The 71,140-nt window shown below is 40.0% G+C and overlaps 4 protein-coding genes across 6 annotated transcripts; 2 read left to right on the top strand and 2 right to left on the bottom strand.

Annotated features, from left to right (window-relative positions):
• Nucleotides 1-52: 52 nt before the first annotated feature.
• Nucleotides 53-2,123, top strand: LOC125894817 (exosome complex component RRP40-like). The gene is made up of 4 exons (XM_049586457.1): nucleotides 53-320; nucleotides 984-1,133; nucleotides 1,291-1,442; nucleotides 1,523-2,123. The coding sequence occupies exons 1-4, from the start codon at nucleotides 96-98 to the stop codon at nucleotides 1,728-1,730; spliced, it is 735 nt and encodes a 244-aa protein (XP_049442414.1). The 5' UTR covers nucleotides 53-95; the 3' UTR covers nucleotides 1,731-2,123.
• A 1,286-nt stretch (nucleotides 2,124-3,409) lies between these two features.
• On the bottom strand, nucleotides 3,410-12,126 carry LOC125894825 (polyadenylate-binding protein-interacting protein 2-like). The gene is made up of 4 exons (XM_049586465.1): nucleotides 11,991-12,126; nucleotides 11,541-11,739; nucleotides 6,578-6,769; nucleotides 3,410-4,140 (listed from the first exon to the last, which is right to left on the bottom strand). The coding sequence occupies exons 2-4, from the start codon at nucleotides 11,679-11,681 to the stop codon at nucleotides 4,075-4,077; spliced, it is 399 nt and encodes a 132-aa protein (XP_049442422.1). The 5' UTR covers nucleotides 11,682-11,739; nucleotides 11,991-12,126; the 3' UTR covers nucleotides 3,410-4,074.
• A 3,701-nt stretch (nucleotides 12,127-15,827) lies between these two features.
• On the top strand, nucleotides 15,828-35,874 carry matr3l1.2 (matrin 3-like 1.2). The gene is made up of 21 exons (XM_049586418.1): nucleotides 15,828-16,800; nucleotides 19,220-19,281; nucleotides 19,362-19,400; nucleotides 22,074-22,171; nucleotides 22,348-22,394; nucleotides 23,504-23,620; nucleotides 23,700-23,825; nucleotides 23,911-24,087; nucleotides 25,503-25,627; nucleotides 26,173-26,563; nucleotides 27,602-27,805; nucleotides 27,978-28,074; nucleotides 28,304-28,320; nucleotides 28,578-28,700; nucleotides 28,880-29,008; nucleotides 29,178-29,306; nucleotides 29,499-29,629; nucleotides 32,362-32,647; nucleotides 32,731-32,857; nucleotides 33,534-33,649; nucleotides 34,071-35,874. The coding sequence occupies exons 1-21, from the start codon at nucleotides 16,018-16,020 to the stop codon at nucleotides 34,131-34,133; spliced, it is 3,387 nt and encodes a 1,128-aa protein (XP_049442375.1). The 5' UTR covers nucleotides 15,828-16,017; the 3' UTR covers nucleotides 34,134-35,874.
• Nucleotides 33,685-50,798, bottom strand: matr3l1.1 (matrin 3-like 1.1). Of its 3 annotated transcripts, none has more exons than XM_049586378.1 (23): nucleotides 50,632-50,798; nucleotides 48,395-49,647; nucleotides 48,182-48,243; nucleotides 46,193-46,231; nucleotides 45,963-46,036; nucleotides 45,839-45,870; nucleotides 45,618-45,740; nucleotides 43,661-43,786; nucleotides 43,298-43,414; nucleotides 42,406-42,530; nucleotides 41,791-42,317; nucleotides 41,416-41,506; nucleotides 41,133-41,314; nucleotides 40,813-41,048; nucleotides 38,472-38,550; nucleotides 38,316-38,341; nucleotides 38,105-38,233; nucleotides 37,595-37,725; nucleotides 36,675-37,512; nucleotides 36,371-36,479; nucleotides 36,081-36,202; nucleotides 35,930-35,972; nucleotides 33,685-33,862 (listed from the first exon to the last, which is right to left on the bottom strand). In XM_049586378.1, the coding sequence occupies exons 2-22, from the start codon at nucleotides 49,616-49,618 to the stop codon at nucleotides 35,940-35,942; spliced, it is 4,425 nt and encodes a 1,474-aa protein (XP_049442335.1). In that variant the 5' UTR covers nucleotides 49,619-49,647; nucleotides 50,632-50,798; the 3' UTR covers nucleotides 33,685-33,862; nucleotides 35,930-35,939. The 3 variants fall into 3 exon arrangements, with proteins under 3 accessions (XP_049442335.1, XP_049442336.1, XP_049442334.1); XM_049586379.1 differs by lacking the exon at nucleotides 33,685-33,862 and having other exon boundaries at nucleotides 35,837-35,972; nucleotides 36,675-37,347; nucleotides 37,378-37,512; XM_049586377.1 differs by lacking the exon at nucleotides 33,685-33,862 and having other exon boundaries at nucleotides 35,837-35,972.
• Between the last annotated feature and the right edge of the window lie 20,342 nt (nucleotides 50,799-71,140).

The raw sequence follows: 71,140 nt of genomic DNA, 5'->3' as shown, positions 1-71,140 counted from the left end.
TCAGAGGTCGTTTCCTGTTTCCTGTGTGTCACATTTATATCGGTCCGTCGAACAACAACAACAACACATGTGAGTGAAGCTGCTGAAGAGTCGCGATGTTTTCTGGTTTAAAAGATAAAGTTGGGGACGTTTTGTTACCGGGAGATGAGTTCTCCTTCGACACCGACGACGTCATCTCTCTAACGGATCACGCTAAACCGGAGAAGGTGGTGTGCGGCCCGGGTCTGAGGCGGAGCGGTGACCGGCTGGTGGTGTCTAAAAGCGGGGTCCTCCGACACAAACAGCCCAACATGTTCTGGATCGATTCACAACAGAGGAGGGTGAGATTTAACACACACGATGTTCTCTGGAAGTAGTTTATCTTTAACATTAACCTCAAGTGTCTGTTAACTGGGGAATCTGCATTTAACTGTAGGTTCTACAACACGCAGAACTCCATTTAAAAAACCTGTAATTTAAGGTTTTTCTTGTCACCACACGGTCCCGCCTCACATGGCAGGACTTTTAGACTGAATTTTAATCATTATGGTATAGTAGTGATTACGGCTAAAAAATAATGCCATCAAGAGGTGTATTGTCACACTAAAGTTAAACTTTATCATTAAGTTCCGCTGTTAATCCTCTCTCCGCCCGCTGAAGCCCGCCGCTCTTCACGGCAGCAAGCAGCGGGAATACTTTCTGAAAAGTTCCAAATACTTAGTAATTAAATGCCGCTCGGTGAATCAGTTGTACCCGAATTACTCAGAAGACCAAACTCATTTATTAGAGCTATTAACATTTGTTCTAAAAGTCAAGTGTCTTGAACCAACATTGGTTGAATTGTAAATTGCCTCATATTTGAATGGAGTTCAGCTTTCCCAGTAAAATGCTGTGGTAGAGCTAAATCTAAAAACTGAAGAGGTGTAAAGACTGAAGTGGACATTTTTGAGGATAGGTGTTGGAGCAGTGCATGCTGGGAGTTGAGTCTGTTCCTCTGTCCTCAGTATGTCCCAGCTAAAGGAGAAACTGTCATCGGCATTGTGACGGCAAAATCAGGAGACGTCTTCAAGGTGGACTTTGGGGGCAGTGAGCAGGCGTCTCTGTCCTACCTGGCGTTTGAGGGAGCCACCAAGAGGAACCGACCCAACGTCCAGGTGAGACACTGAGAACAGGAAGACCAGGTAATACACTGAGGACAGGTAGTCCAGGTGAGACACTGAGAACAGGAAGACCAGGTAATACACTGAGGACAGGTAGTCCAGGTGAGACACTGGTGTGTAACCCCTCCCTCTCTGTGTGTCACCTGTGCAGGTGGGGGACCTGTTGTTCGCTCAGTTCATCATAGCCAATAAGGACATGGAGCCGGAGCTGGTGTGTATAGACAGCTCAGGACGAGCCAACGGGATGGGAGTGTTTGGAGCAGGAGGTCTGCTCTTTACAGTCTCTCTGGGACTCGTCAGAAGGTAAACAACCTCAGATGTTTATGTATATACTTACCTGAGACTCAGTGATCACCTGGTTGACCCCCTCCCTCCTCTGTCAGGCTGCTGGCCCCTCACAGTGAGATCCTGTCGGACCTGCAGCAGCTGTTCCCCTGTGAGCTGGTGGTCGGGATGAACGGTCGTCTGTGGGTGAAGTCCTCCAGCATTCAGCAGACGCTCATCATCTCCAACCTGCTGCAGAGCTGTGACACCATGACGGCCCAGCAGAGACAGCAGCTGTTCAGGAGGGTGGCACAGGGGGCGCTGTAGACCACATCAGACCACATCAGACCACATACCACTCCTGCAGCTCACCTGGTGCTGCAGGATGAAGCAGGTGAGCAGTGTTCAGGGGGATCAGATGTGTCTCTTACCGGAGGAAGTCCTGCAGCTGCTGGTTAAACAAACTGTTTCTTCTCCAGCTTAAAGGAACATTCCACTGAATTTTAAATCACAGCTGAAACATACAGAAACATGTTGTTGTGTTTTTAGAAACCAGCTGCAGTTTGACGCAGGCTCATGGACTGTACAGAGTTATTATTTTTGCAGCCAAATGTACTTTTACATGGTTTATATTTGTACTAAAAGTTCAGACTGATTTATTTGTATTTTTATGAAAATCAAAAATGCAACCAAACTATAAACTACAAAACAAACTGTTAATCGTGTCAGTCGTGTTTCTGAATTCTTTCCTCTGCAGTTAAATGATGAACCATCTGAACTGGAACACAGAGAGTGAAAATATCTCACTTGTGGTAAAATGTGTATTGAGGTTCAGTTCGGCTGAACTTCTTCAACTCGTTCCCAGCATAGTGATTAATTCCTGTTCTTATTATGAAGTCAACATCTATTCATCCAGTGCCTTAAAGTACTAAGTGATGGGTAAACTCAACATACATGAAGGTGTTAGGGGTGGGGGAAAAAATCGATACAGCAGAGTATCGCGAGATGTTTGTGTGGCAATATCATATCATCACACAGTGCTATGTATTGATTTTTTATTATATAAATTCTAAATATGACCAATACAAATTAAACTTTAGGTAGCCTACTAGAGTAATCGAATCATCTGCTTTTTCAGTCCATTAGATTCATTTTGCTGCTACAAAAAATGTGTGAAGTGAGATGAACAGACTGAAAACTTTATCTTAGATAGAGCACATGTTGACAAAGTTTTTCTTTTGGGACATAATTTATAGTTAAAATAAGGTAATAAATCACAATATGTTTCATTGCAACCTGTGTAAAATAGCAATAATATTGTATAGTGACAAAAGTATTGTGATATGGTATCGTGGATCCTCTGGTGATTCCCACCCCTGAAAGGTATTTTGTAATTGGACAGCTTTTTAAATAAAAAATATTATTTTCCAATTTTAATCAATTTCGTTGACGTCTTTGATTAAGGATTCACATGGTGAAGGATTCATTTAATAAACTGCTGTGGAGATGAAACAATAAGCTGATCACCAACTCATTTGTCTCAGCTTCACAAATGTGTTTGCAAATGTTTTTATTATTTTGTAACAGCACACTGAACATCTGTGTCTTCAGCTGTTATTTGGGCAAAACAAATATTTTAGATCTGTCAACCTGCGCTTCTGGAAGTGATGGTCTTTTTTTTAATAACTTATTTTCAGACATTTCATCAACCACATTTAATTAAAAAATAATCTGCAGGATAGTCCGGTGGCTTAGTGGGTACAGTAGGCGTGCCATATATGGGAACATGTTTGTCACAGGGGGCTGCAGGTTCAAATCTAATATGTGGGCCTTTGCTGCATGTCCTTTCATGCTGAGACTATTCTATCTAATAAAGTTTAAAATATCTTAATAAAATAATAAGCTGCAGATCATTTGATAATAAAAATAATAATAAGTTGATACTAAATACAAACTGAATGTTGCATGAAGCTGCTGTGAAAATGAGTGCAGTCAAAACACTGAAGGACTTTTTCTCCATAAACATTTATTTTCAAATAGATTAAGAAAAAATAGATAATTTTTTTACAACTTTTTATCTTTATATGACTTTTTATACAGTACTTTATGTGCATTTAGAAAAAACCACAAACGAACATCAGTTAATGAGGCAGCAGAGTGCCGGCGGCTCTGAGGGTCAAACGGGGGTCGAACAACACAAAGGATGCTGGGAGAAAAGACGAAGAGAAAGCAGAGAGAAGGAACTCAAAACAACCAGCTGAAAGCAGATCTAAACTCTAAGTAAAATCTCAACACAGTTTGTTTTTAAGGTTTTTATAAAATAAAAGTGCAAATGAAAGCTCGGAGTCATCGGAGCTGATTGTAACAGAAACCAGTTTGTTCTTAAAGTGAAAACAAACACTCCTCTCAGCTGATTTACATTCAGAGAGTTACCACAGACAGACAGACAGGCAGGTGGAGGTACAGACACTCAGTCAGACAGACAGACAGGTGGAGGACTGCAGTAACTAACGGTAACGGTACTCTGAACTTGAACACATGCGAGGCGAGCGCAGAACTTTGGCAACACGTCAGGCTGAAGGTCGAGTGGCAGCTGGAAAATACGGCAGACATCTTGTTGGTGATGTCACAGTGCTGACTACAGCGGGGGAGGGGGCAGAGCCCGGAGGGGTCACATGACGTGTTTCTGGATGCCCGGGGTGAACTCCTTGGCGTTTGGGTTCAGACTGCTCGTCATCTGGAGGAGAGAAGAAGAAGAATAAAGACGAGTGAGACATCGACAACAGGCGTGTGTGTGTTTATCACTTTCTCTCAGTTCAGTGTGTGATATCAATCTTACAGCTGCATGTCATTTTATTCATAAAGGAACCATGTACCATATTTGTGAGGGGAAACTCCTGTTTTAATTCTATTTCTGCTGCAGTAAAATGAACACATGCATGTCTGTATATCCCCGTGACATTAATAACAATGTTTGTTGTGAAACTGAATCGAAGACAGCTCATTAAAACAGCGTTCTGCCTTGAGGTGAGGTGGAGGCGTCGCTCTTCCTGCGTGATGATAATAATGTATCTTCCTAGAGTTTAATTCATAGCTGCAGCTGCTGGGGAACGATAAGGAAAGAGACTCCAGATAAGAAAATGTCACGACCAAAGAAAGGTCAAAATGACCTCTTGGTGTCTCCTGTTGTCAGCTACAGTTAGTGTGTGTGATTTCAAACTGCTCTGAGAGTTAAGAGGACAGACAGCCTCTTGTCAGACACATCTGCATCAAACTGAGGCAGCTCATAGACATACGGCGGGTTTGAATGTTTTGTTTTTGTTACCGACTCTTTTCCACAACGTCGCCATTTGATGTTTAGTACCAGTTAGTTTAAAGGGATGGTTCATTCCAAAATCAAAAATACATATTTTTCCTCTAACCTGCAGTGCTTTATTTATCAGGCTAGATCAAACTCAATTTAGTTCATGGACCACACAGAGCCGGACTAGTAAAACCACTGCATAATAACCTATAAATAACATCTTTAAAGTATATTCTGAAAACGTTCGTCCATTTACAAAGCAAATGATGAACAGCCTGTGATAGCCTGGAAAAAATATGTGCAAATTCAACAGTAGGTCTCAGTTTTCCACATTCAGTCAGTCCACTACTCACTGTCATTACATGTCCATTTTTAAAATAATTTTCCACTCCCACTAAAGTGGAAGCTATAGAAGAAGCAGGTTGAGTCATCCCCTGCTTCACAAACCATTTACAAATCTCAGCAGCAGGGCTCCACCCACACTGCTTGAAGCTATGAGTCTGATACAGATTCTTTTGTACTGAAGCTGCTAGTTGACAATTTTGCCCCTGAAACCTGACACCTGTCAGCCTTCACATGTGCATCAATATTAGGTGTGCAAAGTCACCTAGAGGGCCAGATTGGACCCTTTGGCGGTCTGGTTCTGGCCTCCAAACCGTATGTTTGACACCCCTGATTGTTTTGGTGTGAGTTGCAGAGTGTTGGAGATATCAGCCGTAGAGATGTCTGTCTTCTCTCCAGTATAACCGAGCTAGATGGTACTCACTCAGCTTGTGGTGCTCAAAGCTCTAAACAAATACATTTGAAAAACTCAACATCAATGTCTCTTTACAGAAATCATGACCTGGTTACTGAAGATAATCCACAGACCTTGTTGTGAGCAGTTTCATGTAGGAACTATTTCTTTTTATCTAACTACACCAGCCAACTGTATCACCACGTAGAAGGAAGCGTGCATCTACTCATGGACGAGAGGGTCGTGCTTATGACAGTGCAAGATGTAAATATTAATGGCGTCCTCCTCAGGTGAGCTGTATTTTTAGTTGCATACTGCCAGCTCACCTGAGTTAGCGATCAGAACATTATTGTTGCTCACCGCAGGCTGAGTGCCGTCTACATTAGTTCCATTTTACCGGAGAGAAGGCAGACATCTCTACGGCTGACACCTCCAACATTCAAAACAATGCAGCACTATGGGTGAAAGCAAAACTGTATTTTTATTTCACCTGCATGTTGTCAAACAGTGAATCAGAGGGAAACTGCTGAAAAGAAAACATCTTGGTCTCTTTGTTTGTGTCAGGCTGTGTGATCGATGTGTCGACTAATAACACTGTGATAGAGGGAGGAAAAAAACATTGAAGCAAAGACAGTCATCACACACGGCCAAACAAAATGAAGCGCTGCTACAAAGTGGCGAGGAAACGTGATGAGATGTGGTCCAGGTGATTCAGTACAACAATGACTCTGTCAGTTGACAAACAGCAGCAGATGTTGTGACATGTTTATCAGTCTCTTGCTGAGGTTCCTGTTGGTACATGTGATGTTTTGTTTACGCGGAGCTGTTAACCCTGTCCAACCAGCACAAACCTGTTACTGTTTGTGCACTTTATTCGTTCCTGCTGTATTCTGATTGGTTGGTTTGTACTGGTGTATTGATACTGCAGAAAGAGAGTACTGAAACAGTTTCAATATCCAGTATGTATCAATAAATCAGTATTTTTGACAAAAGTAAAGCCTTGCTACAAAATGGGTTGTGCTGCAACTAACAGTTTTCATTGTCGTCTAATTTACAGATTAATGTCTCAGGAAACACTTGGGTAGTTGGGAAATGACAGCAGCTGATCGGCTGAAGCCGACTCTATGAGCTCACCACGACATCGAAGTCTGCGTCTGCGTGGACGTCTCCGTCCAGAACCAGCAGGCTGATCTGCTCCTGCAGCTGACTGACCGACTGAGGGGGGAGGTCTCTGGACGGAATGAACCACTCCCACTGCTCCTCCTCCTCCAGCATCTCCTGGAAACAACGCTCGATGAACTCCTCCTCCCACAGCTCCTCCTCCACCTGCACACAAACACACACACAGAGCGAGTTTTAAAGGACCATGCTGCTGTTTTTACATGTTCGACACAGTCAGCACATCAACACATGCACACACAAAAAACAGTTGGCATAAATTTAAATCCAGTTACACACACAGACATCACACACACATCTCATTCATTTCTCTGAAAATAAAACGACTGAAAAAATTAATCTATTGACAGAATCTGCTCCTTGATTGACTGGAAATTCAACCTCGACTATTCTGATTATTCAGACGTTTCTTTTTTGTCCGTTTCATAGCAAAGTAAACTGAGTCCTATTTGACCTGTTGGTCAGACCAAACAAAACGTTTGAAGACTTTGGACTCTGAGAAATAGATTTTTACTGTTTTTGTATGTGTACACAAAAAACATGAATGGATTAACTGAAATGAAAATACTATTTAGTTGCAGCCACAGTTCTGGAAATACACTACAGACTTAGTAGAGTTGCATGTTGTTTTTTGCTCTCCATTGAATGTTCTACAACAGGAAAATCTACTTGTACAAACTAAATGTCTGCTTTGAGTTTTGTTGGATTGTCGTTTGTTTATTTTCATTATTAGATTAATCAGATTATTTTCTAATTTTTTCTCAATTTTCAATTAGGATATTAAATACATATATATATATATATATATATATAAAAAAGTTGTTCAGACACTATTTTTCCTTCCAGATTCCGATACCTGAATTTTTATTTATTTTATTTAACCCATAAATAACCAGGTAAGTCCCGTTGAGATCAACAGTCTCTTTTACAGGGGAGACCTGACCAAGACAGCAGCAAACTTAAAGTTACAGCCAAACAACCACACCATAAAAACATAAGAGACACGCAGTAACATGTAGAAATATTAGAGCACCTACACACAATGACAAGAACCAAACAATTCATTCATTCATCCTTGTACTTATAAGAGCTTTAAAATCAGGCAGAGACCAGTTCACAGTTTTAACTCTTTTTGTAGGTTATTCCAACTGAGAGGAGCAGAGCTTTCTCTCAGCTCCATCTGTGCACCAGGAACAAACAGCAAAACTAAGTCTTGAGGTCTTAGACTGTGGCTACAATCAGGTCTCTGTTCAATCAAAGCACTTATGTACAAAGGGAGTTTACCCAGTGTGGCTTTATAAATGAACAAATAGTAACTGAGCCTACGAAAGGTCAAAGATGGCCGACGAGCCCTGGAACAAAGTGTACAGTGATGAGTGAGGGCTTCACAGTTTGTAGCAAATCTGTAGACTTGCATAACAGCTGATACCAAGTATTGATTTGACACTTTTTGAGGCCAAATAAATACTAAACAATTCTACACTACTGACCCTGTATAGATGTGAAATGATTCCCATCACTGTTGTACAGCACAGCTCAGGATAAACCTTAAAGTGGTGGGACTCTCTGGTGTAAAATGTTGTCAGACTTCTGACAACTACTTTATCCATGTGTAAAACTACTTAAGAGTTTATTTTTAAAACAATGACATGATATGGGACAAAAGCATAGAATCTCATACACGCTGTATCGGAGCCACTTCTAATTGTGGTATCACAACAACTTTAAAAACCAAAAATAAAAAGTGCTTATCACAAAATCCCAGCGCCCAAAGAGACATTATCAAGTCCAAAGCTCAAATGTTTTCAGTTCACAGTGATTAGAGATAAGAGAGGCTGCACATTTCTCAAATTTGAGACACTGGAAACATCTAAAATTTATAAGTTTTGTTTCAACAACTTGGACTATTTAAAAACTGTTAGAATAGTTGCTAATTCATTTTAATCGACTCACTGTTACACCCCTAAAATCAGTGATGCAGTCACATTTTTCTCCTGTAGTGAAACAAGTCATGGCTGCCTGGAATCTAAAAATAAAAATGTACAACACTACAAAACTGTTAATTAGAGGTGATGATATAACGATATTAATGACAACAATGATGACGTCGTCCTGAAGCTGCTCCACAGACGGTGCTCCCGCTGGTAGAGAGACGTCCTCTGACTCACAGCTGGAAGCCCGGCGTTCAAAACAACCTCAGGTGGAAGAAGTCAAACTGTGGCCGTGAGTCAGTGCAACACAGAGAAGTGTGTCGGCTCCAGATATTAAAATTCTGTGACTGTGCGTTGGATCGTTTCAACACTTGGCTGGTTGAATCATCAGAACAAATTCTGAGACACTGAAGTGAAATCATCCTGCTTCACGTGGAGAAGTGGAAGAGTGTTGACAGTCTGAAAACATCACTGAGAGAAATGCTGAGGAGGTACATGCACGAAAATACACAAACCAGTTATGTGGGTCTTAATAATTAAACTTTATTATGGGATTAACTCCAAGCAGGTTTCAGTCTCTATTATGTGCACACTAGAACTGTTAGAAAATTAAGCTGCCCAGGACAGCCAGTGTGCAGACTGGATAGATCGAGTATTAAATCCAGCAAGAAATTTTACTGCTACCTTTAGAGCAAAAACACGGCTTCTCCATTGTGTTGAACGGTTAACACAAAATGAATCAGTCCCTTTGGACTCTACGTGTCCTTGCAATTTTGTCCACTCACCACAACTTTTCCACAAAATTGACCAATCATCATGGTTACCCATGAGTTTTACCAATCACAGCAGTCCCCCACATAACATCACCAAACTCACTTCCTTGTTTCTACATGTCTCACATGTACCAACAAAAAATGCCGCTGATGTTCTGCACAACAGCAGGGGTAAGCTCTTTTTCACCACTTACAACGTGGAGGTGGAACCCAAACGAAACTCACCGACTGACAACAGATGAGACACATCACCATGACAGAGGCTGATGCATCAAGATTTATTCCAAGTGCTGAAAGAATCAAGGCCCAACAAGACTTTTCCATTAGACTCAGATTGTGAAAGAGATGTCTGTGAATTAGTGGACACATTTTTTTTTTGGGTGTCACACACCCGCAAAATGACTCATTTCACTGTAAGGACTTGATCTATTCAGTCCAATAATATTTCCAAAGTCTAAAAGAGCTGCACAATTAAATCTTTTTATTCCCATTCAAGTAAGCAGAGAGCTAAACCAGAAGTCAACACAGAAGCTAGAACAATTTTCTAACATATGCGCTGGGCGAGCAACTCCTTTGGAATGAGTATGCGCCATCTTGGGGTCCAGTGTCTGGTTATTAATAAAATCGAAGGCTTGGCTGCCGTAAGTCTCAAGTGCATTTGCTCTGTGGAGCCCACAACACGGAGATGCCACTGAGCAACTTTTAAAGGAATGACTGGAGCCCCGCCTCCGACGCTGTATCCAGTTGTCTTTATAAATCCATGGGCAAAGTCTCACATGTGTTTTTTATGGGCCCCATGACACATAAGATCCAGGTCATTTTTAAGGAGGAGAAATCAACGTTTTTTGGTTTTATGTTCCACTGAGCGACTGTGAATAGAAGAAGAATAAACAGGGCCCCCGCCTAGTTCAGTCTCAACGTGGTGTGCTCTCTTCTGCTTCAGTTTCCGAGTTGAAACATCTGTGCAATACCCACACTACCACACTATATAATCTGCCAGAAAAAGATTTTTTTTTATATTTAACCCATTTTTAACCAGGTAAGTCCCGCTGAGATCAACAGTCTCTTTACAGGGGACACCTGGCCGAGACAGCAGCATACAAAAACGTTACAGCCATTTAGATTTAGTATGTCCCAATACATATTATGTCAAACTCAGTATGTTATAAATACCAACATGTTCTACTACATCCAGTCCGATTTAGCAGAATGCAAGCCAGCATGCTTTACTGGCTTTTCTGGCCCACAATCCTCTGACTGAGCCGCAAACAGGTGACAGATTGACAGCTGTGTGACAGCTGCCATAAGTCACAATGACAGCTGACAGCAAATTCAAGTAACTGATGTCCAGGTTAGTAATGACACAAATACTAATTGTGTAAAGGAACAAAATACTCATACAGATTACCACAACAAATTGACATAACTATGAAAATAATCATGACGGAGAAATGCATGTGTAATGTTCCTGTGGTGACTATAACATGTTAGATCTACCTTATATGCAGTTATAACTTCAAAGTTAAAACTACACACACTGCAAAGTAACAACAACAGCAGTTCACTCTGGGTTGACCTCCGTCTCTGGTGAGCTCAGTGAACGGCATTTTGTTTTGTCTCCAAGGAAACAAATATATGCGCATGAGGGTCAAAGTTCAGGGTGAAATGTTATGAGACAGCAGTATGTCCTGAATGCGTGCACACTGCATCCAACAGCTGCAGTATCTAAAAGTAAAAAGAAAAAGTATTGTGGATCCATGTTTCCTCAGGATTGTGTGCAACAGGCTTTTGGGTTTGTTTCCTCTTGTTTGGTGGTTGTGTCAGAGGTGTTACCCAATCAGTAGTGACTAAGGAACATAAACCAAATTCCAGTAGATCCTAACTATAGATACTCTTTTTGTTTTTGTGTCACACTGCTTTGGCAATGTACATATATGACTCTCATGCCAATAGAGCCCCTTTGAGTTGAAATGAATAAGGCTACGCCCTATTTAAAAATAGCACCCTTGCATAACACAACGGGGTGGTGAACGCACCACCGTTTCCCTTTAAATAAACCGTTTGTCAGAGCTGAATTATACTTATATTCATTTTACACGATGAGAAAATGTTTGTGTTATCTATTATGTCTTGTAACACATAAACAACACATTACAGTTTCGGGGTGTATCTTCCCTTTAAACCTGAGCTCCAGGTGTGTTGTCTGGTCCTCACCTGCCTGTTGAACTCCTCCTCATTCTCCATCCACAGGTACTCAGCGAACGGGTCGTCCTCAGAGATGAACTGGCTGCTCAGGATGACCTCGTTGCTGATCGTCATGTTCGGGGAGACGTTGCTCAGACTCGGGTCTTTCATTTCACTGCTCACCACAGACACACACACGGCCTCGATCACTGCAGTCCGACCTTCAGCTCTACAGGGGGACACAGAGACACGACGTTAACCTCTAAACACCGAGCAGTTGGTCCGTTATGTCAGCGGTCAGGGTCGCTGTGATGGCCGCTGTCTGACAGACAATAGCAGCCTGCTAGCGACTGTCGCCGTTTTTACAGTGAACGCACCAGAATAAGCGAGTTACACGAACAGAAACATGTTGAAACAAACATTCAGTGGCTTCACAGTGGTGTAAGAAAACAAAGTGGTGTGTTTTCATTGTCGACATACCTGATAACAAGGTTTATTCGACGGCAGCGGAGCCAACGGTCAACTCCGTGTCGAACTCTTCTGTAACTGTAATGGCCGCGCTGCTTCTGTTTGTTTACATCGCCGACGTCACTTCGTGCTCGCTAGTGATTTGATAAACCGCTGTGCTGCCTTCAAGTGCTACATGGCCTGTTAAAACCAAACGGTATGAAAAGTCGGAAAGTAGGCTTCTTTTTGTGACATTCTTTCGGTTAATGACATGATTTCATTCAAATTAATGCCATAAACAGTGCTGGAAGAGGTTCCCATAATAAACTATGTAAAAATAAAAAAGTATATCATTAAAATGTACTTAAAACATTAAAGGTATCAGTACTCAGTGGGTTATACTGTTATGTAACATATACAACACTGATATATTGACACACAAGCAGTAGATTTACTACAGTATACACTGTTCTACAGTTTTATTAAATAAGTTGTTTTGTATCTAAAATCATAATCTGCAAAAATAACTACAGCTGTAAAATAAATGTAGTGCAGGAAAAGGTTCAAGTATAATTGGCATGAAACAGAAATACTCAAGTAAAGTACAAGTACCTCAGTTGTATTAAGAAGATAAGGATTCATACTGTTTCAGGATTTATTTCCATTTTACTCTACCCTAAATTAAATATTTGTTGAGATGCTCTATGCATGTGCATTTTTTAAAAAAAAGAAAAAAGAAAAATCTATAATTTTACAAAACAGGGTTGCACAGTGAAATGTAGGTTGTGACCCCGTCATGCACACACATAGAGCATCTCAACAAATATTTAATTTAGGGTAGAGTAAAATGGTATGTACTGTTAGTTATATACAAATTCTTACATTGTATAACCCCATATACCTAGAGAGACTTTAGCTTTGTGGGAATGAGGCAAAAGATAGTGTGCAAAACCAGCATAAGAGAACCTTCCATGTAATTTATTTATGATATAAAGTTAATCTACATACATAGATTAGAATCAGCTTTAGTGGGCTGTGGGATACGACAGGTGATGCAAAAATGCAAATGCCTCTATCTAGAGCCAGTGTTTGATTTGTTCATTCTGGGCTACTGTAGAGACACAGTGATGCAACATGGAGGACCCCATGGACATGGACCTGCCCCTGATGTAGCTATAAGCAATTAATTCTAAGGTAATGAAAACACAACAATTCTTATTTTCAGGTTGTTCACGTGATTATACACCAAAGAAAACATACGTATTATTATATAATATTCCACATTTGCCAATATATTCCCCTAAATCCTGCACACTGAACGTTGAAGAGCATTCAGCTCCAGGTTTTTCTGACAACACCAATTCGTAATATTTATAAATATTGTAAATGACTATCTCATAAGTTTGAAGTTTGGCACAAAAGGTTTGCCTAAGTGTTTCATAGTTTTTGCTTATCATTATTATTATTACTCATTTATTTCATTCAACTTTCAATTTAATTTTCATGGTGATAAAGGGTTGCTTTAATAATAATATTGACCGCTGAGACCTTTTGTTCAGTTTCCGAAATTCCGCAAGTATCTTTAAGGCATCACTGTAGTCTCGAACGCGAGCTTTTGTTGATTTTTGTTGTTTTTTTAAACATAGCACAAAAAATATCTATATTCAACTGCTTCCTACCTGAGCTTGGCATCGTTTATGTTTTTTTTTTTACTTGATTCACAGTTACAAGTAAAACAGAGAAAAATAAAAAATAAAATAACTTACCAAAACATCGCGATACTTCAGCCTTTACATCTCGTGCTTTAGTTAGCGCTAGTAGGCTCACTTAGCTTTCAACTACGCATGAGGAAAAGCCAAGGTAAGTGTTCACATTCACTTATATGAAATGCATTATACACACAAGCAGATAATACACGGCTTTATGTTAAATTTGCAAACCAACATTATCGAAGTGAAGCTTTAAACCACGTTAGCTAACGATTAGCATTAGCATGTAGGGGAACGGAAATCCTATCAGTACTGGTTGTACCCTGAAGGTAGCGTTGGTTGTGTGGCGCGGCCTCCAGTGTAACGTGTCTAATACCGTAATTATCGGCTTTATTAGTTGTTCTGTCAATGTATACTTTAATTTATAAGTGGGTCTGTATGAAACGACACGTTAGAAGTCTGTTTGAGCTCTGAAACTGTAAACTTGAGCAGAATATTGACGAGCAAGTACTGTTAGCTTAGCTGCTAGCATAACACAAGTCTCTTATCTCTGCTCACCTCCATTCAGAACGTGGTACACATTTGCACATAACTGATTCAGAAGTTAGCTTATCTGATCAGTGTCACTATGGAAATATCAGTGGTGAAATGTAACCAAGTACATTTACTCTAGTACAAATGCGTAGTACTCGTACATTTCTACACGTCTCCTCCATTACATCTCAGAGGTAAATGTACTGTTTTATTGTGTCTGTCAGCTTTAGTTGCTTCTCAGATTATGGTTTTCCGTCCCCTCCCTGCCCCGTGAAAACCATGTATCCTCAGATGTGTCGATTTTGAGCGTGTGTGATAAACTGAAGTGTGTTGAGAAAGGTCTGGGCTGCACAGTAAATCAAAGTGCAATGTGCAATATTCAAATCTCAGGAGATGCAGTATTATGACGGGTAAAATTCGTCACAACAAACCATCATTAATTAAGATTTGTGGTGTGACAGAGATGCCCCAGCCTTCAAATCATATTCCAGAGCTAAAGGAACATGCCTATTGGGTACAGACTCCAGTAAAAATCACATCATCATCACCACTGTATATTTGTTGTGGTGAAAATGAAATGCATAATCGCGACTCTTGTATCAACTGCAGTATCTGTCAAAATAATCGCAATATAACTATTTTGAATAGTTAGCTTAAGCTAAATAAACTGTTTACAAATCCTCTTGGATCAACTGGGAAATACATCGTCACCAAGCTGGAAAACAGGGCTGTTTTTCTGACACCATGAAAAGTTGACCTTTGAGAGATGCATGGTTATCACAGGGCAGGGACGCAACAAACATGATGACTATCATTCATCACTGTAGATCAAACTACCCAACAGGATGTAAAGGAGTTACAATAAGCACAACCTCAAACACCCACGGAAGTAAAATGCAACATACACATTAATGTAGCTGTAAAATTAATCATAAAACACAGACATGGAACATTTTCCTGCACCGTAATACTTTTGCTTTTCATACATTAAGTACATTTTGCGAGTATATACTTTAATTACATTAAGGTTTTGAATGCAGGACTTTAGTGGAGTATTCTCACAATGTGGTATTTGTACTTTTACTGAAGTAAAGGATCTGAATACTTCTCCCATTACTGGAAAATACTCATCGTAACTGGTTCACCATCATTTCTTATGAAGACTTGAAGGTTTAATACAAGGTAATGTTAAAATTGTTTTGGTCCTGTTCTCTTCTTTCACTGTAATTGGACATATTTATTCTTTTACTCTTATAAGAGACCTTACAAAAACTGATTCATTTAGAGGCTTATTTTGTTAATCGCATCTCTCTTTGATATTTTACACCGGTTCTCAGAGTTTCTCCTTTTTCAGTGAGGATGTTTCCATCACACTCTGTCCACATCATTTTCTCCCTCCTGGTCTGGGGTGAATTTTCAGTCTTTGTAGCTTGTTCTGTCGCCTTCCTTATTGCCTCTTGTGTCCCAGTTATCCCAGTTTACATCTGCTCAGGTGACTGTTAATGAATCACAGTCATTTTCTTCCATTTGCTGTACATGCTCAGTGCCTCTCCACTGGCTTCTGTGTTCTTAGTAGAGGCAGCATTTGAAGGGTGTCTCTACCTCATTGTGTTTCAGCAGAAATAAGACATTCTCCAGAGAAGAGGAGTTCCCCTTCACTTTGATCAAGTTTACTCTTTGCACAAGACATTGACTGACATTAACTTTCCACAATCCTTAGAAAACAATCACGATTTTGCTGCCTGCTTCGTTCTTTATCTTGACTTGCCTGTACTAAAACATTTTGAAGCCAGACAGCCGCTCCACTTTGTGGCGTCATGTCTCAGAAGTCGCAGGCAGATGGAGGTCAGAAGCATTTTGCTGTGGGGCGGGGGCTCCTGGCCGCTGCAGAGACCTTGAACTACAGCATGAGTGAACAGCGATCCAGCCGGCAGATGGGGGGCATGGCCTCAGGTATGGGGGTGGGTAGTGGTGGCATGGAAAGCCAAGACAGCAGCTCCCAGATGGCCCGGCGTGGCAGTGGTAACCATATTGGCAACACCATGAAGCTCTTTGCTAGTTTGGGGCTGTCGCCATCTGACCTGGACGCTCTGGCTGAAATGCCTGAAGAGGACATCAGCGTGGAGACTTTGCCGCGCATCCTCATGCAGCTCAAGAGCCGCAAAGGTGACACAGGAGAGCGGAGGGTGGCATCTTCCATGTCCTCTGATGCTGGGTTTAGAGGAGGAAGGGACAGCTGGGATGACGTGCCCATGGGGAGGATGGGCGCTCCTTCTCTGGGTCCGGGTTCAGCCCGGGCCCAGCCCTCTTCAGACTTCGGCTTCAGTTCACTGCAGGACGTCACTTCCAGCCGGAGCTACGGCTTAAATTACAGCAGCAGCAGCAGTGGTGGGGGTGGGAGCAGAGAGAGGCCGTACTCTGAGCTGTCCCACCATGATTCCTACAGCGGGCTCAGCATGGGGCCGCCGGCGTCTGAGCCCATCTTTATGCAGAGGAGGATGGGCTCCCCATCAAACGGAGTCCAAGACTTCTTGGGAGTCATGCCCCCCATGTTCCCCCATGTGTGCTCTCTTTGTGACTTTGACGTTCATTCCACCATGGTGAGTACGTCCAGCCTCCTTCCTCTTTTCCTCTCGGACTAACTTTAAATGTTTCAGTTCAGACACCTGAGCTCAGCTCAGGTCTTCTGTCCACTTCAGTCAGTGACAGGTGGTAATCATCCCTCATGTTCCCAGTGACTGGAGGTCCAGTTTGCATCATGTTATTTCCTTGTTTTAGACAACCTTATAGCATGTCTTAAATTTCTTACACATACACCTGAAACTCTGCAGCATGGTACAGTCAAATTTAAGTTTCTTCAGTCATCATCTAAACGTCTTAAAGGAGTAGTCCACCCAGAATTCTCTTCTTGTCATTATCTGTTCACTCTTATGTCAGCATCCTCCAGCTAGACGATGCATTCACATTATTTATTACACATTTCTTCACCTTGAAATTCAACAATAAAAAATTTACCGTATAAACACTGACCATATACATACATCCTTCATGCCAGAAGCAGAGTTTAGTCTGGAAAGTATCTCCATGAGAGTCATTGCAATCCAGCCTGACACATCTTGAACCAATCAGCTGCTGTTTACATGATGACATCCATCACCTTTATGCTCCTAAGCCTCAGTATCAGCTGTTAAACTGGTTGATCTGGATAAATAAAAAAATGCTAAGACATACAAACATGACATAATCAAACCCTTCTGATCAGAAATAAGTAAGGATGGGGTTAAACAGCATTTTATCGAATCGCTTATTGAATCTTTTTGAGGTAGTTTGTTGGAATGGAGACGTCTTAGTTAATAAATCTATCCTCTTTATTTTCCTTAGTGTCAAATCTGAACCACAGAGACTCAACTGAGCTGAAAAGCTGTTTAGCAAATATCAACTCAATAAACCTGTGATATTTGTGCAGGACTCTTTTGATGTTAGCTGAAGGAAAACGGTTGCAGCTTTGCTATAGGACACGGAGGGCTGTATGTTGGCAAGAATCTGGTAGCACAATGCGTATTATGTATGATGAGAACTGAAAAATCAGAACTGCAGTTCTTTAAATGGCCACTTGAGGCTGACTTCAGAAACCAGTCAATCCCCATAGACCCCCATGTTAAATTGCCCATGTTTTACAACAGAAATAAACATGTTTACACCCTGGTACAAAAATGTTTTTGGTCTCTGTAACTAATTTCAACATTTATGAAAACGACAAGCTCATCAACCCCCGTGGTCCTCTACAACGTCATTGTGCCCAAATATGGTCACTTCTGACAAAAAACAAACGAACAAGATGGCGGCAGTCAAAGTGCCATGTGTGACGTCATGGTAGCTACGTCTATTGTTCTTACAATCTATTATGATACAGACATTAAGATTCAGTATATTTTAATATATCGAACCACTGTAAGCAAGGCAATATATTTAATTTTTAAACTTATTTTAGGAAATCTTTCATAGTATAGAGAACACACCACCAGTGCATAACAAAAGTTAACTTTTTTTTATCCAATCAGAAGAACAGTGGGCTCTGCATTTGTATTTAACCCAGTCCTTGTAACATCAAAGCACTACTTTTTGTACAGTCAGAGCTAAGGAATTAACATTAGCCTATTTCAGTAAACAAATATAAAAGTGCTTGCAGAATTTTTTAGATAAACAAATGAAGAAAAAAACTCTAGTGTTTTTGAGAATTGGTGCAGCATCGCAAAACTTAATATCGTGATACTCAAGTGTGTTAATAGTTTCTTACATGCCTGCAAAATACAGTTTAACAGTGACAGCAGGCTGACTGAGCACTCGCCCATCTCAAGTTATCAGTAACACACGATGAATGATCAACATTAAAACAGGGACTTGGTAACACATTTGGCGTGACGTTGGATCGGCCGTGTTCAGTCAGTCTTGTTAACAGCTGGTGTCTGTTTGTGTCAGTAGTTTATTTGCAGACGTCTGTAGAGTCAGACAGAGAAGATCATTAATGAAAGATTCAATAAGGGATTCATTGATTGTGGAGTTTTATGAATCTGGGTGTTTTACCAACTTTAAACCGGATCCAAAATGGAGCCAGCGATCAGAACCCATTTCTAGAAATAAGCTATCATTGGCTAATGTTTGCAGCTGGCCTATTTATTGAACTGACTCTAATTATCATCACCGTAATAATAATGTTTTACCCATTCTGCTTAGTTACAGTGGGATGGAAATAGTCACATTGCAGGAGTTGGAGACAAGACAGATGCACTGTGTCTTCATAAATCAGACCATTCACAAGATAACTGAATACCAGTTTCTGAACATTTGTAATATTGCGACAGTCAGGACTTCAGTGTGACTGAAATATGAACTTAAAGGCCCAGTGCTGTTTTAGGCTGACCAAAGCTTTAATATCTGGGTGAACTATTCCTTTAACGTAGGTTGACTGGGGGAGAAGCGGCTTGTTGAGCGTCAGTAACTCTGTGTTTGAATCTGTAGGAGTGGAACCAGCACATTAATGGACTTCGACATGCTGAAAACAGGCGCCTGCTGCTCGACATGTAAGTCACTGACACAGTTTCAACATCACAGAGAACTTTGTACCTTTTGGAGATGTAACGTTAGTAAATGATATTTTCAGGTATCCAGAGTGGGACCCTGGTATGTCTTCAGGCAGAGGGTAAGAGACACTCACACTAACACTCTGAATATGGTTTTTAAACAGCCCTTGTAGTGATCAATGTAGTTGACAACAATGTGCTCAAGTTTAGCTCTTTTCCACCAGAGGAACTTACCTCAGGGTGTATGCATTGTTTCTGGTTTCCACTTTACATTAGTCTGCACATTTTGGAGGTCCTGAACCGAAACGTCAGCTCTGGTCAGAGGTAGGGGTGTAACAGTACGTGAGCTGCAACGACCAACTGATCAGTTGTCAACTATTAAATTAATCCCTGACTAATTTGATAACTGATAAATAAGTTTGCTCATTTTGTAAGAAAAAAGAAAAGTCAAACATTTCTGATTGCAGTTCCTGAAGTGTGAATATTTTCTGGTTTGTTTTCTTGTCTGTGACCGGAAACTAAACATCTTGTGGTTGTGGACAAAACAAGACATTTGAGGATGTCATCTTCAACTTGGAGAGCAATCGGTCGTAATTTTTTTTTTTTTTTTTTTTAACCATTTTCTGACATTTAGTAGGCCAAACAACTAATTGATGAATCAAGAAAATAGTCAACTGATTGACCCACAGTGAAAGTAATTGTTGGTACACAAAATTCAAAGTTCACAGTTCTGTATGTCCTTGGATTTCATGTCATGGTTTGATACAATTTCGGTACAGCAGGGAAGACAGAAGCCCCTTTTACACTGCCAGATTTTCGGCGAATGTTGGGCTGTTTTGTCGGCAAGCTGCGAGCGTTTAGACACACAGAGCCGGATTGGCGAGTTGATCCGAGGTGCCCAATTTCCACCTCGTAGGGTAGACATATTGGTGGAACCCTTTTAGTTTAAACAGACCTAGGTGGCCTTCTGCAACGGGAGGAGCTGTTGATGACTTGTGGGAGGAACTGTTGATGACACCGCACGTGCGAGCCACTGGCGGTGGATGAACAGGAAACAGCTGATAGCAGGAATTAGTGAGCAGCTAGTAGCAAGAGGGAAACACAAACCTGACAGACACTGTAAAGATGAGCAACTGGGGAGACAAAGAATTGCGCGCCCTCATTGTCCTCGCAAACGAAGAGGCTGTTAACCGTTGGATGACGGGGACGGTGAAGAACGGGCCGACTTATGAGAGAATCGCCGAAGGACTGACCAGCCGCGGCTTCCCTCCCATGTCACTGTTTACGTCACACGCTGAGCTACACGTTTTGTTACTTGCTCACGCCCCCATTGCCCCGAAAAAGGCACATTCTGTATAAACAAAAGTAGGTAGGTGGCATTTTGCTGCACTCCCCGATTTTGTTTTTATACTGCCAATGCTGCTGAAAAAAGACTGATTGGGCTTTCCTGCAAATTTGCACAATTCCTGTTTAAAAAGGGCTAGAGAGAGAGTCTGTGGAAAAAAATCAGACTCCTCCTTCTGCTCATAGTGCTTCTAATGACATTGCTTGAATCCATGGTGTCTGAACAAAAACAACCAACCAGAGCAGAGGAGTCATGAACACAGTTGTCAGTCATGTCAACCACTGCTAATAAACTGCACTCAAACTGTCAAACTAGGCAACGCTGATCAGATGTGAGTCAAGATTTTGTAACAGCAATGCCTAAATCTCATCTCAAATGTTTTTAGAAACATTTTAGTATACTGTTTAGCTGTAAAATGTTTGTGCCAACAATGTAATGTAATGTAATGCTCCATCGTTAGACTCTGACATGTTGAGAATCCCTGAACCACAGCTTGTGCTCTTTTATACAGAATAAAATGCACATGAAGGTGCTGTGTAGTGGAGCTCAAGCATTTTGACCATAGGCTTTATTCTGTATTCTCTATGAAATAATGTTACTGTATGCTCGAGTGTGATTGTATATACGCAGTGATGAAGGCTCAGTAGCATTAGTTACTACAGTACTTATGCATGGTGTGAATCTGCAGTTTGAAGTTGCCTGAACGCTCTGAGGAGAAGGACTTGCCTTCCAGTCTGTTCCCCAGTTTGACACATTTATCAAATTAAAGCTATTTTAAAATCTATGGGTCAAAAACAACAAGAGCAAACACACACTTTCTGGTTTCTCTTTAGATCTCCTCAGTTGCTCTTCCTGAGGTTTCTACCGTTTTTCCTTATCCGCTGTGAGGGTCCTAAGGACAGAGGGATGTTGTATGCTGTAAAGCCCTGTGAGGCAAATTGTCATTTGTGATATTGGGCTTTATAAATAAAATTGATTGATTGATTGATAGATAACGTTTGAAATGTTTCCACAGACAAACCCAACTTCAGTTAGACATAAATTGTTGTCCATTGAGCTTGACTGACCGGGCTAAGTCAAGTAGCATGCTACAGATCACTGAGAGCTAATAGTGTGCCGCCAAAACATTACAGGGAAAACTCATGCTACAGAAACTGAACATCCTTTATCGAATAGTTCGAGGCGAATACATGTACTGTTACACCCTCATCAGGACATAAAACCAAATCCAGGTATTTTGTGAGAAGATGGTTTGTGTTACAGCAAAATAATGCAACAGGACGCGTATTCAGAGAAACACTGTTAGTGTCGTTAATCTGTCAGTATTCAGATTCAGGTTATCTAATGTGTGTTTTTAGTTTTAGAAAACTTTTTTGTCCTTTTTAAAGAGGCGATTTGTGTCTCAACACGTAGTACAAGTAAGCATCATCTTGTGTCTTTGTTCCAGTGGCGGTCTATTGGACACCCCCAATATGTCTCCAGGACTGCTTGGACCTGCCCCGATGTCTTCATCTTCAACAGGAGGAGGGATGTCTTCCAGCTGGGGTAAGACACTGTGCAGAAATCACATCATTATCATTATCATTACAATCACAGAGCCTGATCGGGTCTAACTTCTCTTCACGTGTTGTGTTACAGTAATGTATCTATAACACTAGAAGTTGTGATGTTAATGTTATTGTCCGTGTGTGTGTGTGTGTGTGTGTGTGTGTGTGTGTCAGGAGGAGCTGCTGGTCTGTCAGGAAAGAAACAAAAGGGACAAAATAAGGTCAGTTTGTCCTCTTCTGTCATCACATTATAAACACACTTTAATCATGTAATTATAGGTGATCTCAGGGATTCATGACGTTTCTTTAGAGCTCAGTAGTGTATTGGGCGTGTTCAGGCTAAGACATGGTGTTTGGATGAAGAGTTGGGCCGGTGTGAGAATTTTCAATTTGATGTTAAGCCAAAGACCGAATGGTATACCAAATTTTATTAGGTCTCCCGCTTAACTCAGCAGCCTTTCCGGAGTGGAACATAATGACACTGTTTCCCTGCAGAAAACTACCATCTGACCATTGTGCAGTATTGTGTAACAACAGAGCTGTCTGTCCACACTAATTCCTTTAAATATGCACTTCTATTGTGTCACGCAAACAAACCACGTAGCTGTCAAACTGGAGACTTAACCACCACTGATAAATAAGTAGCTCACGTGCCGTCTTCCTACGTTTGTAACATGACTTTTTAAAACAGGAGACATGTTTATATTGTAATTTTTACTGGGAAATCCGTACAGTATATCCAACAGCTTGTTGTTAGCGCCGTTCATTGAGCTTACCAAAAAATTTTGATTTCCTGGCGATCTCCCTCCAGCCAGCTGACACCTTACATAGGTTTTGTAGTGAAATAAAGAGGCATCATATAGATAGTTCTTCATGTCAACTTCATGAATCAGCTGTTCCTTGTCCATTGCCGCACTTTGAAAGCAGGCGACAGGATGAAATGGAACCACAGCGTCCCATGAGTGACTTAAATTCAGGTCAAAACGGGGCTTACAGCCAGTTAGGACAACTCCTTTGTTGGCTTAAATTCCAAAATGTCATATTAGCGCAGTGTAAGTTTTCCTGAGAGGTGAACTCTGCCATGTCTCCTCTCATCAATGGAGGTTCGAATCATTAAATTTTTCTTGTTTTGGGGCCAAAATATTTCAAATGTAAATACTTCTACTGTTTTTTTTTTTTTTTTTTATCTCCATTAAAATAGTTATTACTGAACAAAAGAAGAAAAGCATGAATACTACAGCTGATTCCAGACATTTCAGTGGTTTTGTATGGGGTGTAACATATTATCTGTTCCGTGGTGAAACTGAAGTGAAATGTTGTGTGTCCTCAGCTGAGAAGCAGAGTGGTGGTGGTGAAGTACGACAGGAAACCTCTCAGCAACAAGACTCTGTTCGCCTTCACCGAGCCGTTCGGCTGCCTGAGGGAGCACCTGGTCCTCAAGAACAAGGTGGAGCTGCTCATTCAACCTCCGTCATCTTATTAAGTCAAACTTCATGTTCAGTGTTTGACCTCTTTGTCTCCATCAGGCCTTCTTAGAGATGAGCAGTCATGAGGAGGCTCAGGACATGGTGAACTACTACACAGATAACGAGGCGACTCTGTACGGCAAACCCCTCACCTTCTACCTGTCCCAGAGGCTGATGGTCATCGAGGTAACGGCAGCTGTCCTCACACTGTTACGCAGTCTGATTGCTTCTGAACCTTCCTGAGACAGTTTGATTTTTGTTTGACTCTCAGAAAGCCGACCGGTCGTCGGACAGATCAATGGACAGACCTGTCAGGGATGTCAAAGGTCATGGCAGCCAGGTGGTTTTCTTCTCCAACCTGCCCAGAGAGGAGGAGAAGAAGAATGAGCTGCTGACCATCGCTGGGCGCTTCGGCATCGTGGAGAAACACCTCTTCTTATCCGACCAGGTAAATGAGGAGACATTCTGATCAGCTGGTTTGTGCTTTTTTTTGGTCAACTGATGATGCAGAGATCTCAGAGGTAACAGTCTCAGCAAACTCCAACCTGCACCGAAATAGGTCAGTGTTAGCAGTGTGATGCCAACAATTAGTCCTGTTGCTGTGTCTCTGTGGGCGTACTGTCACCAACTGTTCCCAGCATGGAGCTCACACTGCTGCAGGTAGTCGTTACCTAGTGTCTCATAATAAAAATAAATGGAGCAACAGCAAGGCAAGGAGGCGCTGAGCGAAGCAACCAGATAGGATTTTACCCATCTAACAGGGCTCCAGACTAACTTTTTCCACCAGGAGCACCAGTGCTCCTTACTGAAAATTTTAGGAGCATCAGCACAAAATTTTGGAGCACTATCTATATCGACACAACATATTCATAATTTTGTCTATATTAACTGCATTACTGATAATTTAGCAATAAACACAGACAACCCTGCCTCTTAAATGATGTGTGCAGCGGCGCTTTTGCTCCATCATTGCATCTGTCCCTGCATAATTTATGCCTGATGCTGTTGTTGTGCTTAACCAGCATTTCATGTTTGAAGTGTGTGGTGGAGTCAGTGAATTTAGTTTTCCCTGCAAATTTCGGGCCGCACTGAGAGCAGTACACGCAGGACATCACTTTCTTTTCTTTACAATATCTCAACCACGTAAATTCAGTGAGCCATTCTTGTCGGAAATGATAGGGCTTTGGCTTTTTCAGTGCTGTGACATCACCTGCTGACTCGTCCTCTGAACTATCGTCGTCGGAAGTTTGGGAAACTGGCACAGGACCGACAGGAGTTTTTGGATTATTTTTTCTTGTGAAAAACGAATCTATAGTTCTTTACATAGCGTCACTTCATGGTCAAACGACACAGCACTTTTTACTCGACACCAGCTCTCTGACCCCTCTCTGTCTAACCCTGCGCACAGAGGCACGTACTAAAACTGCTGCACGTTGCTATGGTTACTGGTGCCCCCCCGCCCCCCGCCTCACAGTGCGCATCCAGACACACATGACAGGCACACACACACACACACACACACACACACACACACACACACACTCGCTTCCGCTCCTCCATGAAATGCAATTATAAAAAAAAAAAAAGGAGAGAGAAAAAGGGGGAGAGGGGTGGATTTGTAAGTCGTGCTGGTGCTCCTAGTTAAAAAACTATGTCACATGGTCTCCAACAAAGGTCGTAAAATGCGACCAATTAGGCGCAGTCTGGAGCCCTGTCTAACCAAAAAAGTAGAAGAGTCATGTTCACATGTGGGAGGTTGAGCGGTGATTACTTTATATGTTGAATGGATATTGACATCCAGATTTTGTACTCAAGTACTCTTTCCATCCCTACTCTGAATCTTCCTCCGTGTTTGTTTTGCAGGCGTTTGTCCAGCTGGGAACTCCAGAGGACGCAGAGATGCTGGTGAAATATTACAGCGTGAACCCGCTCACCATCAAAGGCAGATCCATTCGCCTCAACATCTGCACCAAGTACAAGACCCTCAAGTGAGTGCAGACGCCTTTTAGACCCTGAGTTACCACGACAGCAACACCCAAGATTATTGAGGGTTGGAAAAGAGAAAAGTATGGAAATAAATTAACCTGATGGCAGGTTTCAGCTCTCGCCTGAAAACGTGGAGGACTAGAGTCAGAAAATGCTGCAGTGTGCAGTGACTAAATGTTAACAAATACAGGCTTAAAGCTAACTAACTGAATTCAGGGCACTTCTGTTTACATCCCCTAGAGCGTTATGAGAGCTTATGTTCCTGAATGTGCAGCATGGTGGTCACCAAAATCGAAGTAAAACAAGTTCTAAATTATCTTTTTTAAATTTGCTCTATCGGTATTTCAACATTTCAGGGACTCAGGATGTCTCATCAACATGTTTCTAATGTCACTGAAACACTGATAGTCTGTCGTTTCACATACTGATATTTACTCTGTGTTAAAAACCTGTGGCACATAAAGCACGTGTCAATTTGTTTTCCAGATGTAGATTATAAATGGAAGCTTTGTATTTAAAGATCTGATCTAACACTTTTGTGTTTCAGTGTGAACCGGAAACAAGGTGGTGACAATCGAAGCCAGAGGGGCAGCGGAGCAAACGCAGCCTCCTCCTCCGGTTCTGGAACCAGGGCTTCCTCCAACCCTCCCAGGAGCTCCTCGTCCAAATCCTCGTCCAGTTCCAGAACCAGGGAGGAGAAGAAGAAAGAGGAGGAGACCAAACCAAAACCTGAGGAGAAACCTGCAGCAGAGGAGGAGGAGGTATCAGGAGTGATGGAGGGAGAGGATGGAGGGGAGGAGGATGGGGTTCAGGAGCAGGTAACCGATGGAGACGCAGAGGTGGAGGAGCAAGACGCAGAGGTGGAGGAGCAAGACGCAGAGGTGGAGGAGTCTGTGAAGGAAACGGGGGAGAAGTCTGAGGAGGTCCAACAGGAGGAGGTGAGAAAATACTGAACAGAAACATATAGACATGGAGAATCAAACTTTATTAGAGTCAACACATAAACAAACGATGAGGTGATGACAGGAAAATTAGATTTAACGTTTAAGTTAACTTATAATTTTAAATGTAAAAGAAGAATTGCACATAGTGGATATTAATTAATTAATTAAAACCGAAAAATAAATATGTTGCACAAAAGTAATATTAATAAGAAAAATATCATAAAGTAAAAATAAATAGATTGCACTAAGGTGATGTCAGAAAGAAAGAAAATAGAAATTATTAAAGTAAAAAAAAAAAAAAATTAAGTAAAAAATAGATAAATACATTGCACATAGGTAATAATGACAAAGAGAAACAAATAACATTTTTTAAAAATATAGTAAAAAATAAATAAATTGCATGGAGGTGATAAATGGAAAAAAAATACATTATAAAAGTAAAAAAGAGAGAAATAAATACATGGTAGGTGATAATGCGAAAGGAAAATAAAAATTAAAAATAATATAAATAAATGAATAAAATACACATAGGTGATATTAATTAAAAAGAAAAAAATGCAGAGTAAAAAATAAAATAAGTTGGTTATATTAAAGGTGATGTCAACTATAAATTTTAAAAACTAAAAAAACGTACATACATTTAAAAAACATGCGCATAAGTGATAATAATTAAAATAAAAAATTAAGTTTTTTTAAGTAAGAAATAAAGAGCAAGAAGGTGATTTTAGAGAGAAAAATAATTTTTTTTTTAACAATACTTTGCTCATATGTGATATTAATTAGAAAGAAAAAATAAGTTGTTCCAGTAATAATTTTCTAATGATTAAATGTAGAGAGCCTTTTTAAAACATTTATTAGAGAGAAAAAAGATTGTTTTTATAGAATTTTATTGATAAAATAATACAATGAATAATACAATAATTAAAAGACAGCTGTCATGTTCCCCTGCACTTCTTGTCTGGCTCTCCCTGAAGACAGATTTGTTTTTTAATGCGATACACTAAGCTTATGAGCATATACGTATGTATACAGGTTCCTCATGGTGATGACGTCACTGGTGACACACCTGGAGATGTGGACAGGGCTAAAGGTGAGGCTCAGCAGGAGGTGGAGTCAAAGGAACACACAGAACCAACGGAAACCGAAGCCTCAGCAGAGGAACAGGAGAACAAAGAAGAACCGAGCGCAGAACCAGGAGAGAGTTCAGAGACGGTGGAGGACGATGTGCCTGGAGAGGTAGCACATGGCTTCATTTAAGTTTAATTACATGAAGACCTGGTTAAACCAACACCCTTACTCACATTTTAATTCAGTTCTTGGAGAGTAAAAATTAAATATGGACCTTGAGGTGAGAGTTTTGTCCAGGCTGTGAAAATCTGACAAAGATGTTTTGTTTGTTGTTGTGTAGTTTGATCAGGACTTCCTGGAGAACATGGAGGACTTTGTGACGTTAGACGAACTGGCAGAGGATGATGATGAAGAAGACGGAGAGTCTGAAACCATCGGTACCTGATTATTTACTCCTGAACAGTACAAATTATTACTGAACTGAAACTGAACATTAAAGATATAGTAAATCTACAGGCGTACGATGTCAACATGTTGGGTCAGAGGATAAAAAGCTCTTATGGAGTCAGGATGAAATTCTGAGAAGAAGTTGTTCCATGTGTTGAAATGAAACCTGAAACTAACGCTGATCCTCCCTCCTTTGGTTCTGTTTCTTCTTCTCTGCAGACAGTTCGAGGAAAGGGGTACGTATCACAGTTTATCACTGTTACGGCTCTTTTTTCATTTCCTTTGAATTTGCCTGAAAAAAAACAACTTCCTCAGCACAAAGCCAAAAAAAACACAATTTAAAGAACGTGTTGTCCTGGGCCTATAATTTGTTATTTCTATAACACAGAAAAAAGTCTGCAGTTCAGAGTGATAACCAAAAAAGAATCATTACCAGTGAGATACTATCAAAGTCTGTTAAAGTGATGTGAAATGTTCATTTCTTCTCCATCAGGGTATGAGGGTGGTCAACATCGTTGGCTTCAGACGAGGCTACAACTTCATGAACGAGCTCCAGGCACTCGCCAAACCTTTTGGGAAAGTGGTCAAACACCTGGTGCTGGACTTAAGGCCTGAGGTACAATGGATATTGTACTGCACTTTATTTTAGTTTATTAGAAATCACACTGGTGTCCTCTGGTTTTTGTTGTCTTCATGAACGTTATTTATCTCTTCTTTATCTTGCTGTTGTTAAATGTGAAAGACTTCAAACTGTAAACTTGTTTCTGTATGTTTGTCTCTCCTCTTCCTGTTCAGGCGTACTTTCAGTTTGCCTCAGAAGACGAAGCTCGAGCGATGGCCAAGTTCTACAACGGTAACATCCAGGCGTCGGTGTGCGGCCGACCTGTGAGGATCAGTCACTCCATGAGCTACCCGACCATCCAGGTGAACATCTCTGCTGTTACCTGAAAGTCTTAAAAAGTCTTCAATACTGGATAGTTTTATATCTTCAGGTGTCTCAGTGGAAATCACTAAAAGTTGTTGATCTTTTTATTCTTGCTCTGTTTATCTACAGTTTGTCTTTGTCTTGATGCCTTTTCTTTGTGTTGTTCAGTGTGGCTCCAGCAGGGTGGTGTACATCGGGCAGATCCCCAGCAGTAAATACTCAGACGCTAACATCCTGAAACTGGCCGAGCCGTACGGGAAAGTCAAGAAGTATTTCCTCAACAGGCTCAAGAGAGAGGTAGAGAACCAGAGCCAGTACTAAACTTCTGAGTCCTGAAGGCACTTTACTGATGCAGAGATTTAAACTGTTTGTGTGTTCAGTGTTTAAACTGCTGTGTTTGTGTGTTTAGTGTTACAGAGATTTAAACTGAAGTGCTTGTGTGTTCATTGCTTCGGAGATTTAAACTGTCTGATGTGTTTGCGTGCTCAGTGTTTCATTGAGATGGAGAAAGCCGAGGATGCAGAGAAAATGGCTGAAGATTGCAAACTGAATCCACCCAAATTCAATGGGAAACGTCTGACGGTCTACGTAAGCAGGAAATACAGACAGCTCAAACACGGGTGAGTTTCTTTTGTGGTAACTACTCACACTACTCTAAATGTCGGATCAGGTCATTTGAAATTTTTCAACATACTATACTGTGACCCATTTCAATCCAATTTTCTGACATACTATACTGTGACTTTTTTCATAAATTTTTTTTAACATAGTATACTATGACTTTTTCATGAAGTTTTTCAACATACATTAGTATGACTTTTTTCATATTTTTCAACATACTATACCATGATTTTTTTCATGAAAAATATTTTTTTCATGAAATTCTTTGACATGCTATATTATGACTTTTGTGACATCCTATACTATGACATTTTTCATTAAGAAGTCATAGTATAGTATGTCTAAATATTTGATAAATAGTCATAGTAAGCCAAATTGTCATGTTGAAAAATTTCATGACAAGAAGTCATAGTGTAGAATGTCGAAAAACGTCATAGTATGGTATGTTGAAACATTTAATTTAAAAACCAGTCACAGTATATAGTTTGTTGAAAAATTTCATGAATAAAAAGTCATGGTATAGAATGTCAAAATAAAATCAGGAAAAAAGGTCATAGTATGTCGACAAATTTCACGTAAAAAAGTCATAGTATAGTATGTTGAAAAATGTCATGAAAAGAAGTTATAGTATAGTATGTCGAAAAATTTGATGGAAAAAGTCAAAGTATCGTATGTGGAAAAATTTCACGTGAAAAATGTCAGTATAGTATATTGAAAAATTTCATGAAAAAAAGTCCTAGTATAGAATTTTGGAAAATGTCATGAAAAGTTATAGTACAGTATGTTGAAAAGTTTCACGTATAAAAGTCATAGTATAGTATGTCGAAAAAAAATCCTGGGAAAAGAGTCATAGTATAGTTTGTCAAAAAATTTCATGAAAAAAAAAAAGTCATAGTATAGTATGTTGAAAAATTTCATGAAAAAAAAAGTCATAGTATAGTATGTTAAAAAATTTCATGGGGAAAAAAGTCATAGTATAGTATGTGGAAAAATTTCATGGGGAAAAAAGTCATAGTATAGTATGTGGAAAAATTTCATGGGGAAAAAAGTCATAGTATATTATGTGGAAAAATTTCATGAAAAAAATGTCATAGTATAGTATGTTAAAAAATTTCATGGAAAAAAATGTCATAGTATAGTATGTTGAAAAATTTCATGGGGAAAAAAGTCATAGTATAGTATGTTAAAAAATTTCATGGGGAAAAAAGTCATAGTATAGTATGTGGAAAAATTTCATGAAAAAAAAGTCATAGTATAGTATGTGGAAAAATTTCATGGGGAAAAAAGTCATAGTATAGTATGTGGAAAAATTTCATGGGGAAAAAAGTCATAGTATAGTATGTGGAAAAATTTCATGAAAAAAGTCATAGTATAGTATGTGGAAAAATTTCATGAAAAAAAAGTCATAGTATAGTATGTGGAAAAATTTCATGAAAAAAGTCATAGTATAGTATGTGGAAAAATTTCATGGGGAAAAAAGTCATAGTATAGTATGTGGAAAAATTTCATGGGGAAAAAAGTCATAGTATAGTATGTTAAAAAATTTCATGGGGAAAAAAGTCATAGTATAGTATGTGGAAAAATTTCATGAAAAAAAAGTCATAGTATAGTATGTTGAAAAATTTCATGGGGAAAAAAGTCATAGTATAGTATGTGGAAAAATTTCATGAAAAAAAAGTCATAGTATGTTAAAAAATTTCATGAAAAAAAAGTCATAGTATAGTATGTGGAAAAAATTTGATGGAAAAAAGTCATAGTATAGTATGTGGAAAAATTTCATGGGGAAAAAAGTCATAGTATAGTATGTTAAAAAATTTCATGAAAAAAAAGTCATAGTATAGTATGTTGAAAAATTTCATGGGGAAAAAAGTCATAGTATAGTATGTGGAAAAATTTCATGAAAAAAAAGTCATAGTATAGTATGTTAAAAAATTTCATGAAAAAAGTCATAGTATAGTATGTGGAAAAAATTTGATGGAAAAAAGTCATAGTATAGTATGTGGAAAAATTTGATGGAAAAAAGTCATAGTATAGTATGTGGAAAAATTTCATGGGGAAAAAAGTCATAGTATAGTATGTTAAAAAATTTCATGAAAAAAAAGTCATAGTATAGTATGTTAAAAAATTTCATGAAAAAAAAGTCATAGTATAGTATGTTGAAAAATTTCATGGAAAAAAAAGTCATAGTATAGTATGTTGAAAAATGTCATGGAAAAAAAAGCCAAACTATAGTATGTTGAAAATTTTCCTAGAAAAAGTCATATTATAGTACGTCGAAAAATTTCATGCAAAAAAAAAAAAAAAAAAGTCATAGCATAGTATGTGGAAATATTTCATAGAAAAAAGTCATATAGTATGTCGAAAAATTTCACGTGAAAGTCATAGTATAGTTGAAAATTTCATTTAAAAAAAGGTCATAGTATAGCATGTCGAAACATTTCATGGAAAAAGTCATAGTATAGTATGTGGAAAAATTTGATGCAAAAAAAGTCATAGTATAGTTGAAAATTTCATTTAAAAAAAGGTCATAGTATTATATGTTGAAAAATCTCATGGGAAAAATGTCAGAGTATAGTATGTTGACATACTGTATAAGGACTTTTTGCAATGACATTTTTCAGCATAACAGTATAACATAATTTTTTCCATATCTTATTATCTTTTTCCCAAAATATATTTTCCATATTCTTTTTCTGAACTAAACGCTCTGTTGAAACTCTTCCCTGTGCAGACATCACTGTCCGGGCCCAGCCAAGAGAGAAAAAAGCAGCACACCACCAAAATCCTCCAAACATTCTGACGAACCTCCAGCCAAGAAATCCAAGGAGGAGAAGAAACCAGAGGAGGAGAAAGAGGAGAAACTGAAGGAGAAAGAGGAGAAACTGAAGGAGAAAGAGGAGGAGCAGGTAGAGGTGAAGAAGGAGGAAGAGCTGCAGAGTAGCGATGAGAAGAGAGAAGAAAACTCCGCAGAGAAGATTCCGGAAGTTTCAGATCAGAACCAGAAGAGTTCCCAGGATGTGAGTCACAGTTTTATTAACACTGAAATTATTCGAGTTCTATAAACAACTCCGACCCAAAGGCAACTGTCTTGTGTTTGCAGGAGGAACAGGAAGAGATGGAGACATCCACCAGTCTGAACGGACAGACCGAGGCCCCCCCGCCTGCTGAAAACAAACCCACTGTGGCGTCTCTGCCGCTGCCCCCCCACGACCCCAACAACCCCATCGGTGAGAAAACAGAACAAAGACTCTGTGACGGAGCATTTATGTGTTCACTTCGATATTTATTAGGAAAAAGAAAAGGACAGGAGCGCAAGAACACATTAAATTACAGACAGATAAACTGATTAATTGCATCATACATTTGTTTTATACATTTAACAAACTGTGTCACAGATGTAACACTTCAAAAACACTCAATTATTGATCAGTATTTAGTATCTGACATTAAACCCCATCAGCAGGTGATATTTCCTCCAGCTGATTAAACAAAGCTCGATGATTCTTTATATAGCAGGAGATGGAAATTAAACCACTCATTCATTTACATATTTATTGTAGTTGGTATAAAAATAGGCCACCATAAAATCATGGAAGTTTGTTACCATTATTTTTTCCCCCCCAAAACACTGATGTGATGAGGCTCACCGTCTCCAGTAGCTGACTGTGAGCATCTCTTTCTGACTCAGGATCCTCTGGAACAATAATCTCTCAGACATTTTTTACAGCTAAAATACTTTGAAACACTCTCGGACCACATACTAAAGCCACACACGGTTTCTCTGAACTCAAGCAGGAATCGTGAATATAACCCCCAGATATTGAAAACTGTGATAATAAAACAGAGACGCTCTTTAGTTTCAGCGGTGAAAATAAAAACTGTCATTCTATGTTTTTTCTCCAGGTGTTGAACATGTGAAGATGGGTTATTACTGCCGTGTCTGCTTCCTGTTTTACTCCAACGAAGAGATGGCAAAGAAAACACACTGCAGCAGCCAGGCGCACTACGACAAGCTGCAGGTGAGACATGACTCCGCCCACACTTTACTGTAGCTGCAGCAAAGCTCCGCCCACTAACTCAGACAGTTTGTCTGAGTGGAAACAAATACAGGTTAAAAACTAGTTATAGCTCACAGCTGACTGACTGAACCCATGTCAACCTCATACTTACTGTTGACATCCCATAAAGCATTATGGGAACTGTAGTTCCAAAACTTATAGCAGAGATTGTCTCTGAAACAGACATAAAACAGGAGTGACAAAGTTTATTTGCAGATGTATTTTTCACATTACAAAAGACTCAACATATTTGATAGACCTCCGAAGCACCGATGCTCCTCTGTTCATTCATGGTGAAGACATGTGGACATACGGAATCTGCAAACTTAAATAATCTGATGTGACAAAAGAAAGTAACCGAATGTTTCCTGTTGTGTTTCAGAAATATCTGGAGAAGGAACAGGCCAAAGCAGAGAAGAAGAAAGGGAAGAAGACGACTGCGTAGATAACTAAACTCATTTCATCTAAGGAAGAGTGGAAGTGGGACTTTTGTAACTTTGTGTTTTAATTGTGGGTAGTTGTTCAGACTTAAAGTTGCCAGTAAACACAGATGTGTGAGCTCTCAGAGCTGTTGTCATGGTAAAGACACTGACTAAAAAGTTTCATCGGGGAGTTGAAATTTGTCTGCTTCTCAAGTTGACCGAAAACAGTGGTTTCCAGCTGGTGGGGCGCAGGTCTATTCTGAAAGGACCACAAGTGACTCGCATAACGTGTTAAAAAATTAAGTACAGTCAATTTCTATTTTGGAGTGCAGTTTCCTGCTGTTTCTGGACAGCTACTTAACAGAGACAGCAATCTAGCTCCACCACACGCCAAACACAAGTATTATAATGAATATATTAAACTGTTTGGACCTGAACTGATGACTGAGGAGTAATGTGGTCCAGTTGGGAACCACTGAGCTAAAATGTCACGTAGAGTTAAATCTGTCTGAGTCCAACACTCAGATGTTCAGACGTCCATGTAAAGAGTCATTGGTGTGTTTAGTAACGTTGATTAAGACCTCAAATATCCAGCTGTAGAGATGCCGGAAGAAAAATAGCAACATGCATGCCAAATCTTTTTGTTGTATCCTCTGAAGTGAACATTTGCTGCTTAACGTCATTTCCTTTGCTCATAAACTGATTCTAGACTCTGCATTTAATTTCATCATTGTTTGATCCATAAAATGTAAAAATTTGTAAATCAATCTGAGTCACAATCGTTTTAATCTTTTGTCTAACAAAATGAAACCAGCAAAAATTTGCATTTTAGATGCTGGAATTTATTCTAATTATTAGTAGTTTAATGAATTCTCTGTTGAGTGACTAAAAGTTTAAGTTTGAAACCAATTTAATATTTGGGTTTAGGGCATTTTTCACCATTTTGTGACCAAATAGTCACTAAAATAAAAAGATGAATCAGTGAAACATGAACAGGAGGAATGATTACATCACACACCAACAACCCTTTACATGGAACGTCTTTGATTAAAGGAAGAGTTTCAATATTTTGGGGAAATGCTCTTCTTCTACTCCGGTTAGCCTAGCTTAGCATAAAGACTGGAAACGGGGGGAAAAGGTTAGCGTGGCTCCGCCTCTGCAGTGTACCAATGGACATCTGGTTTGTGGCACCGTGGTGCTGGATCTATTTCTTGACAAATGACAGTGTACCCATCTGCTGAGTGCCAGCAAGCCCAGGCACACTGGGGGATGGATACACTGTTGGTTAGGGAAAAAGTCCGACACAGACTGGATTTTACTTTTCAGTTTTTGTGTTTCTTTAGTTTTAAACTTTAAATTTCACAAATGAACACCCTCACAGAGAACAAACTTTGGATGTGTTGAACTTTGTTTTCTGAATTTTTGTTGTTTATGTTTTGTAAAATAAACTAGTTTCCGAAAATGAGTTGGTTGTTTTTAAGTGAAGTCTCAAACTGAGTCATTTTACAGTCCTTCAAAATAAAAATAAATGAACAAAACTTCTGGAATTACAAAGTAGCTGCTTCAGTGTATATTTTCACTTTCAGCTGACTAACAGGAATAACGTGCCCCCAGTGTTTCCGTAGCAGGTTTCAAACCCTGCTGTAGTGTCCTTTAGCAAAACACTGAATCTTTTACAGAAAAATTAAATTAAAACAACTCTTAAAGAGCAAATGTTTGAGCAGGAACAGAAAGAAGAAAGTGTAAATAAATTAGAATAATAAATGAGTTAAAGTGTTCATGTGTGTTCAGTCTGGTGTTTCTTGAGGTGTTGGTTCACCTTCAGGCGCTCAGCTCGCCCACGGATCTTTCCCCGTCTTCTCCTGGAAATCAACAAAAGAGGTTTCTGTCACCATCAGCATCATAAAACCAGCTGACAGGAGACATGAACACTCGCAGTCATTAGTAAAACTTATATCAGCGTTAATCACCTGGTACTTCCTGTAGTGCGTCAGGGTGCTGCAGTGCTGCAGTTTGGCTTCGTCCTCGTCAGCGTAGATCAGCTGACACAAGTTACAGAAGTAACCGACGACCGGTCGGACAAACTCTGTGCCTGGGAGAATATTAAAAAAACAACACAGTGAGGGGACAGTGAACACAATTTTTCGACATACCTTGATTGGCCCTGATCCAATCTCTACTAGACACCATTCTACAGTGTACACTACACACTGATAGTGATGGTGGTCAGATAAACTGTGTAAACAGGGCATTTTCTTACCAACAGGTTTGGTGGGTGTCTGCAGTTCTGCAGCGCCCCCTGCAGGTTCAGGCTGTTGTTGCACTTGGAGCGGTGCCTCTGAGTCCTGCAGCTGATCATCAGCAGCTTTCTAAAATCAGACCGAAGATCATTAATGAGCTTTTATCTTGTGTTTCTGACCTGCAGAATGAATATGTATACAGTTTACTGCACATACAAACTGAACCAAATGCATGTCTGTAAGAATATCCAGGCTTTACAGCTCCTGCTCTACATCTGAATTTACACTCAGCAGCTGCAACATGCTGCAGGTCTTTAGATGTACCTGTTCAGTTTGTGGTTTTGGAGGATCGCTGGTAGAGTCTGGCTGATGTAGACTCTCTGAATCCTTTGGTCCTGGTTCAGATGTCTCCTCCTCAACTTCAAGCGACTTTTCGTCTTTACACTCGTCTGTCTCTGGAGTCTTTTTGTCTTTACACTCTTCCGTCTCTGGAGTCTTTTTGTCTTTACACTCTTCCGTCTCTGGAGTCTTCTCTGCTGATCCTTCTTTGTCATGGATCTCTAACTTTTCTTCCTCCTCCAGCTCCTGTCTTATCGCAGTCTCATCACTTGTGGGATCTGTCTTCTTCTCTGTCTTTTCAGGCACAGACTCGTTCTCATGAGTCCCTTTTCTTTTTAGTGTCTTGTTTCCTGAACGCGTTCTAGACAGAGACTCTTTTTCCGGAGCCTTTTTAGCAGCGGACTCCTCCTCAGCTGAGTCCTTCTTCTCTTCAGTCTTTTTTGACTCTTTTTCTGAAGTCTTTTTATTGGCTGACTCTTTCTCTGGTGTTGTCCTGGAGATCTTTTCTGACCCGTTTTTGACAGCTGACTCCCTTTCTGGCTTCTTTTCTGGAGAACTTCTGGATGCAGACTCCTTTTCTGAAGATTTCTTATTGGCCACTTTGGACACCGACTCCTCTGGAGTCTTTCTAGACTTTGAATCTTTCTCTGGAGTCTTTCTAGACTTTGAATCTTTCTCTGGAGTCTTTTTAGACGTTGACTTTTTCTCTGGAGTCTTCCTCGAGGACTCCCTCCTCCCCTCAGACCTCCTCTCCTCAGACTCGTCCCTGTTATATCTCTCACTCCTCCTCTTCTCTTTGTCCATGGCCATCTGAACTGACCGACTGTGAAGACAAGTTTGGGATTAATGCCCACAGAAATCTGACAGGTGAACAGAAGAACAAGTGATAGTTTGGCAAGTCTTACCCGTTGGACAGTTTCATGTATCTGTTAGAGATGTTGATGTAGATTTTGGAGCCATTGATGGTGAGAGATTTAGAGGACAGCTCATTCACAGCTCTCAGAGCCTCTGCAGAAGTCGACATCTCAATGAAACCCTGAAACACACAAACACTAAAGATGAAGAGATGCCGTCAAGCTGAAAACATCCCTGAAGTCTCTACAGTGTCAAACACAAGTTAAGAAGTGCAGAGTCTAAATTATATTTCTAAATGCTTTAAGGTTCACAGCATGTCTTCACTTATAGAGGCTTTATCAACTTCACAAGTCACATGAATTAAAAGGAAAACAGAGTCTATGACACAGTGATACGGTTCGTAGTTTTCCAGCCGGTGGCTGCTTCATTCTACTAAATTCAACTAAATGAAACAGTCATGTTTTCAGGTTTCATCTTTAGGACCCAGTGTGCAAGAACCAGAATGATAAAATGTTTGTATTAGAAGCGAGCATCGCAACAAACCCTCCTCAGTTTCTGACCTTTTGGCGTCCAGGGACTCGGAAATAGCGCACCGGCGTCCCAAAATCTTTCACCAACTTGAAGAAGTCGAGGTCACTGAAGTGAGTCTGCGGGAGGTGGTCGAAGTAAACCACTCGGTAGGACGAAGACTGCAAATAAACAAAATAAAGCATCAACAACATGTCTGACCAACAAAACATATTTTTATGGAGATTAATGTTTCCTTCTTACTTTGGGTTCATCACTGACTTTTTCATCTGCAACAAACCAGAAGATTAAAATCAGTCAGGAATGAATAAAACATTATTTATGGATTAAATATTACACTTTATGATACAATGAATTTTATTCACATAGTACAGTACATTTCATTTTTCAAAGGTTTACCTTGGTCGTCAGACTGGTCTTCTCCCAGTTCATCTAGAGTGATGCAGTTCTCCAGGTCTACTGGGAAATCTCGTTCTTCCTGGAGACAACACACACAGGACGGAGACTGCTGAGACCAGTATCTGATACTTTAACATCATCTGGTATCAGTGATTTAATAATTTGGAGTCCAGACATTAGTGTTTTGACAAAGACATGCAGGTTAGACACCGTGTCTCTCCGGTTCTTTGGATAGAAAACCTCTTAAAGCCCACCAGGTCATCGACTACTCGCTTTAGCTAGCCGTTTAGATCACATACAAATATAAATGTTTAAACTTTATTTCAATATGGACATGCTACACATCGTTAGCTTTGTTAGATTCTCCACAATTCAATTGCTAAGTTTATTTTACTGAAACCAGGAGCGCCAAAGTATAACACATTCAGATTTACCTGCATGGTAAACAAAAAAGACAAAAAAAAAAAAAAAAGTGCTGACTCCCTGCCTTTGAAACACATAGGAATCACTAGAGGCCCCACAATATGATATCGTTACAATACTTGACTCATAATACAATTAATACAATGCTATTGATTTTAAATGTTTTGTGTCGTGTGGAGTTTTACGACAACATACTGCAGTATACTGTGATTTATGACCTTTATTTCAACTGCACATTATTTCACATTATGAGCTGTCCTCATTATTTCCCCACATGAAAACTTTGTCAGCATCTGTTTTATCTTTCAAAATTACAGTTTCCAGCCTTTTCATCTCGCTTCAATCATTTTACTGCAGCAAACTGTATCTAGTGGACTAATAAGTGACTGATTTTTTTATTCCAGTAGGCTATCAAAATTTAATTTGTATTTGTAATATACTAAAAATAACGTAATAGGTTCATTCTCACTGCACGATGTGGAAATGCGGGACGGATTTGCGGAATATTCGCACAGCGCTTTTCCGCATTTAAACCATACACACAGGTGCGGTACGGACGCGGTGCGGAATTTCGCATTGTTGTGTTCCAATTCCGCGCAGTGTGAACAGGTGTGGGTGAACATGGACGAGAGGAGTAGCAGCAGCAGCAGCAGCAACAAGCTAGCAAGCTAACGTTTAACAAACGTCAACATCAACTTTCTTTAGCACCTACCACTCTCACCGCAGCCACCAAGCTGGACAATGGACTGCCAGACGCTGTCCTTTAATTCATTGTTCATATTGTCTTTTATCAGAAAGGACGGGGTGCTGTGAAACGAGGTTTATCAACCTTTCTCCCATACTGTCCTGACTGACTGGATTGCAACGTCACTATAAACAAACAGTTTCATTGGCCCGGCTGTGTAGTTCTGCTGGCGAATTCCGCGGGGGTCAAAGTCTGGGCGGAAACTTTTTTCACCGCACGAAAGTTCCGCCCCGGTGTGCAAACTTCCATAAGAACCCATGGACTCAGCTTTTATATTTTTCCGTGAGAATAATCCGCGTGGATATTCGCCCTCAGTGAGAATGGACTTTTAGTCAGTAAGGGTCCGCTAATAAAAACAATTAGTTTCTTTCATAAAGTTGTGAATGGGTCTTAAGATGATAAGTAGGTGTTGTGTCGCTATACTGAGTGCTAGGGCAGCACAATTATGGCCAAAATGATAATCATCATTATTCTGATCAATGTTGAGATCCTGATTATTTTTTGATTTTAGGCACACAATATTTTTATTGCACTTTCAAATTTAAATACACAGAGCACTGCTTTCACTTTCATGTTGTGTTACATTCCTCCTAATTAACAAATCTTTGCATCAAAATCAGACCGAAAATAAGGTTATTTTTTTATCCGAACTCTGAGCATCTCCTATGGATGTGCATCTGCTGCTGTTCTTTTGTTTTTTAAAACAACATTCACAGTGTTTTGACACGCTGCAGCGTCGCTGTCATGGATGTCTTGAGTTTATACTGCACAAGGAAGGGGACCAACAGTAACGGTAACATTAGCAATATTATTCTTGTTGGCCTTCATGCATTCATTTGGTCGATTGGCCTCACACTACAGACCATATCTCTTTGTGACATCTGTCCCAGTTATAGGAGGTGAAGCCACGACAGTCGACTGAGCAGCCATTATTTTTAGTCTGCCCCTGTCATGTAGCCTGGGAGCTAATGCTAGCTGGCAGCACATATCAGGGCAGATGAATGAGTGTGCAGATAGCTGATCATTTTTTGTATTACTGTTACTGATATTATTGTTCTTTTCTTGAATCATGTGGTTCTGACAGTCCATAACCTGCGCACATCACCATGTCTTTCATTACTCTATATCAAAGTACGATGTTTCATTTTTAAAAGAAGTGTGTGTTGTCTCTACCTTGTCCTCCTCTGGCTGAGTCTCCTCTGCTCCACTGCTGGATTCTGACTCTTTCTCCTCCTTCTTCATGGATTCCTCCTGTCCCTCTCTTTCATTTATGGGTTTCTCCCTCTCTGTCTTCATGGATACCTCTTCTCCCCTTTTTTCATTTATAGGTTTCTCCTTCTCCATCTTCTCCTGCTTTATTTCTATCTCCTGATCACCAGCCTCTTCATTCTTCACTTTCACCTCATTATCTGAAACAGACATCAGAACAGCTGCTTAAAAATCGGTCTCTGTTTTTTTTTCTCTTCCAGGGACAGTTTAGTTTTCATTTTTACCTTCTTCACGTGAGTCTGTATTCTCTGCAAGACAGTCGCTTCCCTCCACCTTGTCTTCTTCCTTCTCCTCCTCCTCCTCTGCATCAGTGTCATCCAGAGTTTCCAGGTCTTCATCCTCCAGACTCTCTCCATCCTCTCCTATCACCTCCATCCCCTCGATGTCGCTCTCGTCTGCAGACGACCTGCGGGTGATCACAGTCACATTTTCACTTTCTTGAAATACAAAATTCAAGAAACATCAGCAGGTGGTTTAAATGTTGTTTGACTGATACTAAAAACTCACTCTGCTTCCTCTCCAGGCTCTTCTTTTACTTCAGCTTTAGGTTTGATGTCTTTGACAGGCGCTGGATCAGGATCAGTCCTGGACTCAGAGTCTGGGGAGAGAAGACAATCATCACAATATATTTAAACATCCTGTTTTAATGATAAACACACATTTGGAGGCACAGTGATTTAGCGTGGGTTAGCTAGCTCACATTATTGCAGGATGATTCATGGGTAACGCTGGGCTTACATTGCACACGGAAGCGCTGTGAAGAGCTCCAATTTTCTGTGGAGCGCTGCCCACTTGCAAAATATAGTTTGTCGTCCAACCATTTTACCACAAAAAGACAATAATAATCGTTTCTCTGCTGTTCATCGTGTTGTGTTTTCTTACCAGGTGTCTCAGTTTTCACTGGTGCCTCCAACTTTACTCTGGACTCGTTGCTGGATTTATCTCTGGATCTGGATCTGGATCTGGTGTTTTCCTCTTTAATGGATTTTTCTCTGGATTTAGACCTGGTTGTCATCTCTTCTTTGCTGGATTTATCTCTGGACCTGGATTTAGACCTGGACCTCCTCTCTCTGGAGTGTTCTTTAGATTTCTCTTTGGACCTGGATCTGGTTCTGGAGCTTTTCTCCTTGGTGGACTTTTCCCTGGATTTAGACCTGGTCCTGGTCCTCTTGTCTCTGCCGGATCTTTCTCTGGACCTGGACTTTGTTCTGGTCCTTTTCTCATCATTTTCTCTGGATCTGGACCTGGTCCTCTTGTCTCTGCTGGATTTCTCTCCCTCCTCCTCTCGGTCTTTACTGCTCCTCCTCCTCTTGGTCTCTGTTGTCTTGTCTTCCTTCTCTCGGCTCAAACTCCTTGACCTCTTGGTCGAACTTGTTTCCTCTTCGAATTTCTTTGCTGAAGTGACTCGCCTGTAGAAGAAGGAATATTACACATCAATCAATAATCTGTGGATCAGAATCAGATGATAAAACAACCCATCAGGTCCGTCGTACTCACATGAGGCTCTTGTATTCTCCAGAGAAGGAAACTTGGATGACCTCATTGTTGATCCTCAGGTTTTTGGAGGAGTAATAATCCACCAGCTTCTGAGCATCAGGTGTATTTTTCATCTCTACAAACGCCTGAAAAATCAACACAACTGATGTTTCAATGTGGTGCTACAGTGAGGTACAAGTACTCCACAAAGATCATACTGTCTTCAACAAAGGACTTGACTGTCTCCAGATATAAAAATGTTTAGCTGTAAAATGTTTTCAGTGAACATATGTTTAGTTGAATATTTTGTGCATCTTAAACTAAATCCTGATTGATTTAATGTATTGTAGATTTTAACAGAGTGTAAAAAAGTGTGAGTGTTTCCATGATTCTACACAACTAAAGCTCATGACAAACCGGAAAAATTAACAAACCATATAAAGATCATTTTCACCAACTTCCACCAAAGCTTTACGAGTGAGTAAAAACACTAGACATCACAATGAACCCGTGTACCAAAACAAATACTACCCAACAGCTTGTACCGTTTGTCATGGTGTTACCAGATTAAAAAGGTACAGCTGGTGACTTCTATGACAAAAAAAAATTTGTCATATTTGCTGAAACTCACTATAATCTGAAAGAAGAACATGAGACTGACTGTGTGTGAAAAAATCATGTCCTTCCTCCTCTTCCTACTGTCTCTAAACCCCAGTTCAGACCAATGATTCGCAATGAAACAAAACCGTTTTAGAAAAGTAGCAGCAGTATGAACTGGCCGGTCTGAGCTCGGCTCAAGCTGATGGCGTCACCTGCAACTCAGCTGGTCAAACTGCCAGACGTTGGTTTTAGAAAGAGCTGGATCAATGCATCAGTACAACAGACAAAACAGAACCAGTTTGGTGTATCTCACCTTGGACGGCAGGAACAAAGTGTAGAGTGGCGAGCCGAAGCGTTTGATGATGCTTATCAGATCTGATTGGCTGTCCTCTCCTATTGGAGCCGGAGTGAAACTCACCACCCGAGAACTCTGTGAGGAGAAACAGATGACTTTATTTACTATTTACTGTGACTATTATTCACTCATACTTAATAACGAGTGTTATGTGCTTTCTATCCATCTCTTGGCTTATAGCTGAGTTTGTAGGATGAAGTTTCAGAAATCAGGTCTTATTTTAATGGTGCACACACAAATTGCAAACAGTCTGGGTGAGGTGGAACAGAAATCTGCCTGTCGCATTGCTTTAGAGTGAGCAGTGGGTGGATGAATATCTACCTGGAGAAAGTTAAAGGTCTTTGAGATCCTGAACTCCATCTGCTCTCCGTTCACAGTTGGAGGATAGTTTGTGTGGAACTTCACCAAGTCCTTTGCCTGGTCGATGGAGCCCAGCTCCACAAACGCCTGCAGGGTTCACAACAGATTAATTTTTAACAACATAAATGTAGTGCACACTGAAGTTATGCTGCACTGAGCTGCATGTTTGTCTGAAGGAGCTGATTCTTCCAGCTTTTATGTACAGCCTGCATGACGTTTAATTTTCATTTAAATCAATTTAGTTTTTTTATCTATAACATTCTCCTTGAAATATATCTTACATTCGGCTAACTTCCAGCTTTACACACATGACAGCAATGTTTATACCTAAGTGACTGTGGAGAAGACAACATATGAATGCGTAATCAAGTTTGTGTCATTAATTTATTTCATTTTCTATCCTAAAATGATCAAAACTGAAAGGGCAGAAAGAAACAATTACCCCAGGTGAACAGGTGAATAAGAGCAGAAGAAATCAGGAGTCACTGGCAAAAGAAACTGGAAGCTTAGCATCAACATGTGTGCAAAATTAAACAGGAACAGGTTCCTACGTCAGCGTCAGGAGCACAATAATGCCTCTAACAAGCTGGAATTAACAGGGTTCCTCAAACCTCACAACAGTAACAGAGGTTAAGTCTCGGGTCAGCACTGTTGGAATATCAGCTGAACGTACTGTGGACTGAGAAATTACAGTTTAAACCTCTTCAATCTAACCACTGAGTCGACTGCAGAGGGCCCAAAGGAAAACAGCACACAAAGGCAAAAGACCTTTGCTTTGTGGAAACTGGTGGGTTGTCTTTGCCATTACGATTAAAAATCTGGAGAAACTGCGGCAAATTCGTGTGACATCACGAACATCTGTTTAGAAAGCTTTGATTACCAACACATGAAGTTACTAGTTTTGGTGTTGCAACTTGCAACTTTGAGGGCAGTGTAGTAATATTGTACAGTTTTGATTTAATTAAATACAAATATTAGTTTAGCCAAATAAGTCGATGTCCATCAAAGACAATCAAAGTGGTTAAAAAGAACAACTAAGAATTGATTGACATATTCATATTATAATAGTTTCATGATTTGTCACAAGATTCTAATTACTCTAGAGTAGTTATAAATATATAGTTTAGATATTCCAACTTTATAGTTTTAATATTATATGTAGTTATAAATATCATACAGTATATTGTTTACTGTAATCAACAACAAAGTGAGAGATCAAATGGAAGTTAAAGTCTTTGCATTTGCATGACAAATGTACATGTCTGCAGACAATGTAAAGACAGAGTACCTTAATTTCCAAATAAGGGTCAAAGGTCAAGTCTGAACTACAGATTTTCATGTGGCTAAACACTTTCATTAAAAGTAGAAATACAGCTTTGTGGTTTGTATGCTGCCGCGGACAAGTATAGATAGTTTTCATCTGTCCACATTCGCTTCAAGTCATGACAGTTGACAATGCTGCAACCCAGCAGCACAGAAGATCTTCAAAATGGACACCCAAGATTAGCGTCACCAATTCAGTATTTGACCAAATGAGGAGATATGGCGTTCATGAGAATGGGACAGACGATCACAAAAACATAATGCCTCTAGCCACGGCCGTCAGCAGACGCCAAAAGAACTTGAAGGTCATTTTTCTAAGTCGTACAGTCTGGTGAGTTAAGGTCTTAAATTTTTTTTGAAATCCAAGTTCCATCAGTAATCTCCCCTATCATGTAGCACTGTGGGGACATCGACTAAAAGGAAGTTTAAATCACTTCATTCTTCTTTTGGACCAAAACATTTGATGTCTGAATTATACAGTTAAAATAGTTGTTATTGAAGGAAAGAGGAAACACACAAACAGAACAGCTGATTCTAGACTTTTACTGTATAATACTGTGTCACAGTCTTGTGTGAAAAAGAAACGAGGACTCACTAAAGATGGGAACATAAGGATCTTGACGACCTTCCCGAACGGTTCGGTCAGTTTCCTCAGGTACGCCTCGTCCACAGACTGAGCCGGAAACTTGACACACACCACTTTACTTTTGTCTGCAGTCTGACGGGAAACACACACAAAATATTCGTTACGTCAGGGTTTGTACAGGAGCAGATATGCTGAACTTTAATGCTTTCCGACTTCTTTAATCTCTTTACCTTCTTCTCTACTTTTAAATTAGGCTGTGGCTCTGTTAAACACACAGAAAATAACACGTCAGTGCAGTAAAGAGGACAATAATATCATGGCCAACAATAACAGAAAATCATAAGGTGTCTTTACTATTAGAGCTCTGATTGGCTGTCTGCCGGGCGGGTTGTCCTTCATCTTTCCTCTTCTCTGATTGGTCTTCCACCCTTAAATGACAAAGGAGATTTTATTTAAGATGCTGATCTGTAATAACTAAAAGCTGTTGAATACAGAGACACCACAGTATTTACAGACAGAACCACACTGCATCAGTTCATAATGTGTTCTGGTTCCTCTTATAGTGAATGTTGTGCGACACTGACCTGATGACTGTCTCCATGCGACAGTCCCAGTTAGGAAACCTGCAGAAGAGACATGACAGACTTTTGAAAACAAAACCAGAGATTATCAAGAAATAAATTCCCAAAACTTTAAATCTTCAGTTCACACTGTGATGACCTCTGTGGTGTCATCTTGCATGCTGGGTGATTCACCTGTCTGTGCTCTCTCAGCAGGCACAGGGTCGTTAGAGACATTGGGAACACCTGAGTGAGTGGTTTTTTAAGTGTGGGTGCAGCTTGCAGCTTTCCCTCTCTGACTCCCCAATCTTTTGTTAGCATTTGATCATGGTGTGTTTTCCTTTTGCCACTTGAGCCAGGTCCAAACAACAAATGTAAACTCATTCTACTCCTTTTGTTGTAATTGCTTTTGGGCTCTAAAAGATCGTTGAATTAAACTAATTTCTATGTTTTTTCTTGCACATTTTGCCGGATATTGGAGAAACTATGGGTTCAGGGAGGTCAATCGGTGGCATGTATTACAGTTCTGTACTCTTCAGACGCTGTTCACCAGCTGATATAACACCTTACTCATAATGGGTCTCATTCATGAATCTGTGAGTAGATTTGCACATAAAAAAACCTTGGTACTAAAAACCTACTCTGTATTCATAAACGCCATTGAAAACTCTAATTCGATCACAGGCACAAATATTGTTTGTGAATGCCTATCAAATCATAAACTGACAGTGCACTCTCGCTTGTCAGCAATTAGCATACATCCCTGCCCATGTATAGCCAGTGACCACCATATATGGAGGTGATAATTACGATGGACAGGTGCATCCTGTCGACCTGCGAACACGGATCAAACAGAGAAAGAGACAGAGAGAAAGAAAATCTTTTCCGACGCTGAGACTGAAGATATTTTAGGTGAAGTAGGGTTGAGAAAAACATTATATTTTCTTCTGTTAGCAGTAATGTGACAAGAGACAGGTAAATCAAAGGTTTCGAAGGAGGTAACTGGTGCCGTTAACTCTGCGTTCTCTGTTGTAAGAACCATCGTAAAAGTTAAACAAAAATGGTTCGACATGAAATTTGATGCAAACAAACTCAGTCGTCACAGTCCTCTGCTGCAGATGAGCGCACCTCTGCACCTCTCTGTCAGTTTGCCCTGAGCCTCAGCATTGTTTGTCATTGCTGTAAAATCAAACCACTATTAAAACATCTTAACACAGGCGGTCTAATGTCGGCAATAACCCACCATTAAATTTAACAACAAGTAAGATAGTCTAGTGTAAAACCAAGCCGTCTTCCTCCAACTCTCTGCCAGATTCAGATTCACCGACTGCCCGGTGTGAGCGGAGACAGAAGCCGAGATGCTTTCCCACATCCACAGGTCTTTTTAAACCAAAATTCAATTTGGAAAAATGTTAACGTCTGTGATAATTGAATGAAATAAAAATGACATGCAATTTGGGGCTGTGGTGCATAAAGAGAGCAGAAGAGGAGCGTGTTAGTTTGTTATTTCATTTATTCAGAGAACAGTGCTTTCTAGTTTTGTTTCAAGTCTATTTAAATAACTCATTCACATTTTTAAGAAGTTCAAATCTGCTAAATATCAACTAATTTAGCTAAATGTGTTTTATTTCTAATCTCTTGTCATGTTTAACCTACATGTTTCAAAGGCGTCTGTGTATTGTGAACATAACAATATGAATAAAAATTGTAATTTCTAATAATGACAAGCAATATTTATGTGCAAGATCTTATTTACACAAGCACTACAAGCAGTCAGAAGCAGGTGTAGATTTTGTTAGCACGTACGAAAAGATCAGAGCTACTAACATGTTGATGAATGCTAAAATACACACAAATTCATTCTGCTCACATTTCATGAATGAGATACAATGGGATTCAATAAGGGAATCAGATTCGCTAAGTCAAGCAGGACCACAACAGTGCGGCCTAACTCAGTCATGCCCTGCGATTAAAGTTGTTGTGTGTAAAAACAGCAGCCAGAGAGAAACTTACTGTTGCAGCAGGGTGAGCTGTCCGTCCGCATGATGAGGCCCGTTTATATGTTTAATCCAAACCTGAAAAACAAGAAGAAGGGGCATATATAACTCTGTAACACTCGAGTGATTCCACCTGATAGCTGCAGCATCCACACAGAAACCCCTCCCACCCCCACCCCCCATCAGACTCTGAAGAGAGAGGTTCGAGGAGGAGGACAGGTTTCCTTACCTTCTCTGACATCACAGTGATATCACACAGAGAGCATGAGTACGGGAACGTTGCCGGAGATGTCCCGTGAAAGTCCATCGCTTTTTTCTTGGAGGGCATCAAGGCGGTGGACCAGCTGCTGTTGCTCCAGGTGGACGAGGTCTCAGACTGGTGCCCAACTTGAGTTTTTGGATGGAGCTCTTCAGGCGGAGGAGCTGACCTGTGATCGGCTGGTTCCGGCTGAGAGAAACGGGAAGGACGAGTTCTTTTGTTTCTTCCTGCTGAGCTGAAAGAGGGTCGTTCTGGACCGGTATCTCTGCCTGTCTTACCATAGTCAGAGAGTCCTGGTCTGAGGTCGTAGTCCTGAGAGGAAACTGGACCGGAGTCTCTGCTCGTGTTGCCATAATCAGAGGGTCCTTGTCTGTGGTTGTAGTCCAGTAAGGACACTGGAGTGGAGTCTCTGCTCGTCTTAGAATACTCTAAGGTGCCTGGTCTGTAGTTGTAGTCCTGAGGGGACACTGGAGTGGAGTCTCTGGCTGTCTTGCCAAAATCAGAGGATGCTGGTCTATGGTTGTAGTCCCGAGAGGAAACTGGACCGGTATCTCTGCCTGTCTTACCATACTCAGAAGGTCCTGGTCTGTGGTGGAAGTCCACAACATAGCTGGAGGACGATGATGACAACGGTGGGTCTGTTCTGACAGAGCCGCAGGTCCTGGGATTCCCCCAGCGGTCCAGCTCAGAAGAAAGAGGATCTGGTGTCACATGGTCCAAAGGGTACTGAAGCGGCTGGCTGTGGGGATCCCAGTCGCCGGTGGAAGGGCTGAGAGCAAGTCGACGGGAGGAGCTGGGGAGATAAGACGAAGAGGAGGAGGAGGAAGGAGGAGATGGAGCATTGGGAGGAAAAGGTCTGATGGTGGCCCTCTTTCCTTTTATCTGTTTGAGGACTTGAGGCAGGGACTCGATAGTGAGGACATCTTCAGGTAGCTCAGCCAGCAGAGCCAGGTCACCTGGCTCCAGACCACAGCTGTTCAGGATGCCGAGAGCGCCATCCTGGGTCCACTGAGCTCCTCTAGAGGACGAGGAGGAGGAGGAAGACGGGTGGGACGAGGCGAAGGAATCCTGAGGCGGCCTGTAAAAGTCGTTGTCCGATGAGACTTGACGGCGGTCTGCTGAGCCATACAGTCCAGGGTCAGGTCTGCGATCGGAGTCAGACGGCGGCCGCCTGTACGGGTAGTTGTGAGACATGATGGGAGGAGAAACGCTCAGGGCGTTTCCTGCAGACAGAAGGTGTCAGGGAAGACAGGAGATGTGAAATCTGACTTACAGAAAATTAAAAAGATGACGATTCATCCTGAGAGAAAATCAGCTGAAAACATGAACACACAGGAACATGAGCTGTTCATGTGAGTAAAAAGTAGAGAGGATACCTGAGAATATCTTTGTAACATCTGAGACGTGTTGTCGAGAGGAAAAAATGAATTAATCATATAACAATACATAATCATTTGCTAAACTTCTGACCAAAGTGGATTACCAAGATAACGAAAACTAAACATCCATCTTTAGAGTTCAAGCAGATGAAAAGAGAAAAAGAAAAATGCACATCACAGTTTTACTGAAGGTGACTTTGTCTAGCTAACAGTCTAAAATGTGAAGATATTCTATTACTATTGGAGAGCTGGAAAGGCAACAAACTCTAAATACCTTGATGCCAAATATATGTTTAAAAATTATGTCATCACTTTTTAGTTTGTCTTTTTCACACTTAATTCTTTATGCTCTGATCAGTATATCTCTTGGTCTTTTTTGCAAATTCTCAAATATTAAGCATTGTAATGTAACACTGTCTTTAAAAATCGTGTATTTTAATTTTAAAACAAGTAAAAGCAGTAAAATCTCACATCAAAAAAGCTGAAACCATCAAATATTCTACTTTTTTCTGCTTGGAAAAACAACTGAAAGGATAGATCAGTTATCCAAATAGATGCAAACTGATTTCTGCAATCGATCCATTGACAAATTGCATGTGACACGGTTAAATAATAAAATTTTTAAGCCCCAACAACACGTTGATTGAGGTTTTCAGAGGGTAAATAACTGTCGATCAGAGTAGTCCTGTCGATCAATACATATAAACAGCAGTGTCTGTTGTTAGAATGAGGCTAACAGCATTTGCTTACCAAGCTAACGTATCCAGCGTCAACACAGTTAGCTAGCGGCTAACAACCGACAGAACAATGTCTTCTCCGGGTGCTTACCTTAAATCAAACACGGAGCGGTGTTAAAGAAAGCGCACAGTCGCTTCACAAAGAGAAGAAGTAAAACGTTCACAGGTGAAAATACTGTTTTAAACGAAGACAAATGTAGAAATGTCGAGACCGTTGTGACAAGCTAACCGACTGAAGGTAACGTCCTTCTTCGTCTTCTATTCTGTGTTTGGTAATGGTGAGCAAACAAAGAAATGGCGCCTTACCGCCCCCTGTTGGTGTGGAGGCTACACCGGAAATAATAATAATAATAATAATTATTATTTCTTTTTTTATTATTAATCATTAATAATAATAGTAGTAATAATAATAATAATAACAATAATAATAATAATAATAATTATTATTATTATTATTATTAATAATAATACTAATAAAATTAAGTACAATAAATTAAAAGAAAATTTATTGATTCAAGTACAATAAACTAAAATAAGATAATTTTAATTAATCAAAATAAAATAAAATAATATTTCCAAGGCTCATAATCAGGTCTCTCTACTCAGTATTTTTCTTATTTTTCTTCCTGTTGTGCAACCTTTGATGAGGTTGATGAGATGCTGCATTCCATTGGCCTTACTGGGAAAAATGATGTTGGATTTAAGTGCAGCTAACATATTCAGCTATATATAAACACAGCACTATTGTGGCCACCAAAGAGTCCATTGCTATTATCTGAAATAATCATTAAGTCAACTAGATGGGAAAATATTTTACTCAAGTCTAACAGGTAATATCAGGCCCACCCTGAAGTTGTAATATTTTGAGGGAAAAATTCAATTAAATTCAATTAAATCTTATTTATAATGCCCAACAACACAAATCACAATTTGCCTCAGAGGGCTTCATATAGCGTACGACATCCCTCTGTCCATCCCCCCTTAAAGTCTAATAGTTGTCGTCCCCTAACTGGGATGTCTGAATTTCTTATGTTGTCAGTGTCAACCATCAGGTGGCGCTGTAGGACTATTTTTCAAACTAAATCAATGAAACAGTCTGAGCGTTTAGCTCCTGTCCATCATCAGTGCTCTTTGTGTGTTTTAAAAGACAGAAGAATCAAAGACGTCCAAAGAGAGTAAAGTAAATATAACACTGGTTTCACGTCTCTTAAATGAAACACTGACGGTTAGTGTGATACAACTTTCTAACAATGTAACTTATTCTGTTCTAAAATGTGCAAATGCATTTTTATTATTGTCTATGTACTAAATAAAATGACCCTTTTCTCAGAATTCTTCTTTGACTGGCATCTAGAATAAATATATTACTGTTATTGTTATTTTGGGTACGCTGAGTGGAATCACTGGCATCTTAAAATCCATCTGTAGTTTTCCAAATACAGTGCAGGAAACATACTAAACTTACAGTAAAAGACAAGAAGACAAATTGATTTAGAGACCGATACATGAGATGTAATTCTGATTTATAATGTGCAAATGTATTTATTTATGATCTATGAGAATAAAAAATGTCCAGACAATATCAGCTGCAAAGTAAAATCAATATCTACAAATATAATTGTTGCTAAACCATCACACACCACAAGGTCCATTTAGTAGCTGTTCTAGAGCTTTCAACAATACATACGCACACACACACACACACACACACACACACACATAGGGATATATATAAGGATATCCATGATGGTTTAAAATATAGGATAGAATAGAAAGCCTTTATCGACATTGTACAAAGAATATACAACAAGATCAGGAGTGCTTCATCTGATCAGGTGCCAACTAGTCAAAAAAACAAGCAAGTGAAAAAAAAACAGTCAACATAATCTGAAATAAATCATGTTAAAAAAATGGCAGTCTCAAACTGTTACATGTACAATGAAAAGTAGATTATAAATGGAGCACTGCACCATGATGTGCTGTAGAAATACTCACTAAGATACCACAACATACAATAAAAGTAAATGTACTAGGAGAGTAGGCTACTAGTTACTATATATTCTATATAAAAAGTGTTGACATATAAAGAATGGACTTTTTTAACTACACTTTCCTTTCTCCTATCATTGAACCAACCAGGACAGCAGTATCAGCAGCAGTAGATATAATACTTTTAGTATTAGTAGTACAACAGGAGCACAGCTGAGTTCAGCAGGTGGAGCCACAGACCACAAGTTACACACTGAGCTCTCCTGCTGATTCACATCAAACTGTTTGCAGAAAACACAGTTGATGATATTTGACATTAAAATCTGCACAGTTCAAATTGTTTCTATCGTCTACAGATATCTGCTGATTTACTGTGTGTTCGTCAAATTCAGTAAACAAACAACAAAATTAAACAAACAGTTTGCAGCTCCGTCAGGTTTCAGATTGCTTCACATTAATTTACAGAAAATGTACTTTAATTTAAAAACATACAGCAGTATATGTTTGAGCTGAACACAGGACACTATTCCAAGTTTAATACGAGCAGCATGAAGAAATAAAGACAAATACTATTGGTCAGTGTGTAATTATTGTATTTAAATTAATCTGTAAAATATTTTTCCCAATTTGAAAATGACAGAAAGCCTTCACTTAAATCCAAATCTGTAAAAATATCAAACAACATGTTGCACAATTAAGAAATTATTGATTATTATTATATTTAGCAGCACCTGAACAAGGGAGAATGTAGTTTAGTGTTTTATAATGATATAAAATTAAAAATTAAAACTTGCAGGTGAAGATTGTGAGACATAAAGCGAAGAATCTAAATCAAATACATAAAGAAATAATACAAATATCGAAATAAAATAAATATTTCATAGAAATCAACTGATAAAAAAGTCAAATTTAAGTTAATTATAATTCAATGTGGAGAATTAAAAATCCTTTTTTATAACAGTTCATTAAAATCCTGACATGTTCGGCTCATTTGTGTTCCCAAAAATATTTCTGTGTAAATGAAAAAGAAGAATGATTATTATATTTCTGTATTTCTTCAGCACATTTTCTGCCACACTGTTGTAGGTCTCAAAATATTTGGTGGAACCATCACAGCAGTTTACACTCAACACTTGATTCGTCTGTCACGTGTGCAGAAAAACACTTATCACCAGTGAACAGATTCAGTGACCAAAATGACTTTTATATTTATCACCGCTGCAATTTCAGTCACGTTTCAAAGGGATTGTGTTTAATTTAATTTCTCCTTTAGACACTCGTTTTGTAACTCAGCAGTAAAATCATTTCTACAGAGCAACATGCAGATTTCTCACTGTCAGTGCTTGTCTGTTAACAGTCACATAAAATACAAAAATAAAAACAGATGTAACAACATAAAGTAAGGACAAATGTCTCGACACAACAGACTCATGTTGTAGAATCTCTTCTGTCTGACAGCGGAAATTACATCTGATATTTGCTCTACTCTAAAATATACAATTTAAAGATGTTTGTTTGCAGTAAAACTCACCCTCACCTTGTGTAATGTAAATGACCGGTGATGGCAGGTGAGGTAAATTGAACAATACGTAAGCCTAAGTGTTAAAATAAATCAATAAATAATACATGTTCAACTGATGTATTAATAATATGCAAACTACATGTGATGTTTTTGAAAACAAGACAAGTGAAATGAGCAATTTAACAATAAAATCAAATCAAAAGTACGCCAAGTATCACAGAAAACATGCATCACTGATTCATTTTACTTACTTTTTATTTCTGGAATGTTTTCAAGATCTTTATTCAACACTAAACTACAAACCTGATTTAAAATTATTTCCTTCAAAACAGTTTGTAATAAACCAGAACGTATTCTATTGTGTTTATTTTGTATTTATTTCAGTACAGTTGTTTACTCTTGTGTATTTATGAAGAAAAGAGAAAGAAGAGGAACATTTTTTTCCTGCTCAGTGAATCTGAAGCGTGGACGCTGACATGTTGACGTGAGGTTAATTTGTAATTAGCTGGTTAATTGTCAGCATGTGGACGAGCTGATGACACAGAATTACCTGTATTTAAACACCTGTGCATCCGTTGAGCCGAAACATGTCTGCCAATAAATGATGAAATCAGCTGATTCTGGATCTGTCTGTTTCAGTGTACTTTGAGTTTTTCATATTGACAACTGAAAATGACGCAGGCTATAGTTACAGTTAAACTGGCTGATTAAATCTTCAGCTGTAGCTGCTGAAGAACAAACTGTCACCGGCCTGTGGCGGTGGTTTCTGCTGGTGCTTGTGCTGATGCATGACGAGACTGGAACACATATTCTAATTCAAATCACTGTATCATGATGGTCAGAAAGTCGGCCATTTTTATGTGTCACACAACACATTCTCACTGCGACCTCGTCACATAGCAATGTTTGGTCATGGACTTCCCACGTCCACATATGACATCCAAGGTACCCTGGGTGTGTTGGTTGTTGATGTTCTGGAACGCCGTGTCAACTTCAGCCTGTTACATGCATTGTCTGTTTTCAAAATACACTTCTGTTTTCACAGGAAATGTACAGTTTGCATACAGTCTCTTTCAAAATAAAAGCACTACATTGGTACAACACCACAGTTTTTTTTCTGTCAACAACAAATGTGCGTGGTTCAACCCAGTTGTCGAAATGCAGCGCTTGGGCTGTGACTTGGGGCATCAGACGCGGCCGGGAAAAAACCCTCCTTTAATGTTAGCATGCGGCGGGACAAGAATGAAAATTAAGGTGGTGAAAGTCCGACTGGGGCAGGCAGGAGAGGTGGTGGTCGATGGGTCCAACAAACACCGACTTGCACCCGTGTTCATGTCCCGTGAGATTATAAAGCCAAACCCTGTTCTTTTTTCCTAAACACAACCACATACAGTATGTTTGCTGTTGAAGGAAAAAATAAACGTCAATATGCAGTGTTGTACCGACGTAATGCTTTTATTTTGAAAGAGACTGTGTACAAACTGTATATTTCCTGTGAAAACAGAAGTGTATTTTGAAAACAGACAATACATGTAACAGGCTGAAGTTGACACGGCGTCCCAGAACGTCATCACCCAACACACCCAGGGTACCTTGGACATTGTTTCTGCACGTGGAAAGTCCATGACCAAACGTCGATATGTGACGAGGTCGGAGTGAGAATGTGCTGTGGGGTTAAGTTTCGCCAACACACCCACATGGTTGGGTTTATAAAATAATAACAGGGTGTGGCTTTATACTCAAATGGGAACCAAACACCGGCCTCCTGGGTCAAAGTTGGTGGTTGTTGAACCCGTCCACCTTATTTGGACTTTTCACCACCTTTACGTACATTGTTGTCCGGCCACGTTTCTCCCTGACGCTGCCAAGCACCACTGAACAATAATGGCGACTGGCTGCACATCATGCTGACGTGAAAGGATGTCGAAGTCACTGACCAAGCGCCAGTATTCAACAACTTCGGAGTGAGGCCGGGTTGAACTTCATCATAAACTTCTGACTAAACAAACCGACTTGCGGCAAGTCGCGAACTCACTGAGGTGAGGTTTAGAGGTAACAACCAAATGAGCAGTGGAGCAGTACGTTTTCAAATAAGCAATCCATTACCATAAAAATATTCCCGTAACTGTTACTTGCCTGTTTCTTTTGTTGCCATCGCATGCTTGTTGCATGAGAGTCGCTGCTCAGTCGACAGCTAAGAGGCAGGGAGAGACCGCGGGGAAAACAGCGTGTGGAGATCGACGTGTTTTCACATCTAACTCTTTAATTTTTATGTCACATTTGAAATACGTGTGTTTTACGATGAGTTAATATGGCAGTTAAATGTTGGTCCTAGTTTCATGACAGACAGAAACTTGATTAGTGTACAGCTGTATTTTTCTATTTAATAAAAAAAAGTGTTAAAAATTGGCCAAAACTGACTTCTTGAGCTATTGAGTGTGACATTTTCGTTTGTACTGGTCAAATGACCACGGCAAATAGCCCTTTTCACTCTCACTCTATTTCTCTGTGCATTTCGACGAGACAGAGTACCCTGATGAAGACTATCTGGTCGGTGCTGTGATATTTGCGAATTTCCAAAAACCTTTCCTAATGTTTAAAGGTAGGTGTGTTTCCTCTTCAGAGCAGAAATGTGGCCTTTTCTTTTGGGCACACATCCCCACCACAGCCCTGCAAACTGTTGGTGAATTGGTTTGCGTACAAGGTATCCATGACAACATACAGATCCAGCTGTAAACAGTTAAGAGGCCATATGTCGCAAACTGCTGTAAAAAAATCAGTTGAAACATGTAGTCTGAACGCACTGTACACATGTCCAAAGATCGCTATTAAAACCCAAATAATATCAGCATATCCCACGTCTTCATTGCAATACCTAAACAAGATGGAAACGTTTAGCTTAGGCGGCTGGAAATATTCCCATACTTTGGTTTTGGCAAAAACACTGTCTGTAGGAAGTTGTTCTAAAACTCTTCCCACTCCTCAAACTCCGATCTGAAACACCTCAACTACCACGAAGGACAGTACAACAACGTGAAGCTCCAGGAAATACACCCCACCAATAGTGAGCCCTCTGCGGCCATGGAGGTCGGCGGTAACGCTACACTGGCTAAACAACCAAAACTGGATTTTACTTGTGGTCAGCTGCAGCTACAAAGAAGCGATGAAGCTTGTGGTTGGATGGCTCCATGAGTGACTCTCTGTCTTTCTGGCAGATCTTTGGGAAAAAAGCGCTTACAGGCAACAAAAGACCCCTAGGTAAAATAAATAAATAAATAAATAGTTAAATAAATAAATCAATAAATAAAAATCATTCGTACATTATCGAGCCTTAGCTACACTTACCGGTGATTTTTATATATTTTTTATTACATTTTTTTTCTTGCCGGCGATTAGCCTGACATTCACACTGAGGCAAAAATCTGAATTTTGGGGAAATACGCAACTACCAATTTTATGGGGTGTAGAGGAAGAAGAAGAAGCGCGTCTTTAGGGGCCACAATTCTGTTAGATGCCGTTAAAAAACTCAGCCTGAACGCCAGACGAAAATGTTAGCCACAAAAAACCCACGATTAAGTTACATTTCGGTTTTACACATCATATTAACGTTTCTAAAGTGACGCAGTATATGAGCTAGCTTTGCCGCTGGCAGGAGGAGGGGATGGATGGGGTGACACCTTGATGAGTGACCGCCTAACTGCAGATTCAGACCACTGATCGAGATCAACAAACAACAAAACCGGTTGTGTTTTTAGCGTGTCATTGCTCTCTTACTATCAGGGACTGTGCCACCAAAACCAGGTATTTTCAGAGGGTTGCCGGCTCGATCCCGGGCGTGGGAGCCCTTCTGTGTGGAGTTTGCATGTTCTCCCCGTGTCAGCGTGGGTTCTCTCCGGGCACTCCGGCTTCCTCCCACAGTCCAAAGACATGCAGATTGGGGACTAGGTTAATTGGTGACTCTAAATTGTCCGTAGGTGTGAATGTGAGCGTGAATGGTTGTCTGTCTCTATGTGTCAGCCCTGAGATAGTCTGGCGACCTGTCCAGGGTGAACCCCGCCTCTCGCCCGATGTGAGCTGGGATAGGCTCCAGCCCCCCCCGGCGACCCTCAAGAGGATGAAGCGGTTAGAAGATGAATGAATGAATGAATAACCAAGTGGTTTTTGTGCCTAAACTTTACCACATGTTAAGTTCTAGCATATCTGCCACATAATAACGTATAAATGTATCTGTAGTTTACAGAAACATACAATGCCAACTTTTATGGCGACCTGGATGCAAGACCTACATTGCCTGGCAAGAGTGTGATTGTTTTCAATAAATAAAATACTGTAGTTTGTGTTGCTGTGTGCGTATTTTATCAAACATCGCCCAGTTTATGTAGTGACCATTTCCTTAAAGCAATAAGCCACTTGAGGCTGTGATTTACAGTGATTTTAGAAGAGTACGGGGGTGTTAGGCATTCAGCTCATGGCTTATGGCTTAAGTATAGCACATTAATGTTGTACATCATGATGTACAGTTTCTTGAATCACGTAGTCTTATCACAAATCTCTGCAGTGTTTGCTTGTCATCCAGACGTTAGCTGAATTATTTCTTCTTTTCCTTGGTATTCTGGGGCTCGTTACCACCAAAGTTGTTATTATTCTGTTGTGACCAGATGGAGAAACGAACGTCTGGTTGGAGCCAAGATCTCAGATTTGTGCTTTATTTATAAGAAGAGAAAGAGCAGCTTTCACACGGAACTGACGAAGAAAACAACTCTATATCCACAAAAGTTCTTCAGGCAGCCCCACGAGTAGAAACATGGAAGAGATGAGTGGACAGAGGGACGGACGGATCTGAACGGGACAAACCTTCAGTCTAATGCGTCTGATATGGATTCACACACTCGTCCGTCAAGTGATTAAAAGTTGTTTCTGTCTTTAATCAGCTGATGGGTGTCCAACGTGTCGTCCTGAGGGGATAATTAAGATCTGCTGCTGATGGAGAGTTAATGCCTCATCATTTCTAACAGCATTTATTAATACTGAGTTATTCAGGTGTTTTCACTTCTGCTGGGAGTTGAAGTAACTTCTGCTGCTGGTTTTAAAGGGACAACCCCTCTAAAATCTGACTTTTAGACTGTGTCCTGCACTAACCTGTCCAAACTTCTCTTCAGCTTTAATAATAGTATTAACAATAACCTGATGTGTCCGTGTGTCCTCAGCGTCTCTCTGCTGTCTGTCACACTCACACAGTCAGAGTATGTTAAATGGTTGTCACTGCATTATGTATGGATGTTTTGTTGGGACGATGTTCATCCGAGCACTTAAGTCTTTCCAAACCTGATGCGCTCCTCCTTCAGGTTTCTGCCCCATTTCCCTCCACTCCTCCTTTTCCTCTGCATATACATCTGCAGCAACATAAATGTTTAAATCCACTGTTTTGTCTGCGCGGCAGTTTGTTTTGTCATTAAAGTGGAAGAGCAGCTCACGTCGTTCGTGTCCTCTTCTGAAAGACAAATCTGCTAAGTGAAATTAAAGTAAAATATTAATCGGATGAGTTAATTTATATTTATGTGACACTTTGCATACAATAAATCGAGCTGAAGTGAATCAGAACGGTTCAGTCATGAGGAAGACAGCTGAGAAAATAATCACACCGTACGTAACTCTGCTCACACTTTGTTTTAAGTGCATGTCAGTGATGAGAACACAAGAGGAGTAGAGACAGGCATGTGGGCCGACTGAATCACTAGAACCACGTCATTAAAAAGTTTAACTCACGCGGTTTGTTTTCCAAATCATGTAATGCTTGATCGGACCTCTGCCTGCACGTCGTCCCTCTCACTGAACTGAAAAACAAAGAGTCCTATCCTGTTATGTACAGCACGTATATTTTCGTGACAACTAATTGTTAAATTAAATATTTTGTTCTACTTCCTACTTCAGGACATGAGAGGGAGAGGGCCAGGCTTGAGCCACTCACTGACTGTCCAGTGACTGAACATGCAGTCACTCACTCATTGAGTCCCTGCACTTTTCACACCTGTGTTTTCAAGGTGTCCAGCTGACCACGTGCTCAGATTTCATTACTGCCTACGTCACATCTGCTGGAAGAACAAAGGGTCCCACGCACAGTTATTAGTCTGTCACGCGGCAGTCTTGTTCTACCAGCAACTAAATAAAAATGTTTCAATAACTAATGTTATTGCTATTTCAGCTGTTGAGATTAGCAGGACAATTGCAACGTGACTTTTATTTCCTGAACACACCAAGCTCACTTTTTTCTTGAACGCATCAAGCTCGTTTCACTTCCTGAACACCACCAGTGGCTACGCAGTGAAGACTGGGACACGGCCTTTGACCCTGTGGGAGCTATGGGGTATGTAACATGCAAAATGTAAGTGGAGGGTTACAGCCAGGGGCGTAAATACAGACAGTGCAGGCACTTGGCTCCTCGGGTGGAGGGGCCTGTAGAGAGAGTGATTCAAGTGCAAGTGATTCAGATTGCCAACTTAAACTCACTCAAAGATAAATGATTAAAAAAAAAAGAATATTATTTATTTAAAAACAATGCCATTTGCGATATATGTCCTTAAAAAGGCAAACCCATCTGGTTTTCTTTCATTCTTTTAAATAGTCAGCAGCTTTGCAACAAAAGCATATGCTTTTTCTATATAAGCTATAAAGTCTATAAATACACTATAAAAACTATTCAATTAAATGATAATTTATTACTTTCTTTGATTTTTTTGTTAGATATGCAGTGATGATTGCAGAGTAATGTATATGTTGGTGTTGTCTAATGTCAAGTCTCTATTTGTGTCAAGATAATAGTAACGTCCTCACACCACTGGTTATAGCAGGCAGCGCTACACATGAAGTGATTTGTTTGGGTGTGCTTTTTTTTAGCCTCTTTGGGTGCGCACGGCCTGACAGAAGTTTTTGGGTATGCTTGAATTTTTTAATTTGTTTATGGTCTTTTATTGAAGACCTTTTCAATTATTCCAGAATTGTAATTCTTACCCATATTTTTAAAAATATATTTAGACCCAAGGCCGACTGCAAACCCTTCAGTGAAACAAATCAGGCATTTCTATGTTGTGTGATACCGTGCCAGCTGTTGAGCCTTTCAGCAAGTGCAGACCAGATTTTACTGCAAATATTACCCAAAAGATATTAAGTGATATGACACTGTGACTTCTCCTCTTTTTAATTAACCACCTTGAATGCCACATGTTCATTTTAGTTCCTGATTGCCACATGTTTATTTTAGCTCCTGAACGTCCCACAACTGCCAGGTTTACATTATTGGACTGATGTCTTGTAGTTTGAGCTCATTTCATCATCTTTCATTTATTAGCATTTTGCAATCTCATCTCAGTTTGAGTCTTGTTTGGTTCAGATGGCGACAATAAAAGCTGAACACAGGCTATTCACAAAAGAAAAACACCTTCATTAGATTCCATTACATATCTTTATTAAAATCATCAGCACCAGTCTCTAACCTGCTGACACACTGAGACACTCTATCAGTCCCCTGTGACCTCCTGTGGGCCCGCAGGCCTCAGGTTGGGCCCCTCTGCTGGTTTATCTGCAGCCTGATGGCTCCCAGTGGGAGAATTTGACATAATAGTTCTTCTGAATGTAGCACTGTCATTTAAATTGCTAATTATGATGGTGATGGAACAAATAAATAAAACATGACCTTAGCGTGTTTTTATCTCTCACTGTAAAAACTTTGGTCGACAGTAAATCTGCTCCAATCGTCTGTCAGTGTCCGACTTGATGACTCGTCTGTTGTAAGGTAGATGCTGCCGTCGTTTTATCAGCCGCTCTGGAAACAATGTCGCTTTGTGTTTAATATATTTAAGCATAATTTATTTTAGTTATTATTTCAACAATTTGTGGATCACTTATTTATTTGTTGTTTGTTTGTACTGAGCATAAAAAAGATGGAAAACTTCAGGTGTCACATTTTATTTTTTAATTTTTAATCCTAACTTCCTTAGCGCCTCACTTTGTCCAATAAATATATAAAAGAAGCAAGATTGAAAAATGAGGAATAAATATCTGTTAATCAATTTAAACCTAAAAAATTAGTAAGTATTTACCAGACATCATCTTTCGAATCAGAAATATATCATGGAGGTCAGAGGCCACTGCAGCCTGCATGTTGTCTGAGCAACCAATAAGACCTTTAGATCTTATTTAGTTTCACATTATTTCGTTATACAAGGTCTCTGATGGTTTTCATGTGTCTTGAGAGCGTCGAGTTAATTCAAAAAAGCATCTTGTTTTTCCTCCTGATCACCTTCACACCTTCATGTTTCATCAGTGTCGAACAACTTGAGGATTTGTCTCTAATCTTCATCAACAAAGTCAATTATCTGAGGAGAAGCTTCGGTCACTGTAAAGTCACGTCTTCATCACAGACTCAGACCTCTGCACAAAGACACATTAAGCATAAAGCATGTTAAGCTGCCGTGAAAAGAGCTCAGCATCATCCTGTTTGCAGCGTGACACGCAGCAGGACGACACCACCACTGCCTCCTCCTCCACCACCTCCACCACTACGTCTGCAGATGCTCTGACAGTAAAGATACCGGAGTGTAATTACAGAAAGCCTCAGAGAGACAAACCAACACCGACCTGATTGGAAACTTATTTAGCTTAAATAAAATGTGTCTTGACAAAGCCGTTGCAAACAGCACAGTGATGCTTCTTAAAATTTCTCATATCAGAAGAATCAAGATTCTCTCCAGTTTGAACAAAAGTTCAGTCACAGCAGCGTTTTGTTCATTACAATGGAATTACTGTGATCAATGGATTCACTTGTGGTAAATGGTTCATGCAATTTTGTGTGGCAAGTTCAAATTTGTTAAACACAAAATTTTGCTTTGAGTGGACGGACAGCTGGACAGTCCAAAATGGAGGAAGCTATTGTACATGAACAATCCCGTATTGGGGACATGGTTTACAAACAGTTAGGGTAGGGATGTGCTTTTTTTTTTAGTGTGACGTTCATGATGCCAAATTACTGAAAGGTTTGATAACCTGTCTTTTTAGATATTATTGACAAATTGTATTTTGTCATGACGACTTCTACAATATGGTAGTTGTTTGGAGAATCTCATTTTTATTTATTCATCATTTACTGTGCAGGAGTTCGTAAATCTGACTTCAAACACTCACTACACATGTTTCTGCATGAGGTGGACTTTTAGAGTAAATCTGATATTTTTCAAGACATAAGATGATCACATGACTACAACAATTTTGGGAAATGTTTGAAACCAAAGATTGCTCAAGAAAAACAGTAAATGTTATTTCCAACTGTGTAAAAACATTGATATTTCAAATTTATGTACAGTTCTGCAGAACTGTATTCGTATCATATATTTTCTTTAACTCTCAAAATTTCCAGGAGCAAACAAACTCTTCTTCTGTGGTTTTCTGATCTAACCAGGAGCAGCAATGTGAGGTGGGCTGAGGATAAACTCTTTGCTCTTTGTCAAACTTTTTTTGGTCAAACTTCCCTAAATGTCCCTGAGACAAAGAAAAGAAAAGAAATAAATCAGTAAAGAGAGCGAGTTTCCTCCATGCAGGATCCATGTGGTGCTGTGATGTAATATTGATGACCCTCCTCGTCTCCTGACGACCTCCGTTTGGTCGTCTCATGTTTTATCAAATATTCATGATGCTCTGCGTCCCCTCGCCCTCCTCCCTCAGATCCCATAATGCATCTGTAATGTCCTGTCAGGTGAGGCATGATGGGAGAGGTGATGATGGAGTGAAGCTCCTGGAGGGACGGAGGAGGATAATTTCTGATCACAGCTTTTTCTTCTCTTCCTCTAAAGTTGTAGAAGTTTCCAAGCGTCTAAAACTGACAGGAGCCCGGAGTCGAACCCTGAGGAACACCCAGCTGCTCTTTTCTCTCTCTCTCTCTCTGTTTCTCATTCACATTCCCTCTGTTCTCTTTGTGTCTACATTTTACAGGTTTTTCTATCACCATCATTTTCATGTGAGACTGTTCCTTTAGTTTTTTTTCCCAACAGGTCCTCTGACCTAAGAGACACAGTACAGTATTTTCTGCCTTCGAAAATGGTTCTGATTTTCTGATCTGACACCACTATCAGCAGGACGACATTGAGCCTTGGGCAGGAACACTTTTATAACTTTACCCTAAACCTTAGTTGACTTTTTCGACGTTCACTTGTACGAATCGTTCAAGTTAGATTCAGTAAAACATTTCAACTTGAAAAGGTGAGTTTGTCTGATTTTATCATCTTCATAGATGTCAGAGCTCAGCGGCTGAAAATGTGACATCTTTGGTGGTGTTACTATGATATGTAAGTATAAATAATATCACTTCTGTCAACATTGGTTTAACTTTTAGTTCAAGAACGGGAGGCAGTCAAGTTGATGTAAAGTCACAGAGGTGGATGACAGAGTACCAGTAGTGAAAAGTAACTAATTGCATTCGCGTAAGTACTGCACTGAAATATAATTCTGATGTACTTTTCTTGGGTATCTGCCATTTAAACCAAAACCACTTCAGATACCTAAGTCTTGTTCCGTTGTCTACAGATTTTGCAAACATAGCAGAATCTGTTTATAGAGATTACTTGTCAGATTAAAATGTTACAGAAAACATAAACTAACAAGCTTCTAAAATAATATATTATGGGTTAGCCTACCAAATAGTAACATAACTAAAGCTTGGTAGTTAAACTTAGCTCCACTTTGACCAGCTACAACATTAAAACTAAAACTAACATTAAACTTCAAATTAAGTCATTATTGGGACATAATTCTGAAGTCAAACTGCGGAGAAATGGTTGTACCTTGGAGAAAATGTGAAATGCCGGAAAAAACGAGCCACTTTAGAAGGAATTAGTTTGTGTCATTTTTGCATGAATCCCACTGAGTTATGGTAAGAAACAAAATTTTTAAAAAAATAAAAAGTTCAGGGGATTGTGCAGCATTGGCAGAGGTCTGAACTCTTCCTACTGTCTCATCTATTTGTCCTGATATTCAGCTCTTTCTTCCATAATTCACTCTAACTTTATTCTCCTCACCTTTTTATCTAACTCCTCTTTCACTCTTTCTTGCTGCATCATCCCTCCTCTCTGTCTCTCTGCCTGCCTCCTGTTGTTTTCTTATTTATCACCATCAGTAATATCTCTCACCTCATCTCCCCCCTGAGCCTCACCTCCCTCCTTCACCTGTTCCTCTCTTCTTTCACCTCCACGTTCCCTCATCGTCCCCCCCCATCCCTTCCTCCCTCCTACCCTCATTAACACCGAGCCCTGATGGATGTCGAGGCGAGGCCCGGCTCAACCTCAACATCATTCTCGCCCCTGTTGCTCAGTGCAGGAAACCCCTCACCTCTCTGCAGGGGTGGCAGTCGAAGTGGCCGTTTGGTTCCCACCGGGGCCACCCGCCATCTGCCACCACCTTCACCCCCCTGCAGCAGCTCGCCACAACCGCCGCTAGAGCCTGGTGACTCCCGACACAGCTGGAACACTGAGGTGATGATGGGATGGAGGACCTGCTGGTGCATTCAGGATCCACAGGGAAGATGGTATATATGAGTTCCCTAGAAGAGAATGTGTGATGCTAAAAGGCAGAAAATGCTACAGAAGCTAGTGTTCGGTGTAGTAGATATGGAGTCATGTATGGAGTCAAGGAATAATGTAAAGAATAAATACAAATAATATAAACAGTATAAAGTAAGGTACAAACTGAAGTCCAGAGTCAAAGAGTAAAATTCAGAATAACATATAGAATAAATACGGAGTAATGTATGGCGCTAGTTTCCAACTGGTTCAGACATAAGGTCCAGATGTCTTCTTAATCATTAGCTCCGGGTCCACACAGTTTAGTCTACTCAGCACCATACTTGTGTTTGGCCATGTCGTGCTGTCTCTGTTAAGTAGTGGTCCGTTAGTCAGTCACCCTACAACAGGAAACAGCACTTAAAAATAAAAGCTTTGTGTCGGAAATTCACTGTACTTCAAAATAAAGTGTGTATTTCACAAACTTGACACATTCAGGAGTCACTTGCAGTCCATTCAGAATGGACCCAAAACCCACTTTTGGATAGCAACCCACCAGTTGGGAACCAATGATGGATGGAGTCAAGGAGTAACAGTCGGAGCTGAGCCTAATTAGCAGTCGGGTGCTCAATTTATGACAGAAAATACATAGACTGTATGTAAAGATGGACAACATGACAGCTTCCAAAAAGTGAAGTGAAAACATCTCATCACATCAAAAAAATCTTATTTTTTAACATACGAACATATGTTCGGTGTGTTGGTGTGTTATTCTTATTTTTTCTTAATTATTTTCTATGTACAAGACACACACTGGCAGCAGCTAGTCACTGTCCTATTTCCAGGCCTCGCAGCCACTGAATTAGATGCGTTAATCCCTCCCTTGCTTTCTACTTGTACACACCGGCTCCCAGAGCAGCTCTTTTTCTCTGCTCCCATAGCAGCTCAACTCCTCTCTTCACCATGGATACATAAACAGAACTCTGTTGCTGTCTCTCATGGGTGTTGCACAATGGATGAGGGGAGACTCGTTGAGGTCGAGAATGACTTGAGCTATACGACCCACAATCCCGTCATTATAAGGACAATGGCCAAAAAGATATTGCTTGGCGAGCCACAGCTCTGGAGATCAGCTCTTCAGGTGAGAAATCCAGTTTAATTAGTGGCTGTCCACACATGATTTTAAGATAATGCTTTGGCAGAGGAAGTACAGATCTTCTATTATCAGTAGTAATAACTTTGTGTGGTCTTCTGTTGAAGCGCTGAAGCATAACTCGACCTGTGTGTGATAATGGCGCCACTTAATGCGCATCACATGGCGCCAGTGGGTTTTCAGCTTAAGCATGGTGTAATGTATGGAGTTATCAGGTAAAGTCCACAGTCAGAGTAGCATTTAGAATAAATATTAAGTAACATATGGAGTATATTGTGTAATGTACAGAGTCATGGATTAAATACAGAGTAATGTGTGGATTTATACACGTGTCCAGGAGTAATATGGAGTAACGAATGGAGTGATGTATGGAGTTAGGTAAGAGGGTGCTTTCACACCTGCCCTCTTTGGTTTGGTTCAATCGAACTCAAGTTTGTTTACCCTTGAAGTGTGGTCCGCTTGGGCAGGTGTGAATACAGCAATCGCACTCGAGTGCACACCCAAACAACCGGATCAAGACCTTTTTGAAGAGGTGGTCGTTTTCCTCCTTCTTCCTCGTTTTCAAACTGTATGGTTTGACTAAAATGAACAATGACAGCAATATAGTCCACGATGAGCAGCGCTAAATCAACCTGCGTAGTTGTCCCTCCATTGTGACATTAGAAAGTGTCACATTTATCTTGCAAGTGTACTCTTCTTCAACGTTTGCTTTACTTCCTGGATTTTTCCCACATGGAAATTCTGACCAATCAAGAGCAGCTTTCTCACACAATGCATTTGATCTGGTCCGCTTGTAAATGCTGCCGTGAGAACATGAACCAACTCTAGGCAATTATACAACTTTGTAAGAAAATTAGCAAACAAACTCTCGGTCTCAAAACACCCAGAGTAACATATGGACGAATATATGTGAGTGATATACAGAGTAATGTACTGTATGAAGTAACGTACGAAGTAATGTACAGTCAAAGAGTGTATATGGAGTAAATATGGTTTATATGGAAGGAGTTGGGGAGTAACAGGTAAATTTGGTGCAATGCATGTAATGGCAATGTCACAGTTGGTGTTGAACATTTAGTGTGTTAGTATGTTAAATGTGCTGGTATGCTCAGTGTGTTGGTATGTTCAGTGTGTTGGTATGTTCAGTGTGTTGGTATGTTTAGTGTGTTGGTATGTTCAGTGTGTATGTTCAGTATATCTGAAGTGTTTCCAGGCCCAGTGTGATTTTCCTCTCCACCTTCCTGCTCTGAGTGTTTGAGTCTGAACAGCAGCTCATCGTGCTGCCGCTGATGATACTGATGATGATGATGGTGATGATGATGCAGATGACCACACAGTCATTATCATTCACTACACTCCCACAATCCTCTGCTCCAACTCCAATTACCGTGTGATTGTATGCTTGGCATGGAAAACATAATTAACAACCTGCGTCTCTGCCAACCTAAGCAGCCAACACGCTGTTTGTGTAGAATCTGAACGCAGGAAAGCAAACACAACAACAGCAACAACAACAACACAAACAGCTCCGTGTTTTCGGGTTCAGAGGCAGAGCGACGGCTCCACGCTCCCGCGAGGCCGCCACAATTCGCTGTAATGGCGGCGGCGGCTCAGCGCTCTTCTCTCTGATGGACTGCAGGCTGCTAAGGGAGGACGCTTTGTGGTGTGGACAAGAGGAATTATGGGAGAGCACGCCAAGAGAGGCCCGGGGGGACGCATGGATGTGTGTGTGTGTGTGTGTGTGTGTGTGTGTGTGTTATCAGGTCTGTTTTAAAACACACACTGAAGAATATCTGTATCAGAAACACAAATGTGCTTGTTAAAGGCTGTTAGAGTGCATGAAGAGGGTGCAGACATGTACATCACACACATGGTTATGTTTGTGTCCGTGTATGTGTGTGGCCCTGTGGCTGACATCCATGACCACTGTGTCTTAAAGCCAAACTAAAATTGAATAGTTAAATTAAGTTTCTTATTTTAAAACACTGACCTTTTCTAATGTTATAATTTATCATGCTGTAACTATGACAAAATAAATTAAAATGACAAAAAAAGGATAATTTTATAAAAAAAAAAAAAAAAAACTTTAAAAATATGAAAAAAAATATTTTATTAGAATGTAAAAAGGATCTTGTTTAAGAAAAAAAACTTGTTAAAATGAGAAAAGAACTGACCACTGGTATCTGGCTGTAGTGGTGGCAGTTATGGACTATAGAGCTCTTTAGGGACGCCATTTTTCTGTGGGTTGATGTGACAGTACCATCCAGGTTCCTTCGTCAAAGATGATCTTCACTAATTAAAGGGAAATTTTGGTTTATTTCAACCTGTCTCCTATCGTCCTAAATTTGTTTCAAGTGACTAGTGACATAAAAATAATAGTTAGCACAAGCAGCAACAGTTGGAAGGATACACTGACGAAGAGCTTCGTGAAATTGAAGAACGGAGGAGGAGAGAGAGAGAGGCGCAACAGGTAGAGGACGAGAGAGGAGGAATGGCTGCTGCAAGGCTGCGTAGCTCTGGAGATTGGTGGTGTACCTGTGAATGCTGTGCCCCAGTGCCCACAGAAGAGGAATGCCTCTGTTGCAAGGAATGGGACCGGTTGCAGCCTTATTTTCAAGGTCTGGATGTGACCGAGGACGAGACACCTCCACCTGGAGTAGTGTCCAGCTGGGCTTTATCTAGAGCTGGCGAGATATATTTCGACTGCGCTTTGGAAAGCAGAGCTAGATGGTAAACAAACATGGCAGCACACCGGTAAGGTAAGACAACACGTTTACATGTCATTTTCTATATGTTCTCTGACATTTATCCTAACGATATGAGGCGGTCTTTGTGGAAAAAAAGCTTGTTTAGTGGACTAACTTTGCACTTGAAGGTTGCCCTTTCACTTACATTTTAACAGGTCTGACGCTACTATGTGCCCCGGCTGTATCTAGGCTAACGGCTAACATGCTAACTATTATTTTTTGTCACTAGTCACTTGAAACAAATTTAGGACGATAAGAGACAGGTTGAAATAAACCGAAATTTCCCTTTAACACCACTTTTATGATTTTTGAAGCTTAAATGCAATCGTCACAAGTAAATAGGATAACATTAGGCTATAAACACACTACACCACGTCGCATGACTTAACATCACCACCACAAGGCTGTAAGACAGTATTCAGTGTGATGATGTTCTCCTTTAGCCACTTGTTAGCAACTGCCTTTATAAAGACACATAAAAGCTTCAGCATTCGCAAGTTGGGTATTCACTGTCACATTGTATGTCGTAGAACAAAACGTGAAAGTCTGTTAAGCTTGTGTTGACCACAGACCTTATTTCTGGGTTTTACTTATTTCTGGGGCACTATAATTCTGTAAGTTACATCCTATGTTCCGTTTTTTGACAAAATTAGTATCCAAAAGAAGCACATTTTATTTTATATTAGCTGATTTTGTGATGGCGCCACCTGTCTGTCCATGTCATTAATGCTGTTAGTACTGTTTTTGCTGTTTCAGCTGTTAGACATAATCGTTATTTTACCTGAACCTGTTTCGACTGCTTAATTGAGCCGTTAGCTTACCTTAATGTAAACTGTTCAACTGCTACACTGAAGCATTAGCTTACTTGAACCAAATTGTTTCAATTGCTTAACTGAACCGTTAGCTTACCTGAACCAAATTGTTTACTAGTAAATTGAACCGTTAGCTTACCTGAACCAAATTGTTTACTAGTAAATTGAACCGTTAGCTTACCTTCACTTAAACTGTTTCAACTGCTAAACTGAACCGTTAGCTTACCTAAACCAATTTTTTTCAACTGCTAAACTGAAGCATTAGCATCCCTTAACCAATTCGTTGCCACTGGTAAATTGAACAGTTGACCAAATTGATTTAACTGCTAAATAGACCTAATTACTTCCAGGTGAAAAACTGGTAGTTGATTACAATTGCTGATCTGCAAAGGTGTTTATTTCTGTTTTCATAACTGCCATAACTGTAATGTTTAAAGATATATAGTTAAACACTGTGTGCCGACCTATCTAATGTATATTCTGTGCATATTTTGTAAGCTGCAGTACATAAACGTTGTGATTCGGTCGTCAACCATTAGCTAACCTGAACCAAACAGCCAAATTGAACCACCCCCAACTTGAGCCAAGCTGTTTTAACTGCTAAATTGATACGTTAGCTAACCTGAATCAAACTGTTAACAGCTAAATCGAACCATTAGCCTACTACTAAATAATCATATAATAATAAAAATAAACATTAATGTAATTTATACAAATACAATAACAAGTGGTGTTCCCAAATCCAATTCTGATGTAAAATAATGTGTTTTAATGAGAAAAGACAGTCACGTATTTCTTGTGGTTGAGTATTGTCATGCAAAAATGTGTAACGTT

The sequence above is a fragment of the Epinephelus fuscoguttatus genome, linkage group LG9 (assembly GCF_011397635.1).
Source record: "Epinephelus fuscoguttatus linkage group LG9, E.fuscoguttatus.final_Chr_v1".
NCBI lineage: Eukaryota > Metazoa > Chordata > Actinopteri > Perciformes > Serranidae > Epinephelus > Epinephelus fuscoguttatus.
This window is presented reverse-complemented; position numbering and strand designations above follow the sequence as displayed.

Coding starts and splice junctions, on each gene's coding strand:
- matr3l1.2 (XM_049586418.1), top strand. CDS start 16,018: ATGTCTCAGAAGTCGCAGGCAGATGGAGGTCAGAAGCATTTTGCTGTG. Junction 29,307..29,498: donor TCAACAGGCTCAAGAGAGAG/GTAGAGAACCAG, acceptor TTGCGTGCTCAG/TGTTTCATTGAGATGGAGAA. Junction 32,648..32,730: donor ACCAGAAGAGTTCCCAGGAT/GTGAGTCACAGT, acceptor TTGTGTTTGCAG/GAGGAACAGGAAGAGATGGA.
- matr3l1.1 (XM_049586378.1), bottom strand. CDS start 49,618: ATGTCTCACAACTACCCGTACAGGCGGCCGCCGTCTGACTCCGATCGC. Junction 48,244..48,394: donor TCACTGTGATGTCAGAGAAG/GTAAGGAAACCT, acceptor CTTGTTTTTCAG/GTTTGGATTAAACATATAAA. Junction 42,531..43,297: donor CTTTGTTCCTGCCGTCCAAG/GTGAGATACACC, acceptor TTGATTTTTCAG/GCGTTTGTAGAGATGAAAAA.
- LOC125894817 (XM_049586457.1), top strand. CDS start 96: ATGTTTTCTGGTTTAAAAGATAAAGTTGGGGACGTTTTGTTACCGGGA. Junction 321..983: donor TCGATTCACAACAGAGGAGG/GTGAGATTTAAC, acceptor CTCTGTCCTCAG/TATGTCCCAGCTAAAGGAGA. Junction 1,443..1,522: donor TCTCTGGGACTCGTCAGAAG/GTAAACAACCTC, acceptor CTCCTCTGTCAG/GCTGCTGGCCCCTCACAGTG.
- LOC125894825 (XM_049586465.1), bottom strand. CDS start 11,681: ATGAAAGACCCGAGTCTGAGCAACGTCTCCCCGAACATGACGATCAGC. Junction 6,770..11,540: donor AGGAGGAGTTCAACAGGCAG/GTGAGGACCAGA, acceptor GTTTGTGTGCAG/GTGGAGGAGGAGCTGTGGGA. Junction 4,141..6,577: donor ACGCAGACTTCGATGTCGTG/GTGAGCTCATAG, acceptor TCTCTCCTCCAG/ATGACGAGCAGTCTGAACCC.